Source organism: Camelus ferus, chromosome 2, assembly GCF_009834535.1.
Source record: "Camelus ferus isolate YT-003-E chromosome 2, BCGSAC_Cfer_1.0, whole genome shotgun sequence".
Classification (NCBI taxonomy): domain Eukaryota; kingdom Metazoa; phylum Chordata; class Mammalia; order Artiodactyla; family Camelidae; genus Camelus; species Camelus ferus.
In genome coordinates, this window is record NC_045697.1 from 44,439,485 (window position 1) to 44,511,339 (window position 71,855).

General features: G+C 40.1%; 3 protein-coding genes across 16 annotated transcripts in view; 2 read left to right on the forward strand and 1 right to left on the reverse strand.

Moving 5' to 3' along the window:
* Window positions 1–4,300: 4,300 nt before the first annotated feature.
* On the reverse strand, window positions 4,301–32,701 carry ENOPH1 (enolase-phosphatase 1). 4 transcript variants are annotated; one of them, XM_032456770.1, is made up of 6 exons: window positions 32,429–32,701; window positions 16,529–16,630; window positions 14,735–14,937; window positions 12,618–12,750; window positions 10,587–10,710; window positions 4,301–5,415 (listed from the first exon to the last, which is right to left on the reverse strand). In XM_032456770.1, the coding sequence occupies exons 3-6, from the start codon at window positions 14,821–14,823 to the stop codon at window positions 5,276–5,278; spliced, it is 486 nt and encodes a 161-aa protein (XP_032312661.1). In that variant the 5' UTR covers window positions 14,824–14,937; window positions 16,529–16,630; window positions 32,429–32,701; the 3' UTR covers window positions 4,301–5,275. The 4 variants fall into 4 exon arrangements, with proteins under 4 accessions (XP_032312661.1, XP_032312677.1, XP_006190408.1 ...); XM_032456786.1 differs by lacking the exon at window positions 32,429–32,701 and adding an exon at window positions 32,043–32,101; XM_006190346.3 differs by lacking the exon at window positions 32,429–32,701 and adding an exon at window positions 31,791–32,088.
* A 144-nt stretch (window positions 32,702–32,845) lies between these two features.
* HNRNPDL (heterogeneous nuclear ribonucleoprotein D like) lies at window positions 32,846–39,545 on the forward strand. Of its 6 annotated transcripts, XR_001366793.2 has the most exons (9): window positions 32,864–33,483; window positions 34,274–34,442; window positions 34,532–34,693; window positions 35,156–35,287; window positions 35,440–35,554; window positions 36,022–36,192; window positions 36,508–36,600; window positions 36,977–37,081; window positions 37,755–39,545. XR_001366793.2 is itself a non-coding variant. In XM_006190347.3 (8 exons), the coding sequence occupies exons 1-7, from the start codon at window positions 33,041–33,043 to the stop codon at window positions 36,576–36,578; spliced, it is 1,263 nt and encodes a 420-aa protein (XP_006190409.2). In that variant the 5' UTR covers window positions 32,846–33,040; the 3' UTR covers window positions 36,579–36,600; window positions 37,755–39,545. The 6 variants fall into 6 exon arrangements, 4 of the variants coding, with proteins under 4 accessions (XP_006190409.2, XP_006190410.2, XP_032312636.1 ...); XM_006190347.3 differs by lacking the exon at window positions 36,977–37,081 and having other exon boundaries at window positions 32,846–33,483; XR_004311622.1 differs by lacking the exon at window positions 36,022–36,192 and having other exon boundaries at window positions 37,755–37,793.
* Window positions 39,546–70,302: 30,757 nt separating this feature from the next.
* The window catches only part of HNRNPD (heterogeneous nuclear ribonucleoprotein D), a 17,226-nt gene continuing 15,673 nt past the window's right edge, over window positions 70,303–71,855 (forward strand). For 2 of the 6 annotated variants that reach the window (XR_004311645.1, XM_032456803.1), the window contains exon 1: window positions 70,333–70,891. Coding sequence is in view for 4 of the 6 variants with exons in the window: in XM_032456803.1 (XP_032312694.1) it covers window positions 70,656–70,891 (236 nt within the window). In the remaining 2 variants the exon portion in view is untranslated. Of the gene's footprint in view, window positions 70,892–71,855 lie in introns of all 6 variants that reach the window. The other 4 variants (XR_004311648.1, XM_032456796.1, XM_032456824.1 and 1 more) reach the window with 3 other exon arrangements.

Sequence of the window (71,855 nt, forward strand, 5' to 3'; positions counted from 1 at the left end):
CTTAAACAACCAATGGGTCAAAGAAGAAATCACAAGGGAAACTAGAAAATACTTTGAGATGAAGGAAAATGAAAGCACAAGATACCCAAACCTACAGGACGCGGTGAAAGCAGTATTCAGAGGGAAATGCACAGCTATAAATGACTACGGTAAAAAAAAACAAGAAAGATCTCAAACAACCTAACCATCCACCTTAAGGAAGTAGAAAAAGAGCCAGCTAAACCTCACACAAGCAGAAGGAGGAAATAATGAAAATTAGAGTAGAGATAAATAAAACAGAGGATCAAAAAACCCTAAGTTGGTTCTTCAAAAAGGTCCACAAAATTGATCGATCTTTAGTTAGACCTTATATTCTCTGCTCAAACTAATCTTATTTTTGTTCCCACCGTTCCACCAAGACTGCGCTTCTCTAATCCAAGGGCTACTGCTGTTCTCAACTGACCTGAGTTCCTACCATCACTTGACACATTTGAGTGCTTCCTTCTTCACTTGGCTCTCACACTGCCCTCCGGACTTTCCATCCTCCACGCCCAATCCTTTTCCATCTCCTTTGCTGGCTTCTCTCCTTAACTTGATCTCTAATGTTGGAGCCTAAGGGTTCTGTCTACGTTTCCTATCAACAGGCTCCTCTTATGTGACCACACCCCATGGCTTTTATAGCATCTCCCGGCCAATGAACTCACAAACCTGATCTCCAGCCATGGCAAGGCCCTCAGCTCTAGACTAAAGCCAACTGCTTGTTGGTCATGTCCACGCTGGCATTACACACTTGACATGCAACGTCAGGGGTACCATCTATCCAACAACTCAAGCTAAAAATCTAGATGTTATCCTCCCAAATCCAATCAATAAACAAGTGAGCCGTTGTCACCTCTAACACATATTCTGAATGTGTCCACTTCTGTCTATTTCCACTATCATCATCCTAAGCCAGGCCACCACCATCCTTTACCTTTATCACTGTAATAGTGTACTACCTCAGATCTAGCAAATTGTCTCTTTCAAGCATGATTTTATCCATAAACTGGACACACTATAAACCTAAAGATATGTCCCAGACACCCTAGCATGTAGAGTACTGGGTTAAAATTAGGTACTGCCAATTCAATGCAGTAGCACAAAGTTTGTGAAGAGAAGCAAGACAGAGGCAATCTTCCTATTGGTTTGCTCCTGGTGAGCAAAGTCACAGAGAACAAGTGTTTAGAGGAAGCTGTAATGGGTTAACTTGCATTCTAGTGTCTGGCCAACTTTGTGGATATGAGTAGGATTGTAACTGTGGCAGGGTTCCTCCACTCTGGATTACAACTACTGGGGGTGTCCCCTGACTACTGCTCTAGTCCTCCCCATTGGTTTTGTAAATGTCTCACTCCTTGCTTTAAATACCTCTCTGAATAAATACCTTAAGGGTTTCTGCCCTGGCATTCAACCCTGATACATCTAGCTACTTTTTCTGCATGCACTCTTGCCCACCTATAATCCACTCTCCATCCAACCGAGAATTGCCCTAAAAACGTAAGTCACATCATGTCATCTTCTGTTTAAAATTCTCCAGTGGCTTCCTACTACATGTACAAAACAACCCAAACTCTTTACTGTGGTACACAGCCCTCAGTCCGGCTCTGCCCACTTCTCCGGTGGCAGCCAGACACCGGCCTTCTCCTAATTCCTGGACTAGGCCAAGCTTTGCCCTAGATCTTTCCTATATGCTATTCCATCTTCGTGGAATGCTCTTCCTTCTAGCTTCTTACATATCTAATCTTTCATGTTCGGATTAGATGTCACCTTAACACCCTCCTTGTAAAAAGCCACTCTACACTATTTTCTCTGCAGAGCATTTTGTGGTGTCTAATGTTCTGTTATCATTGTTTTTTATTTATTGGCTGCCTCCTCCAAAAGTGGATGCATCATGAGAGTAGCGAGGGACTTTGTTTCCTTACAACACATTGTAGATGCTTAATACATACTTACATGAATAACCTGGGTAAAATCTGCAAGCAGAGTGAATCTTAATTCTGTTAGATAGAGTTACTCCAATGTTTTAGCAAAAACCACAAATTATTCTTAAATGTTAAATTGAGGACAATAGCAGTTTACCACCTAGGCAGGAGTGGTGGGAATAACAAATTGTTTTGGCACATATTACACTCAACTTCATTCTCTGATGGGAATTTAAAAATCCCAAACCAAGTTCTTTTTAACACTGAAGCTGGAAAGACCAGTTATTCAAAAATCATTCCTTTTTTTTTTTTTTTAAATGTGACTTAGGGGACAAGGAGGGAAGAGAAATATTAGTGGGTGGACTTCATTCAGGATTACTGCCATTTTTCCCAAACTACTCTGACTTTTGAAATATCATGCTATGGTTTTTTAAGGATAAATATACTGATTTTTCTCTCTGAATGCTACCTCTTAGCTCCATGTGCTGTATCTGGGGGTTGGGGGGGAGCTCACTTGATAGTCTCCAGAGAAACAGCGCCATCTGCTGGGCAAAGGCTGCTGTGCACCGACCTTGGTGACAAGCCCAGGGCTCTCAACCTCTCTACACAACCCTAAACTGGACATCCGTTAGGCTTAGCAACTCAAGCCAACCTTGCAGAAGGCCAAACAGGAAGGTGGGCTACACCAGAAGTGTTGATAAGATTAAAGATTCCCTTTTGTCTGAGGCTTCTCTTCTAAGAAATCAACTTGGATTTTGACCCAAGATTGAAAACAGTACCCTGTGGGGCAGAGCCCAACTAAGGGAGATCTGAATTAACAAACAGGAATAAAAAGGGCCACTAAGAGGACTTTGTACCCTGTATTCTCTGCAGACAAGATGCTGAGAAAATTTAGTGCCTTTGGTCTCTTTTCGGAAATTCCAGAGGTGAGATTTTTTTCCTCTTTCCCTTACTAAGGACCATGATTTGATCTGGACACCTCCTAAATCACTGCTGACTCTGGGCATTTTTCCTTTATGCCCCAGCCTCCTTTACAAACTCAGGTTCTTCTCAAGATCCTTTTCCACCACATTAATTATGAATGGGTTCCTCAGCACTTCAGAAATATTTCTCATTCATTTCCCTTCCTTCATACCCCACTCTGACAAACTGAATCTGATATTGCAACTTTCTCACTTCTTCTTAAGTTTTTAATCCATTTCCATCCTCATCAACTCCATATAAACTAGTTTTTCTGGTACCCTCTTTATCATGGATGCCTCCTGCTGTAGACTGAATGTTTATGTCCCCCTAAAGTTCTTATGTTGAACTCTAACCTCCAAGGTGACGCATTGGAGGTGGGGCCTTTGGGTCCATGAATGAGATTAGTGTCCTTAAAAAAGAAGTCCAAGAAAGCTCCTTCACCCCTTGCACCATGTGAGGCAACAGTGAAAAGACAGCCCATGAGGAAGCAGGCTCTCACCAGACACTGAATTTGCCAGTACCTTGATCTTGGACTTCCCAGCCCCCAGAACTGTGAAAAATAAAGTTTTGTTGTTTATAAGCGACCCAGTCTGAGATTCTGTTCCAGCAGCCTAAACGGACTGAGAGTCTCCACCTCGGTTCTCTGCTGGCTAGATACTGAGCACCCTCCTTCTCCTGTTCCTTTCTAATCTAGTCTCTGGTGCATAACTGTCTCTCATTCCTTCCTCACTTTTCTAATTATTCTTTTACTTTCGTTAAGAGACCCTTTTCTCTTTGTCTTCCCATGAGTTTTTTCAGAAATTATATGAAGTTCATCCTTTACCATTTGTGGCTTTACCATCACTTACCCATTACCCCCCATTTCTAAGATTTACTTAAATTCATTTCCCTTTTACTACTCTTCTATGTCTTCACAGTCCTTAGACTTCTTAATTAGCTACTAGAAGATAAAAACCATCAGCATAAAGTCTTTTATAGTCCCTGCCTTCTCCTATTTGCAAGGCTACTTCCTTTTCTTGATTCAAAGCCTTTTCAAAATTATCCCTCTAGGATTCATTAGTTTTTCTTGATTAATTAAGAGAATAATTGCCTCCTTCAAGCATTATCTTCTATACTTCAAATATAAGATTCTCAAAAATTTAAGGAATCCATTCATGTCTTGAATGTTTACTATCCAAATGAAATAATAAACTGAGGTGAGCCTTATCTGTACACATAACTCAAATAATAGTCAATGATTTTCTACTGGCATTCCATTAAAACACACACACACACACGTATCAAACAAACACACAAGGTTAAGGCAAAAACTAAAATAAAATTCTCATTTTTCCAGTCTCTCTTCAGTTTCTCTTCCGCTTATAGCAGTATGTGATACACTTCATGAACCTACATAAAACTGAGTGAAGAAGAAAATGTTTTTATTAATCATCATATGAAACTGACATGACATTCCATTAGAATGAACCAGGATAGTTAATATTTTAAAAATGTACATTTCTCACCTCCATTTCAGAGGAAAATATTACATATTAGGGCTCTTCTAGGCCTTGTGGACTGATTTTAGTAAATTTTCTGGTTTTTAGCAGGAAATAGCAATTAACAAATGTTCTCAAACTGTGCTAACAAGTAGTTAGAAAGGCATCTATGAAATCTATGGTAACAACTGGTAGGATCAGGACTGTTTTGTTAAACATTAGGGAGCACGTTTCTATCTTAGCTGTCACGTTAGTGCACCTTTTTCACGGGTAAGGCAACTGCTTGCTGTGGGTGCCACAATGACTAGCCAGTTTCTTACCTAACAGACACCTGACTGATCAAGACTCAGACGAGTTTCCTTTCCCAATTTTGCTCTTTTGGAGCAGAAACAAATAGCTTTGTCATTTGTATAGAGGGAGGCCACTGTTTTGAAATTCAGTTGTTGCCATCTTCTAATTCACAGTTTAAAAGGGGGATAAGTTATTATTAGGAATGTCTTAGAAATACTTCTACTTTTTAAAGTAACAAGGCTTCTGAGTAATTTCTCAAACCTACCTTTCCATTTTGGTACATGACTTGATAAACATAACACATCTGACCTGTATAATAGTAATTCCTTCTATCAACTCTATTTCACCCTCAATAAGGGTTAGAGCAGGGGGTTCGAACAATTTCTACATATAAAGCATCTTTAAATAAGATTCCGCTTCACTGAACTGAGATTCTTTTCTCCACTTGCGTGCCTGTGAAAGGTAACTGAACAGATACACACACACACTTGCATACCTTACGTGTGTGCTCCCTATTTTTTAAGCAAATTACTCTTACCATCAGGATAAAACTAGACTACAGGGACAACTCCGTGAAGACAGTATGGTCTTCCTCAGACACCCTCTTTAGGTCGAGGAAGGCAGGTACAGTTCGCTGAAGGATGTGATGAGGCTGTAGTAAGTCTTCTCGTCATCCGTCAGTCCCGCGTTGCCCGGTCTCACCACCACAGCAACGTGGACATCTGCTTCCTCAGCAGCGCTGGCCTCTGTGAAAATCACAACGTGTGTCAGAAATGGCAGAATATGATGTCTGGGGTTTGCTTCAAAATAATCAGAGGGATGTGGGAATGTAAGAAACAAGTCTGGCCCAGATTTGACCACTGTTGAAGCTAGAAGGTAGGCACATGGGGGCTGACTTATTACCCTTCTATACAATTTTTAATTTTCCATAGAAGAAAGTTTTTAAACGCATAAGTGTGTCTGACAGACTAGGATGGCGGTGCATCCTAGACTCCTGAGCTTTATCAAGCACTTATGAATGTGGAAGGACAGAGCCATGTCCTGCCCACAACTTTCTTCCATTCCCTCCCATCAGTCCTACAGAGAACCAAGCTGTTCCCCAAAGGACAAGCGGTCAGGAATAACACCAATTAAGCAGATACGGGACAAATGGAATCCCAGGATCTAATCAGGCCAAAATACCTGCTCTCACATCTGGGGCCCACATACGTCATAAGTCTTGGCTAGCCTGACCATCTTTTTTGCCTGGCAAATTCCAACTCTTAATAATTCAGCTCAGTCTATCTTCCAGAGCTCCTACTATCTGTATTAGAGCATCCTATGTGCTCCACTTACACCCTGCATTTAGTCCTATCAAGACAACATGATTTGACACATTATTACCTATTGTCCCTCTCATTAGACTGTGAGTGCCTTAAGATCAGTGATTGCGTGGATGGGCAGGAGTAAAAACAGGACTAGTCAAATTAAACTAATCTACGTACTGCAGGAGATATCTCTAACATGCCTTGGGTTACATTCCTCTCTTCATTTTATTTCCATTTGAGACAATCGTTAATACTTTATATTAATTAAGCACCTACTAGGTGCCAGGTACTATTCTAGGACCAGAGATACGTGAACAAAACAAAGTTCCCACCTTTGTGGAGCTTCCATTCCCATCAAAATCTTCACAACAACCCTGAAGTAGTTAGTATTACTACCTCCATTCTACAGATACAGAAACCGAGAGCTAGCAAGTGGAAGAGCTAAAATTTGAAATCATGTATCTGACTCTACAGTCTGTGCTCTAGAACAAGGATCAGCAAATTATGGCCTGCCACCTGTTTCTGTAAATACGGTCTTACTGGAACACAGCCAAGCTCACCCACTCACTGACGTACTGTCTGTGGACGCCTTTGCACTACAAGGACCAGGGTAGAATAGTTGTGACAGAGATTGTGTGGCCTGCAAAGCCTAAAATATTTACTATCTGGCTCTTTACAGAACAAGTTTGCCAACTCCTGCTCCAGAGTATCACCGTGCTGAGTGTGATCCCTGCACCAGCAGTGTGGGAATCATCTGGAGGCTTGTTAAAAATGCAGAACCTCAGGTTCCCAACAGGGAACTACTGATCCGCAATTTAACAAATGACTCCTCCACACAGATGGTGAGTTCTGATCAGAAATTTCAAGGAAGGAAAACTGGCAAGAGAGGAGACACTGTAGGCTGACATAAAACACACGTGCAAACAGTGGAAGAACCGAGCAAGTCAGTGTGGGAGACAAGACACAGGTCTGTGGTCAGAGAGATGGGGCATACTTGGAAAGACAGAGCAAAACCGGGGAAGAACCTGAAACACATCTTTGGAATTTAGGTCTGGTGTAATATGAAACCCCAGCAGTTTCTCAACCTTTGGAAAGCAGTCACAGGAAGAGAATGCATTAATTAAAGGGCAGCAGTACTAAGAAAGAGTAAACGGGGTAGAGTTTTCTCCACCACCTACCTACCTCCTGTGAAAGGAGTGTCACCTCCAGAGCAAAAAAGTGCTCAACAATCCTCCTCAGGCAAACTCGGCAGAAGCAACTCAGTCCAGCAACAGAAGCACCGCCTTCCACTCACCCCTAGCTCCCAGCCTGACCGCCTCAAGCACAGTCCTCTTGACTAGCAACCCAGGATCTCCACCAAGTTGAGCCATCACGATCTACGTAGGACTTGACCCTAGTTAGTTGCTGTTCCGCATTCAGCCTACCAAGAAGACCATGGGGCAAATTTTGTCCCTAAGCATCTCTTTGCCCTAATTGTACAATATTAAGACACTTATCTAATACTTGCTGATTTCAAACTCTGGACCTCTTTTTTTCCTCCAAAGGGAAAAAGGCTTGCCATTCTCTCTTTATACTTGAGTATTATTTGGGATATCAACTCAGTCTCCTACTCTGCCTTGGCGATGGAATTCTGGACACATGGTACCAAACTCAGGACCAGAGATAACAAAGGAGAGCAAGGCAGCAGTCAGCTGCCCGGCCCCATCCCAGCTACCGGTAAGCCACGTTCTGGCCCTACTGCCTAACTGGGCGCGGGGCTTACAAAAGCTGAGGGGCAGGAATAAAACCGCCTGGCGGAGGACTCAGAGGGAGCCAGCTTCATTCTGAGGCCACCTTGGAGATCATCTAGTCTCTAAGGAGAACAGGAATAGTTTCTAGGACTGCAACCGAAGGAAACGGCTTAAGGGAAAAGAGAAAGACCTGAAATTACAGATGTACTATGATGCCAACTAGAAACAAATGTGGCTAAGGACAAGAACATGAAGAAACTGTCAGTGGTCTTCAGACAAGGTTTACAATTATCAGTAGTAACCAAAAAGCAGGGAGTAGGGCGATAATCTGGGGGTCACAAATTGAATCAAGAATTCAGTCCCAGAATGCTCAGGACAGGCTGACTTTGTGGGGAGCTCCAGTCACAAAGCAGATCTCTAATTCTAAGCCTGCAGAAACTTACCATTCAAAATGCTAGGGGAATAAACACAGGGCAAACCACAGATTTTCATCTCCAAAAGCCCACTTTATGTGAATGATAAAGAAAAGCAATTCACAGGTGAAACCAGTTAAACTCACCAGAACAAGGCCTATCTCTGCATAAGGAGTGAGACAAAGCAAAAGGTCTTCAAATGATCATTCCTCACAGAAACGCTGGCATTCCTTAACCTACACAGACAGTAAAACAACTTCCCCACCCCACCACTCTAAGCCCTGAAAAGCCATTCAAGGAAGAGGGTAAAATGTAGCTTTAAATCAGTAAATGGTTTCTACACAGAAATACGACAGGCAAACATTTACAGTACATCGACCATTCAAAGCAGAGGCGGGAGAAATGGCTGTTGTTAAGGCTAATGCTCCCTTACAGCACACTGATGTGGCCTGGCTACCTGGTTACCGAGGGACCCCTGAAGCCATGTGTCCATGAGTCTGTGTGTCTCTCCTTCAGTGCAGTCAGACATGAAAATGTAAAGCTTTCCAGGATGTAGAAAAATGAGAGGACAGTTTGTAGAACTTTTGACTTACAGAGGATGACCCAACCAGGACATGCAGGACAGGGGCAGGTCCCCACTAAATCTGCTGAGCCTCCAAAACTCAAAATAACAAATGGCTGTTTTTTGGTTTTTTTTTTTTGGTACCATCTACCTAGATCAAAAATTCCAGTCTAGATTCAGCCAGACCTGAAATTTAACAAAGACATTAGCAATTACTGAATGTCTACTGTATGTCAAGTAAAATTAAGCCTGTCTACCTCTTTTTCCCTGGAAAACATATCTTAACTTCTTGAAGGTATTAGATGGCCAATGCTGGTTAAGACTTTTTTAAAAAAAACCATTTAGCAAATTAGTATATACTTGCTTGTATGTCTACAACCTTTACCTAACACAATAAACCAAAGCTCAAGGGTCAGCAGCAGAAAGAATATACTCACACACACTAGCACAGATAGATGCCTTTGCCAGCAACCACAAACTGCCTCTGGGCCCTATCTCTGAAAGTCCCAGTGAGCGGGGGTGACTCTGGTTCTGTGACAACAGCAGAAGGGATGGAGAAAGGCATGTAGCCTACAGACTACTGGAACCATTCCCCCCAGGGCCCAGCAGCCCACTAGGCAGGAGAGCGCCCGCTGCTGTCTGCCCCCTTTCCCTGATTCCCTCCCCGAGCCTAGTGTCAGAGCAGCTGTGCAATAAACAAAGCCCTGTTCTAGGGGTAAACAGAGGGTAAAACTTGTGATCCAAGGTGAGTGGAAGAAACACAAAAAAGTAGAACTGTCCTCCAATACAGGTGCAATTATAAACATGCCACAAGTAAGCTCCTGGGAGATGCACAGACTCTAAGGAAAATGACACAAGATCAAAGGCTGCAGCCAGGAGGGGGAAATCTGGGAAAGCCTAGCCAACCAGGGCAGAGACCACCCACCTCCCCCGGCACCCTCCCCGTCTTCACCTGCTGCTACTTGCTTCCTTCTTCACTACTGGTCAGTCCTGTAATTCTCTGTAGGACTCACATTCTCACATGCTTGAGTACATCTTATATTTGGTCAAAACTACTCTTGAAATTACTTGAATTGCCAATATTGTATAGTATATGCTGTTTTATACATTCAGCCCTGGGGAGGGTATAGCTCAGTGGTAGAGTGTGTGCTTAGCAGGCATGGGGTCTTGAGTTCAATCCCCAGAACCTCCATTAAAAAAAATAAAAATACAAAATAAATGCTATACATTCAGTCCATATAGTGAAAACGCACCACAGATAATGAAGAGGGCCAGGCTGGGTAAAAAGGATGTCTGTCTTTAAACAAGTGAACCGTGTGCAGCGGGGCTGAGGTTTACATTACGAGAGGTGCCCGGGGACTGAGGCCATCTGAGGGATGACGAGGATGAGACTCCCCACCGAGGGCGGTGCTCATCAGCTGGCACGACAATGAGGCAAAATCGCTCCAGCTGGAGTCCTCTCTCTCTCTTTTCCTGCTGAGCGCATGCAGCTGATCTCACTGCTGTCAAATACATTTGATGCAGGTCCACTGTGACTTTATCGTCCTGCACTAGCCACGCACCTACTCTCATACTCTTGCCTGCAAGCCCCTTCCCACCGTTACATCTGCCTTTTGTTATTTTCCCGTTTCATCCGTGTGCGCATGCACACAGAGGGAAGATGGGGAACCGAGGGTGAGGAGCTAAAATGAGAAGAATCAGTCTTCCCAATGCCACCTCCCCACACACAAGCCCAAGGATGGCTAAATGGAGAGGGAGGTGGGTCGGTTGGTTCACTGTTTGCTTTTATAAACCTGTTTCATTTTTCAGGGCTTCCCACATGAACTTTCTTTATGGAGGCAAAGTGTTTGCAATGCCAGGCTCATCTACCCTGGGGTGTACAATGCAAGAAGTCAGATTACTCACCCAGGGTGACGTCTGTCAGAAACAAGATGTTGTTGGTTGAGCACCCAATGCTGTTGGCAATCTTTCGGTAACTCTCACTCTCCACTTTGTGTCCAATGTTGGTATCGAAATGACCGTCCACAAGCTGAACAGAGAAGGGAAAAGAATGATCCTACAAACACACACGAAACCCAGCCCCTCAGTCTCTCATCCATTTTCTCTGAAATACATGATGATCACAGTGACTTCATCCACTCAGTAAATATTCCCTGTAAGTCTACTTCATGGAGAATTTTATGGAGGCTACAAAAAGTAATTATAAAGGAAGGTTTTTGTAGAAATAAACATTTGGAAGAAGACGACTATCAGTTCAGTGTATATAAGATCATTTTACAATCTTCTTGGTTTTCTTTCACTAGCATTAATTTTATATCCAAAATCTTTTAAAATATATGCCCAACTTTCCATCCTATAAAACACTATATGCCCTCAAACTACTTATTGGACTGGGTTTCACCCCGATGCAAGGTTCTGAACATTGTCCTTTTGACCCCAGAATGATCAGATTTCTCTAACCTGCCTCATTAATAAGCTGTTACTTTACTTTCAAGAAACTTTCATTTTCTAATTAAAACATCTTGAAATTCTACCCAAGAGCTAGTATATACCTTTGACATCTTAGAAATAATTGGGATCAAATATAGAACTTACTGATTTTAACCAAAAGTAATTAAAATAAGTCCACATTTAGGATCAACTATTATAATATGATCTTTTGAATACTTTCAAAACTTTTCACAAACTAAAAACAAGCCTAACAGTACTCAAAGATAAATTAAAGTAATATTATGATTTTCAAAATTAAAAATGGTTTTGCACATTTTCTCTCTCAAGTTTGCCTCACACTGAGCAACTGGAGAATAGTTTTTATTACTGAACTCAGGAGGTAACCATGGTGTCTTGTCTACTATCACCTTATTGTCTGTCTCATCAGAGACAGCAGAAAAGCTTATTACCTGTATCCACAGAAGTGTTACCAAACAATTAAAGGGTTTTATTACTGATTTAATATTTGTTTTAGAGCTAAGATGAAAAGCAGGAAAGTAAAATGAGACTATGACACTCTCCAAAGCCAAAGTGTTCTCTGCACACGGTAGAGGATCAATAAATATTTATTTTTAAAAAACAGTTGGCTGAGTAACCTATTGTGTACACTGAGTTCAGCCTATACTCAGTCAGCAGTCTTTTTAGAGTCCTAAATGTATTCCCTTTTCCAGCGACTACCCTGTCCTCCAGGGGGCGCAGAGACTGTGAGACAGAAAACTAGCAGGACTTTCCTCAGGTACAACAAGAAATGTTAATAAGCGGCCTGAACTTATCACTGTGTAACAACACGCCTGGTTCTCCTACAGAAGAATGCTGATTCTGCTAAAATAAAACCTGTCTCTTTCTAAAGTACCAGAAACAAATGAATCCACCCTGTACTCTTCCACATTCAAGAAGTCTGTGTGCCTTTTTGGGGGGCACGGTGGCATGTGCCACTATTTTATACCTTACTTGATAACTTTAATAACCAAAAGAAGCATGTCATTAATTGCCTTTGGGCTGATGATCTAATACTGACATGAGAGCTGATTTACCAGTTAGCTCATGATTATTCAGCTGTGATTGACACATACATAGCTGGTTCTAATACTACTGTCATCAGAATCACTTAGGGGGTGGTATTTAAAAACACAGATTCCTGACCCACACCCCAGACCTGCCGATTCAGATCTGCTAGGAAGCGGGGCCCCGGGATCTACATTTTTAACAAACTCCCCAGGTGATCCTCATGTACAACAAAGTTTAAGAAACTCAAGCAAAGACTGGTACCACAGAAACATTTCACCCTTCCATAGTGTAGTCTCCCGCGTTCCCACTCCTCTTACAACCTGCACAGCACATGTACATGCACTTACCTGAACGCTGATTTCACTTATAACAGCAGCACTCACACTCACTATTTTATGCTTTGATAGTATCAGAAAGCAAAGTAATCGGGTAACCTACCTCAAGAATATCTCCCTCTGTAGAATGTCCAAATAATAGCTTCTGTGCCTCTACACTCCCTGAAGAATAGATATACACCTTCATCCCAGCCTCTCTCCATTTCCTGACTGCTGGAACTACATCTTCAAAGAACCTAGAGGGAAGACCACCAAGTTAAAATGCAGGAACATGTTATCTAGCCAGATGAAATCCAATCAGACAGCTGCCACCAGTTTCTCTATTTGTGCCCAAATGGTCACCATGAAAAGCAACTCCATGAGACTGTGGACTCCTGCAGATCTAATAAGTGTGTCCCTGGAGTTTCAGGATCACAGCAGATTAGAAGCAGCAATTTAGGTGAATAGAATAGTTTTTGACAGAAAGCCACACTAATGACAGTAAAAAGTGATTAGATAAAGAGATGAAATAAGAAAGAGGATTCCTCAGGAATTCAAAAAAGCAAACAACAATAATACTGGAATATTGTGTAATTGTTGATGTAATTCATGACAAGAAGAGGTTCAATTATGTTCAGTGTGCCTTAGGAACACATGGAAATGCTGCTAGAAAGATATGCAACCAAACAATTAAAAAAAAAAAGTATGGGGCTCAAAGCTATTAATTTTTGTTTAGTTAGAAAACAGAAATATATTTCTTGAGAACTAAGAAAACCTGAAGTTTTATTATACAGTAAAAAAAAAAAAATGTAACAAGTCAGTTAAGAGACTTGTACCATCTCACGTGAGCTATCAGCAAAGTGTCTGGTTTTCTGATTCCTGACATAGTCTTGTTCACAGTTTCACATGTATTCTGTTCAGTGGTGGAAACAATGTCACAGGAGATGGGTGAGAAGAGCAGCACATGAACATGGGATGTGGAACCAGTAGTCACCCTTAAAAGATGAACTGGAAAATGTCAGAGAAGTCTTCTACTGGATAAAACAGTTTAATTCATTGCACGAACTGAAGAAAAGAGATTAACTACTAGTTCAAAACCAGCACACATAACTGAGTTACTTTGCGTGTTACTTTGCACTCATAGAGACAGGATTTTTCTGTGTTGCATTTACAGATTGTTATTGCTCCAAAGCAGGACTTAGAAGCCTAAGATGATTTATTTCAAGCCCTTGGTTTTATAATTAAGGAACCAAGACCAAGAGAAGGAGGGGCTAACACCTGCGAGCATAGGCTCCTAACTCCACATTTTTTAGTGCTTCCTAAAGTGAACTAGCTGATATTCCCAGATCGCTGGCCTATCCTGAAATTCCAAAGCATCCTTAAAAGGTGGAAGCCCCTGTAAAGTACATAAAGGAAAGGCATCTCATTTGGCAGAAAAACAAAAGAAATACAGGCAGCTAGTAACAGTCTTGGATCTTAGGTTTACATCAGATAATGGCCTGGGCGGGAGGGTACGGCTCAGCGGTAGAGTGTAGGGCTTAGCATGCACAGGGTCCTAGGTTCAATCCAAGTATCTCCATTAAAAAAATAGATAAATAAATAATCAAACCTAATTACCGCCCCCCAAAATTTAAAAAAAAAAAAGGTAACGGCCTAAAATCTTTAGTGGCAGTGACTTATTAAGAACTTCTTAGCAATACAGGACTCATGAAGACTCCTTCGGCAGGAGAGCTCTCAGGAACTCCATAATCAAGACGCCACAGTCTGTGGAAGTTGCTGTATAAGCCCAGAACAGAGTGGCACTGTTGACACTGAGTAATCCCACAGTGACAGTGACAGGGTGCATAACTTCACAGCATTCTTACTTCTCCAACAGAACAGAAAGCAGGTAACCTCATGGTCCTGGGAAGCAGCCCAACAGTGCTATCACTCATATGCTAAGGATCACACATGACTCAGTTCCGGGAGGCTGCCGTTTTCTAGGAAGCTGTTCTAGACTGGGATGAAAAGTCTTACAAGCATCACACAAAGACAGACACTGGTTCTGGGGTATTTATCTGGTGAAGTGCTTTGGCCCCAGCCTTGAAAAACGAAACGAAACGAAATGAAACACTTGTTAGAGTAAAAAGAATGTTGTTTTTATCTACTTTATAAACCATACAACTTACACGAGGACTAGTGAAAAACGTATTTGCTTTGGGGGCTGGTGGAGTGTTTAGAGTCACTTAGGGAGCTACGTACTCTGCCTTCACGTGCCCAGCTTTGAAGGCCGCCCTCCACATGTGGCCCTGTAGCTGTTTCAGCGCTGTGGTCTTTCGGTCCAGAGACATCTGCCAGCACACATTATCTACCACCGCCTGGATCAGCTGCTCCAACTCGTCCGCCCCGTCCCCAGATGCTGCGGGGATCGGGACAGCCCCATCCAAGTGGGAGTCTTCTTCAGCCTGTAAATCACAAACAACACAAAATTTGTTTCTTACTCATTTTTAAAAAGATCCCTTAAGTGATATCCAAAAACTTGCCAACCAACTTTCTCTAACTACCATTAGCACTGAAAAGCACTATTACAAATTAAAGTATCCTACACTCTGGCGCTGATCTGAATGATTCCTAAAAGAAACTGGATTGTAATGAATAAATGTACATTACCAGGGGAAGGTACAGCTCAAGTGGCAGAGCGCATGCTTAGCATGCATGAGGTCCTGGGTTCAATCCCCAGTACCTCCACTGAAAAACTAAATAAATAAATAAACCCAAGTACCTCTCCATGGCACATAAACAAAAAGTTCTAAAAAATTAAATAAAATTATAAACTTCTAAAAAAAATTTACATTACCTTTCCTGTATTACTAAAGCTGAACTTAAACCGAGAGGCACGTCATATGTGAGAAGAGAGACAGCACTTAATGATAAAATGATACAGTAAGACCTGGTTTGTCGATTCACTTACTAGGATCAACAAAACAGGACTTCAATTAAATCTGACCCTCTACTCTGCACTGTAACTAACTGAGGAAGAAATAAAGAAGATCTCAGTGAAACTAGTTGATGCCTAGAATTCAATGAAAAGCAGCCAGGAAAACAATGTCTGGGGTTGGTTCACATTCGGTATCCTGCAACCTCCCACATCTTGCAAAGACCCTAACAGCTATTTAGAACAACGGCCCTGTGACAATGCACATGTCTAATCCCTAAAAACTCAAGGATTTATATACTACAAAGGGAGAATATGCAGGTATGTTTCAACAAAAAGAGTTGAGACAACAAAAAAGTTAAAAGAGGGGAGTGTTTCAGACCCCCCGGAGTTATCCAGAAAATTCAACAAACCCAAATACACTATGCCCCTTTCAATCCTAATATTAAAAAAATAAAGAGAAACTTCCACATTGTCTGATGTAAAAAATTAACTGGAAAATAACTGCTGGAGAGTTAGGTCTGCACAGTTTATAAGATTTCTGCCACTAAAGCAATTTTAACAAGAAAAACAGAACAGGAGTTCCACAACACACAATGTGGAAGGAGAAAGACTGCAACTGGAGAGAGATCAGAGCAGAACAGAGCACATGCAATGAAGGCGGTAAGAAGGCTGGGCCAAGTGTCCGCTGGGGTGAGAGGTCTGTGAGGGCCCAGGAGCTCTGTGGAGGAGCAGCCAGGGCTCTTGCCACGAGAAGGTGAAGATGGAGAATGAGTTGACGAGGTGCTATCGCCCGGAGACATTCACGAAAAATGTGATGAGATGACACAAAATCTTTTCGCATCCCACCCAAAAAAGGCTTAGTTTTACAAATGCATGATAATTTCATGCAATTGAAATAGCTCCAGAAATAGGCCATGGTGGAGACAATAAACTGCCATGATCTGGCCATTTAATTATGTACTGTAAATTCCTAAGCCAGCAAGTCACTGCAACTTCCATGCCCTGTGAATCCAGAGCACTTATTTGAAAATATGCTCAGAGCATAACCTAAGTCTTCAGGCATCCTCAGTTCTATCACACTTGGGAATGTGGGAGCAATGGAACAGAAATGTCCCAACCTGTTTCCTCAAAAGACTGACATCCTGCTGGCACTCCTCTTCTTCCCAGTGTGTCTCCAGATACCCTTTAACATTTTCTTTGATGTAAGGAAATAAAATGTCCTGTATAAAAGCACAAAAAGAAAAAACAAGAATTAGCTTTAGTTGTTGGCATGAAATCAAGTTCTTCAACAATCTTACCTTAACTAATTTGAGCAAAGAAGCCACTGAAATTCTCACTGAAAATATGAAAATTGCTGCTGTGGATACAGGAGTGAGACAGAGATGGAGACCAAGAAACAAGTGAACTAGATCAAGAGTCAGCAAATTACAGCCCATCTGTCAAATCTAATCCCCTCCCGTTTTTATAAATAAAGTTTTACTGGAATATGGCCACATTCGTTTACAGAGTATCTAGAGCCACTTTGGGGCCACAATGGGAGAGCTGAGTATTTTTAACCAAGACCAAATGGCCCCAAATGTCTCAACATTTACTATTCAGTCCTTTACAGAAAAAGTCTGCCAGTCTGCCAACTCCTAAACTAGATGGCTAGACCGTAGGATTTTGAGGGCAAGGATGAGGTATACCCTGCTTACAGCTATATCTCAAAGCACACCACAGTACTTGGGACATGTACATAATTCAAGTATCTGCTGAAAGAATGGCGTCCATGTATGACAAACGTCTTAAAAATTACCTGATCACCATGATTCTTTCTTGGTAATCAGAACACCTACAGAATACGCCATCAGAAGGTGATGTGCAAAACAATTCAGATATAAGTAACCTGTCAGTAACCAATGATTTCTCTTAGGTTAAAATGCATTTACTTGCAATTGTAGCACACGTATCTTTCCAAATCCAATGACGCATTCGATAAAATTTTAGTGTCGATTATATGCTAAGATATGCTAGTCCCTGAGTGGGGCATAAAGGCGACTGAACAGATAAACAAGTCACAATCCCTTTTCTCAAAAAGCTAATAAGCTTTTTAAGAACTTAGTGGGGGGAAAGGGGGGATGACAGGTAAACAAACAACTGTAATGTGGTACAACGGGTGAGACAAGCAGAGCATGCACAGAATGCTGTGCAGATCCAGGGTACAATGGCCCTGCAGCAGTCTTAGCAATAACCAGTCTAAAAAACAGAAAACAAACATATGCTATGAATGTAGGCCCCAGGTATATAATTCAGAGAAAGCCTTACATTTTAAGGGAAACTATAATCAGGTGGAATCCAAGAAGTCTGTTTATTTAAATTTATTCATTCATTTATTCAAGTCTGTACTAAATGCCCAGTACAGGGCAGGCCTTTGTGGAAAGGGCTGAGGGTATAATTGTGAGCAAAACCCATGCGTGATCCCTAATCTCAAGGAGTCCAGTAGCAGAAACAGACATTAAACTTAAGAAAGTACTTTAATAAATGGTACAAATGAGAGGTACATACTACCATTAGGGCATAAAACAGGAAAGTCTGATCGAGTGAGGGAAGTCAGGGAAGGCTTTGCTGGAGAAGTGACCACAGAACTGAGACCTAAAGCAATGATTCTCAAAGTGAGGCCAGGACCTGCAGTCCTTTCAGAAGACCCAATTCTAAGTTCAACTTAAATTGCAAATGAAAATACACAACACAAGAAAGTTATTATGGCTTTTTAAAAATGGTGGGACTTAAGTGGTTACCTCTCTTCATGATACATTATTCAAATTTCACCTGCCCTAGAAAAAATAAAGAAGTCATTCAATTTTGCTTGTTCTGTGTGGCATTCCAGTAAGTAATGGATCACTCAGCAGATTCAGGATAAACAGTGTGATCAGGCAAAATTTTCAGCATACTTGACACAAAAGCCTTGCTTAAGCTCAATAAAAACTCATTCTTGGTCTTAAAGAAGGAAAACGAAGAGCTAAGATTGACAGCTTTCTCTTACCGCGAGAGATTCCTTTTACTGCGCTGATGTATTTCTGATTTTCTGCTTTTTCAGTTTTCCCATTATGCCCTCCCTATTCCTTTTTTTCTCCTACTTAACACCTCTCCCACACTCCTGCACTGTGGGATGACTGCAAAACGCCCCCCTCCCTTGAGAATGCCACCTCAGAAGACATAGCAGAACTGAAGGGACCCAGACACAGCCACTCCTCTAATAGGCAAACACACGTCCACAAAGGAAGAAGTTCAAAACAAAAGTTATAGTTGCACTGGGCATGCTGCAAAATAATTGGAAACAATCTAAATCTTTTATCAGCTAGAGAATAAACTGGGGTACATTCATACTCATTATGCAGCAATTAAAAATGAATGTACTGAGAGTATTTACCAACATGAATAGAAACTAGAATATGAATAAAACTCTAATACAAAATGGGATGTATTCAGGCCCTGTTATAGCTGCAATGTTTTATTTCTTTAACACCTGAAACAAACATATTATCAAAATTTAATTCGCTTTGTGGTGGGGCGCATGGTCACTAGATTACTCTTTATTCTTGCTTATTTTAAATGTGTTACAATTAAAAAACAAACAAGCCAGCAGCTTTGACCCTTCATCCTACACTTTTCTCACTTGGTCATTCCCCTCCAGTGTCCTGCCTCCACTATTTCCCAACTCCCAAGCAACTAGAAATACTCCCAGCGGAAAACTTCTGATCAGGTTCAGGGCTGCCCAGTAACTGAAGAGCTGAAGAACTCAAAAGTTATAGAAAGGCATGCAGTGCTACACTACTTTGTGCTTCACAAAGTCGAATTTCCTATATCCAGCTTTACTGGTACCAAGAACAATTCATGGAAAGCCTGTTAATCCTGAGAGCCCAGGTTCTTAACCTCTGAGAGCCAGCAGATGAAGAGCACAGACTCTGGGCAGCATGCCAGGCTAGGATCCTCCCTCAGCCTTTCACTAGCTGTGTTCAAGTAACTTATCCTTTCTCAGCCTGCTTCCTCATCTGCTAAATGGCAATGATAGTACCAAAGTCACTGCAGTCATTAGAGGTAATTAGATGGATGAAAGCACCCAGTACCTTAACCACTAATTATATACCCACAAACATTTAAACAGGGCAAGGATCTTCTTTACCCCGATTCAGTGATAATAGCAGAGAAGTCCCTAGAGGATAAATAACAAGCACAGCCAACTCATTCATTCAACATTTACTGAGGACCTACTGAGTTGCCAGGCACTTCTGATAACGGAGTTATGAACCATAGTCCCTCTCCTCAAAGAACTCATGGAAATAAAAGGTCAAGGTTTCAAACAATTCTGAACTTTTGGGAAAAGGCTGAGAAATCAGAAATTACTTTAGGACTCCTGGTCATCCAATTTGCCTCTTTCCTCTATATATAAAACTTTTCCCCTGCACAAAGTAAACAAAGCTAGGCAATGAAGCTAGAACTCAGTAAAACTGGAATATCAGTATTACCTGGGATTGGCAAATTAGCAGACTGTTCTACTTTGGTGCAAAAGTGTTACTGCATAACATAAAAGTACATGGAGCAAATAACTGAATTGTGAAGATTTTAACTATTCTTTCTTATTGAGCATCCATCACGCAAAATAAATAAAATGCTTCGAGTTGCTTATTTTTAAAAGCTAGTAATTATACCACAGCCTGATATATATTATGATACCAGATAAGAATGCTCTAAAAATAGACTTTTTAAAGCTAGTGCTTATTGTCCAAGCCTGCCCACTGAAAACTTTCAGGCTTTAAAAGGAATTCCAGAAATAACTGTGATGATAAACGTTTTAACTTCAGTTATAATCCATTTACAGATAATTTCAGAATACTATAATATGGGAAAAAAATGCTGAAATAAATCCAGGATTCTACAAACGTGTGAATATTTTTAGTCCACCAGGAGGCCTCCACGGGGTTGTTACAGTTTAGTAGTACATATAACAAAAGGCTATGGAACTAAATGAGAGTATTTGTCTTTCAGGGGCCTATGATTCAATTCCACTAAATGCTAGAGGGGATACTATGCAAGCAGCAATTTGTATCACTTTACACAACTCAATGATAGCATTCTGAAAGAGCTCCATTAAGGGCCACAAAATTTCTGAAGACCTAATTAAAGAAGTTGCCTCATAAATGTTTAGAAGGCCAAGTATGGATTTGTTTTATGGTCAAGTGGTCATTTTAATGAAAAGGTCATTGAATCAATAAAAATAAAATTGTTGCTATAATATGTACTCAAGTCTCCTTTGAAGAAAATGGGCAATAAAAAGGTAATGGGAAATACTCAGAGTACTACAGCTATTTAAAGAAACGATTTAAAAGCCTTCCAAAGGAACCACACAATGCAAATGATTTATAGTACTTGAGAACTGGACATCTTTTCAGCCAGAAAATTAAACAACACAAAGGCAATTATTGATGGGCTATTATTTCTCTATGAATCTCAGAGGATAAAAAGCAAAGGAAATTTAAGTAGCTTGAGGGGTCTTAAAAACAAATTACATTCTCTAAATAAGAAATAAAACAGATACATAGAGCATAATGTTATTTTGGGGAATATCTAACAGATAGAACAAAATCTAAAAGAATATGGACATAAAGGTTTACAAAGGTTTTCTGTGGGTCATGAGATTTCAAGGGAAAAAAATTTTCTTTTTTGATGTATCTATTTTCTACAATGAAAGTGTATGATCTTTTTTTAAACTGAGATACAATTGACATATAACAGTATGTTAGTCTCAGGTGGACAACATAATGGTTCAATATTTGCGTATATTGTGAAATGATCACCACAGTAAGTCTAGTTGACACCCACCACCACACAGTAAGACAAAGTTTTTTCTTATGATGAGAACTTTTAAGATCTATACTCTTCACAACCTTAAAATATACAATACAGTATTATTAACCACAGTTACCATGTTGTATATTATATCCTTATGACTTACTTATTTTAAAACTAGAAATGTGTACCTGCTTGAACACTTCTAATGATGGGGAATTTACTACCTCTTGGAGTGGTCCATACTATCCAACAGATAGCTTCAGCAGTTGTGGTATCAGAATTGCTCCTTAAATATCCTTCCTGAAGACCATACTAGGAATTACCAAGAGAAGTTTTGGTGCTCTGGCTTCTACACAGGGCCACATGGGGCTCAGGAATTATAACTCTGCTGTCCCTATTTTCATGGGGTAAGCAGAGACATAACCATTCCCCTTTGAAAGCTGAAGACTTTAGAATATTAGATTTCACCTGCAGTCAGAAAGAATTAATAAACGTGCTGCTCATAAGACAAAAGTATCTTCTAAATCCCATTAAGATTAAACTGCAATTAAAGAAAGATAAACTATAATCTAATTAATTGCAGTGAATCACATCTCACAAGAAAAGGTTATCATTACAAGGGGCTAGCAGTTGGGATAAGGTTTAAAGAAGCAGCAGAGAGACAGAATACCCGTAACTCATGATTTCCAGAGAGGGAACAGAGTCCTATTCCTTAAGTGTGGAGGGGAAGGGGAAGGAACTGACGTTTAACTGTGAATCCACCTACCATCCCTGCAAGGTGCCCCCTTGTGAACAGATGAAGAAACTGAGGTTCAAAAATGGTTCACTACTGGCACAAAGTAAAGCCACGATTCAAACCCAGGCCTATCAAATCCCAATGCATGAGCCTATCCAGCTGTGTGGGTGGATGACTTCAGGGAGCACAGCTCACTAGGACCACCCAACTCCCTGGATCTGATATTATATTCTCTATAGAAATTTCTAACACATCTTTTCTCAAAGAGACTTCTACAAAGAAAATGAGAGATTCTGGTTCACCAGACAGTTCTGTAATAGTTCCAGTAAATAGGAATAATATGAGTAGTCGTAGTAATAGTGGGATTAACTGCCAGCATTTACTGAGCACTCACTATTCCAGGCACTTCTCTATCTACAGCCAATCTTTAGTGATGGCATCTAATCCATGATTTTTAAATACCGTCTATTGCCGATGACCCCTAAATCCACAGCTTTAGCCTGGACCTTCTGTCTGAACTCCAGACTGGTTTTCAACTGCCTATCCCAGATGTCTGAAACAAGACTCTTGCTTCTACCCCTAAACTCTCCTTCTCCCACATCTCCGCGACCTCCATAAGTGGCAGCTCCATCCTTCCAGATCCTCAGGTCAAAAGCCTTAGTCATCTTTGACTCGTTTCTCTCACACTCCACATCCAATCAATTCATCAGCAAATCCTGTCAGCCCTACCTTCAAAATATATTCAGAATCTAATCACTTCTCACCATGGCCACTGCTACCAAGCACTCCAAATTTACTCAATGAATTTATTAATGAATGGCCTGAATGATGTCATTTCAACCCTCATAATAACCCTGTGAAATAAGTGCTCTTATTTCCTCCATTTTACAGAGGCACATAAAGGTTAAGTCTAAGTTAAGAAGCTCTGATTTTACTTTAGCAATCAGATTTTTTTTTTATTCTTTTGATGGAGGTACAGGGGATTGAACCCAAGACCCATGCATGCTAAGCACGTGCTCTACCACTGAGCTATACCCTCCCCTCAATCAAGTCCTTTTTTTTCAGTTCGAAGAGTCAGATCCCTAGAGCCTGATCATCCCGGTCGAAGGCATTTAATTAACTTACTGAACTTACAATGCTGTGGACCCACAGCAGTGGGGCCCAGTGCAGGAGTCAGCCAGCCTCCTGCAGCATATCAGCTTAACTGCCAAGCACTGGTCCGACCATGAGCTCCTCTCCAAAGTCCTACCTAAGTCCCACTGCTGGGGTTACCACTAGTTTCCAAACCCCATATGTTAGTCTCTCTTTACTCAGCACTACTTTTTAGACTTAAGAAAAGGAATTTGTTAGGAGGTCACATAATGAATCACTGAAAAGAAAATCAAGTTAAGAAATGGACTACTCACGTACATACCTAGAAGACAAAGAACCCTTTTCTGTATTAAAGAATTCTGTCCTTGAAAAGAAATCTCTGTTTCTGAAATGGAGTCCCCTGGGAAGGTTCCAATGAGGTTCCAGGAAGGCCTTTGAGGACAGGACTACCGGCTTTCCACACAGCGCAGAGAGGTGATGCTGGAGAACTGGATGCTGTGGGACCAGAGTGGGTGGCTTCCACCCCTTCTGACTCCTGCCTCCACCAAAACCAATTTTGAATATTAAATTAAATGACTTTATAAAAGTGAAAATCAAAAGTTTTATTTAAAAATAAGCTTTTACTGTAAAAAAAAGTGCCTTTTTTTTTCGTGGAGGCATGACAAGGGGTCAGCTGTGAGAATGGAAAATTTTAAGAACCATCAGACAAGGTAGGACTTTTCAGAGCTAAACACAGGATATCCTTTAAAAGTTCATCAGAATCGCTTCTATATGTAATCTAAAAAACAAAAGGGACACAGATGAACTAATTATTTATAACTTAGATGAACATTTGACTGTCCTTTATGATTGGATTACTGCATTCTGTTGATTCTTATTTTGTGGTTGGCTTTATTCCTTTGATAACCAAGTTTAAAAAGCTAAAGCTCTAAACTGTTCTTACAATGAACAGTACATATACATAAATTTTTTAAAAATTTGCAGTATATTGTATATATGTATTTACATGTAATATATTGGATATGTGCAGTCATTGTTTAAATTTTACCTAATAAAACTGAAAAATGAAAAAAAAGTTTATTAGCACAAGATAAATGCCCATTTCAGTGTTTTTACAACAGGGGTTATATATTAGAATTGGTACCTTTTTGGGGTTGATGTGACTACATTTCTTTCGAGGATATAAGTGACTTTACTGTATGCAAAGGAAAAAAATCCAAAGGAATATCCACCAAACTCTTAATGAGTACTGCTGAGTGGTAGAAGCAAAAGAGGCATTCACTCTCTACATTATATTCTTCTGTAATTTATAACAAGTGTGAACTCACTTTTGAGGAAAAATACATTATCCTCACATTAACAGATACAAGTTTCCATATAATAATATTTAGCTCTTTAACTTCATTTTAACTGTTAATAAAATTTCTGTTTCTTATGGCTTTTAATTTCCACTATTAACTGATTTCTTTCTCTAAAACTTGCAGATTTTAGAAATGTTGGGTCAATGAATATTCTAATGCCACTTTAGAGATGTCAGTTAAATTGCATATTGTGCAAATAAGATAAAGTATCACTTGAGGAAATCTGAAACAGCAAGGAGAGCAGAGGTGGGAGAAACAATGCCAGCCCCTCCCGTGCCCATTCTGGAATGTGTCATATCACCATCAACAAGCATTTGCTGAATGCCTTCTGTGCAAGCAGCATGCCAGGCTCTGGTCTCTGTCTGTTAAGGAGCTCTTGGCATTGCTGGAAAACATCACACACAGATACCACCACGAGGCAGCATCTGCCGCAGTGACAAATACATGGCCCTGCAGAGCAGAGAGAGAGGACTTTGAAATTCCTGCTTTCAGAAGACTTTGCAGACATGATTTAAACTAAGGCTCTCAAGATGGGGCGATTACCCTGGATTATCTAGTCGGACTTCATACAATCATAAAGTCCTTGTAAGTGAAAGATAGAAGGAGGGTCAGAGTCAACATCAGAGACTGAAGGATCAATCTGAAGATGCTACACTGCTGGCTTTGAAGACAGAGGAAGGCCCAAGAGCCAGGGAATGTGGGTAGCCTCTAGAAGCTGGAAAAGCAAGGAAAAGAGTTTCCCCCTAGTCTCCAGAAGGAACACAGCTCTGTCAACACCTGAGGCCCACTTCAGAGTTCTGACCCTCCAGAACAGTATGACAAATCTGTACTGTGTTAAAACCACTATGTTTGTGATCATATAGGGAACTAACACAGCAGGTTAAAGCAAGGTATTCACCTGCCCATCTGCCAAAATACCCAAAGCCTTATTACGCAGGTCCCTATCGTACACACATTCAGTGAAATGTTTGCACTAACAAACTATCTAGAAAACACAAGATGGTGGTAGTGGGGGAGAGGAGGGATCCACAAGGGAATTTTGGAGATCTGTCAGGAATTTTCAGGCCTATTATCCTGCCTTCCTTCAAGTACATGTAACTCCTTTCTATTTGTCCTTTAAGAAAGGTACTTTCGCTTTACAGTTCAGTTTCTGGAAGACAATTTGCAAAAGCTGGGGAAGTGGCCAACTGCTTAATGCTTTGGTGCCTACCAGCTTATTTTAGTTTCTTGCCCTCTTTTGTCAATTTACTTGACTTTTGAGAGGCTTTGGTTCTGTTAATTAGGACAGACCTCTTCTAATTCACCTACACTCTCTTGGTCTGTAGATCATCTCCAATGAGCCATGAGAAAAGAGAAGCAGTAAGAGACCTAGCCATAGATAGACTTACGAATCTGTGCAAAGCCTAACTACTCAGAATGCAGTCCATGGACCAGCACATCAACATCCCCTGGAAACCTGTTTGAAATTCAGCATCAAGTTCCACTCCACATTATTCAGCCATAAAAAAGAATGAAATTTTACCATTTGTGACAACATAGATGGACCTAAAGGGTATTATGCTGTGAAATAAGTCAGATAGAGAAAGACAAATACCGTATGATGTCACACATTGAAAAAACAAAACAAGTGAACAAATAGAACAGACTCACAGATACAGTGAACACACAGGTGGCTGCCAGAGGGGAGGGGGTTGGAGGGATTAGTGAAATGGATGTGAGAGATTAAAAGACACAAATTTCCAGTTATAAAATAAATAAGGATGAAATGTATAGCATGGGGAATAATACAGTCAACTGTAATCCTTTGTATGGTGACAGATGGTAACCAGACATGTCACGGTGCATTTTATAATGTATAGAAATATCAAATCACTATTTTGTACACCTGGAACTAACACAGTGTTGGAGGCCAGTTATACTTCCATTTTTAAAAAAATGTAGACACTGGGAAGAAATGCATGAAAATGCAAATGATGGTTACTTCTGGTGCATGGGGACTATGAGTGATTGTTAATTTTTACTTAAGGCTTTTATATATTTCTAATTATCTGCAATGAACATGTATTGCTTGTAAAGTTAGAAAGAAAACAATGTCATTAAAGATGAAAAAAAAGTTCCATTCCAGATCTTCTGAATCAAAGACTACATTTTAACAAGATCTCCAGATGATTTGTATACACATTCAAGTCTGAGACACACGGATATAAAAAGCCATTGGCAATGGTACTCACCATGACCCTCTTCATAAATTTCAGGGACAAATATCCTCAAAAGGTTCATACTTTCAGTTAATGGAAGCTTCTTTTTTTTTAAATTTATTAATTGATTAATTTTTATTGAAGTACCATCAGTTACAATGTCTCAATTCCTAGTGTACAGCACAATGAATGTTCCAGTCATGCATATGCATACATATATTTGTTTTCAGATTCTCTTTCATTAAAGGTTATTACAAGATACTGAACATAGTTCCCTGTGCTCTACAGCAGAAACTTGAAGCTTCTTAATTTTTACAAAGATTTTACTTTCAAGCACAAAAGTTTTCCTAAGGTATAAATGAAAAAAAAGAAAAACATGCCCCTCTACTCTCCCTGGCAAGATTTGTTGAGATGGTGGATGAAATATTGACGTAAATGTATTTATTTTATGAAGTTTTTTCAAGGGTTAGAACATTCAGTAAATGTTCATAGCCTTATGAGGTTGATATCCCCACAGTACAGCTGAGGAAATACATACCTGGACTCAGAGACATGAACTTGCCATAAAATCATTTAGGCAGGAGCCAAAATGCTAACCCAGACTCGCACAGTCCCTAAGACCATCCTTATAAATACCACTCTATACAGCCAGTCCTCATTATTTGAAGATTCTGTATTTGCAAATTCTCCTATCACTAATATTTATTTGTAATCCCCAAATCATTACTCACTGCCTATTCCTGATTTTCTGAGGACAGGTACATATGTGAACAGAATGGCAAAAATTTTGAAACACCAGAGACAACACTTTCCCAGAATGAGGTGATGCTCTGCCTTCTTATTTCACCTCTCATGTTTTAAATGAGTCCTTTTCAAAATCTAATATATTATACATTAAATATACATATTAATATATATAATATTTAGTGCCATATTTTTCACATTTTGTGCCTTTTGTTGGTGATTTTGCAGTTTAAGATGGCCCCCAAGCAAAGAGCTAAAGCACTGTCAAGTGTTTCTAAGGGCAAGAAAGCTGCCTTATGGAGAAAATACAAGTGTTAAAGCATTAGTGCCATTGGCAGTGAGCTCAATGTTAATGACTCAACGATATACATTAAATAAGGCAAAAAGAAACACACATAAAACAAGGTTATGTATCAATCAGTTGACAAAAATGTGACCAGAGGCCCGCAGGAACCTAATCCTGCATTTCATCTGGGGACAATGATTCAGTATTTGCTAAGATGGTGTTCACAGTGACTTTATAGAACACAACTACCCCAACTGTTGTTACGTGTACTAACCTGACATGTAACAGGGAAGGCACCAAATTACAGAGCACTTTCAGAAACAAGATCATTTTCTCCAACTCAAAAGCAATGGTTGAAGGTTCTTGACAGGATAACCACAGGACTGGTAATGGTGTTATTTCATAGCTTACAGGCTAAAAACATTAGAATAATACAATGCACAAAGTCAGAAAGTGGATATTACATCACCACAGACAAAAGATCAAGTGGTGGCTCCATGGGATGGGTGCAGGATGATTCAGGGGGATGAGGGAAGAGAATACAACAATATTCATTCATATTTACTCTTTAGATCTCATCTTTAAATTCCAAGTCACTTTATAACTTAATATAGTACAATAACATGTGTACACAATAAATTATATTGGTAGTGCCTACAGTATAATTTTGCTGATGGTGTACACGACCAAACAATGTTGGGAGATCACCACTGTAGAGGATCAAAGTCAGCACCTGAAAAGAAAAGAAACTCAAGAGGCGTTGTGTCCTGCAATGAGGGGCAAGGCTGGGGTGCTGAAGACTCAGATGCACTGGGAACATCTTAGGAAAGCTGGGTTCTATTCTGCTCTGCCTGCAACAAGTTGTGATGATCCTCACACAGGACATTCCCTCCAGGCATCAACTGATTGATGTGAGAAATTAATTATCTGGTTGTGACACTGACTAGATGATCCAAGCTAGGAACCCTTCCTGCTCTAGAAATTTGACCATTCTGACCCAAAGGAAATAAGACATAATAGCAGGTAAGTAATACCATTGTTTACTGTTGCCTGGAGCCTAAAGACTGGAGGCATGCCCTGATAGAACCACAGGCTGCTCACAGAACACCACTTCCCAGACTGGGAAGATGCTATGGAATTCCGTAAGATATCCAGGACTGCTAGTGCTAGATAGTTCAGTTGCATAATATACACATTCAACTGTAAGTGCTCAGTGGGAAAAAAATAAGAGAAAGAGAAGAAATAACCATAACAATGCTGGCATATCCATCTGCCATTCCAGTCGATGAAGGTGTTCTGTTCCCTGGGACAGTCTCAGGCTCCAGTGTCTCTTATAGCATGAATGGTTTGGTGTGAGGCTAATGTGTGACACAGTATCATTTTTCATCTACATCACCTATTCCCAAACTAAATACTTCCTCTGATGCTCTTGGAAAGAAGAAGGGATTCATTTCAACTCTGAAGGGAAAATGGCTGCATGACTTACTGACAGATGAAATCAGTCTCCAAAGAGGACTGACTTCCTAAGGGTATTTCAAAGGCAATTATTGACAATGCTCAATTTTCACAGTATACACTGACTGTAGAACCAAACCCCCAAATAAAGTAAGACTCAACTATAGTTATTCTGTTCCGAGGGTTCACTCCTAAGCCTATCACCAAGAGGTGGTGTAAATTGAAATTTGCTACTATATACTTTTATGGTACTTCTTCCTGATTAAAGCACTCTCATTTAACACCCACAGAGGCCAGGCAAAGAAGATGGAACAAGCTCTGTGGTTCCCATTTCAGCGATCCAGTGCAATAAAAATAGAAAGAGTAAAGACTATGGAGTCAGACAATTTGGTTTCAAATCCCAGGCATATTGTTCAATTTTTCAGAGCCTTATTTTCCTGTTAGTAAAATGCAAACAATACACACACCTCACACAGTTTCTGAGGATGAGTCAAAGTATACAAGTCGCATATATACAATAGTCAGTGTTTCCTTTCATCATGCTACAGGAAGTAGGGCTACAAGTTCACACACCTAATGTGACTAATGAAGCCCAAAGCAAAACATCTCCCAATTCACAGCTACATGCTCAGAGGTTCAAGGACATAATATACCATTTCTTTAAAAGGTGTTGAAAAGATAAAAGATACTCTGCTAAAAGTTTTTTGGTTCAAGTAAATTTGTGAAATGCCAGTCTCTTGAAGGCTGACAAAGCATATATGTGCGTACAAGTGTGTGTATGATATAAAGGCTGAGAAGGTGTGCAACAAATAAATCTGGTTGAATATGTATAGAACATTTCTCCAAAATGCATTTAAAAATGGAATCCTTTTTTGCGTGATTACTATCAACATCCACATAAACAATGTTCTGAACACACTTTTAGAAACACTAGTTTCGATAAATCAATACATAACAAATAGGCTATTATATCATAATAGATTAGTTAATATTAATATAAATAATTATAATAGGTTATAGGACAAAAAACAAGAAACTACCCTTTAAACAAGATCCCTGAATAGTATTTTTGCAGCCTGTCTTGAATTTGCCTATAGTCTGGAGTCAAGTCCACCCAAAATCTATTTAGACTACTAAGATATTTTTATTCACAGAAAGCTCTCAGAATAAGTCTGCCAGAAACAAAGATTCCAAGAAGCAGATCCTGTCATCTTACAGAAGACAAATTGGGGAAAAAAGATGAGAGAGACGCTTTATGTTTTGTTACAAAATGGCTTTGCATGAGGTATCTTACTCTCTAAACTAACTTTCCAAGAACAGCACGTATCTTATGCCACATTACTAACTTTCCCATCATTATCTCTGGTCTCCTATTGACGGTGGAAAGCAAGAGAAAGCCAGGATGGAGACAGTGCCTTGTAAACTATAAACCATAAAGACGAGGAACCATATTTTTCTTTGAAAACTACAAGAGAGCAGTTATTGTCACAATCAACAAGAAAAAGAAAGTCAACTCAATTATCAGCATTTGGCCAATCCCGGTTTTTCTGCAGAGGCCTCAGGTGTGCTTAAAAACGTGGGAAAATGCCAAACTAGATTTCTTAAGAACTTTTGCTAGGATGTCAAGGTACTGTGGCATTTCCAAAAAATTTGTAAGCAGTTGTTCTACTGGAGTCCTAAAACTGTACATTGTTTTGTTATAACCTCGATCCAAAAAAATCATTCTTTACAGGTAATTTTTTAAAATAAAACTAAATTTAACAAATTTAAAATTCAGACACTCAGTTTGTTGGAAGATGGGGTTTTCCTACTTTGTAAATAGTATCTCGATTATTATTGCATGTAAGCATTTCTAGTGAATACTTTTAAACCTCTAGAAGTCAAATACAGAGAAGACTAAGCCCGAGGAATTCCTTTAAAAACTAAATTAATATTTGATATTTCCTTACCCTGACAAACACAACATATATAAAAAAGGAACCTGCTCTTATGCGAAGTTGTAAGTTTGTGAACTAGGTGCAGACAAGTGTTGGTTAGCACTGACAACCTAGGAGGAAGGCTTTGGGTTCCTTCAAGCTTCCAAGGTTCCTTCAAGCTTCCATGTTTTGAGAAAAATGAACGGAATCTAGCCTAGTCCAGTTTGTACCGTGTGCAGTTCAGCCACTACCTGCAGGAGTGGGAAAGGGCGAAGAGCAACCATTATCGCCTAACATACCAGGGTTACCTGAAAAGTCATCTTGACATTTCAGTCTTCCATTTTGGGGGGACTAGAAGCCTCAAGGACCACTAGATTGCGGCCGATGACTCGCCTAGTCCATCCCCGCACAAGGTGCGCGCTCACCTGCGGGGCGACGGGAAGTACACCTGCCCGGCGGGAGGCACCCACATCGCCTCACCCAACCCCGGCGGACTTGCCCTCCTCCATCCTTCTTCGCCATCACTTTCATCCCTCCCCACCCATCTGCATCTAACCGAGGGGCAGGGACGGGGGAAGGCGAAGATGGTGCGGTGAGGAAATGCATCCCCACCATCTGCCGCAGACTACCTCCTCCCATCCCACAGCGGATGCAAAGTCACACCGCCCCTCCTACGCCTCGTGTCTCTAAGGCAAGGTCTGCAATAGTTAAAATTTTTTATTATTTTTAAGCCAAAACTTCCCCACTCCCTTCCGCCCCTCACCTTCACGAAAGCAATCGGGGTTGTGGTACCTTCGATATCTAACAGGATCACAGTGACTTCGGCGGGGACCGAAAGCACGACCATTTCCCTACCGGATGCTACCACGGGATCGGCCTACGGATGGGAAAGGCGGAGGGCGGCGCCGGCTGCGCCCGCTACAATGTGTCGGGCTTCCGACAGTCCCGCAAGAATCCGGGAGCCGGCAACCGCGCGCGGCCTGATGCACGAGGCGGAGAGAGCACGTCCGCACACCTGGAAGTGGAGAAGTCCACAGCACTGGGGCCCCGAACTCGCGAGCAGCCCAGGGCCGGAGGTCGAGACCACGTGGGCAGGGAAAGGGGGCGGCCCTCGCGGGGTTCCGAGGGGGCGGGGAGAGGTAATGGCGACGACGCCGATTGGCCGCTAGAGGGCCTCAAACTCGATCCGTCAAAATGGGCCTCGCGTGGGCGGGAACAAAGGAGCGAACGCGGGAGCCGGGTGCGCGGGCGCGCGCCCTCCGCAGACTGAGCGAGCGGGAGAGGCCCGGGGCACGTGCAGACGGGAGCCCCGCGAGTGGCGCGCCGGGGATGTGAGTGCCCCTTGCCCTCTACGGCACCTAGCCCCCTCCCCGCCCACTGCCTCCGCTTTTGCATATTTACAGTAATCCGACCCGGCCCGCGCCCCTCCTCCCGTCCTCTGTCAGCAAAGAGGCCGTTTGGGTCTCGGGCTGGCTGACTGTGTTGGCCTGGATTCCGGCCGATCGGCTTGGGAGGCCCGTCACGCCCCCTCGGCCCGCACGCCTGTGGCGGCAGCGGAAGAGGCGCCCGCGCCGCGCTGCTGCCCGGAGGGGCCGTCGCGCGCCCGCTTCCTGTTCGGCTGGTTCCAGCCAGCTCGAGGACAAAACACGCGTGCGCGCGGCGGACGGGCGGGCGCGTTCGCCGCCTCAGCCGCCGGCGCCGGGCGCAGTCCGCCTTTTTCCGGAACAGCTCGGCCACGGTGCTAATCGATAGCAGCAGCCGCCACAGCAGCTCCGCACTGGGCGACCGAGGGCGGAAAAAGGCGGGGTTGACGGCTCTTTGCTGGGAGTGGGCTGGACCGGACGCCAGAGACAAAGGCTCTCAAGGCAAGAGGGGCTGTTGCCCTGCGACGGCGCTGCTCGGGATTTTTGACCCCAGGACTTTTCGCCCCTTCGTCTTTCTCTTCCGACGCTTCTCTCTTCCCAAGCCCGCTTCCCCTCACCCGCGACCTCGCTCCTCACCCGGAGGGCCGCGATGGAGGTCCCGCCCCGGCTTTCCCATGTGCCGCCGCCATTGTTCCCCTCCGCTCCCGCTACTTTAGCCTCCCGCAGCCTCTCCCATTGGCGGCCGCGGGCGCCGCGGCAGCTCGCCCCGCTCCTCCCTTCGCTCGCTCCCAGCGCCGCCCGGCAGGGGGCGCGGCGCGCCCAGCGCCACGTCACCGCCCAGCAGCCCTCCCGATTGGCGGGCGGGGCGGCTATAAAGGGAGGGCGCAGGCGGCGCCCGGATCTCTTCCGCCGCCATTTTAAATCCAGCTCCATACAACGCTCCGCCGCCGCTGCTGCCGCGACTCGAACTGCGCGCCAGCACCCCCCGGCCGACAACGCCGCCACCATGGAGGACATGAACGAATACAGCAACATAGAGGAATTCGCAGAGGGGTCCAAGATCAACGCGAGCAAGAATCAGCAGGATGACGGGTACCGCACGCTTCTCTTCTCTCCCCTTTTTCTCTCTCCCCCAGCGCGCCGCACGCGCCCTGCGTCCCTCGGGAGCCGCGCGCTGCCCCCATTCTTGCCCCGAGTGGATTCCCCGCGTGCCCGCCGGGCCCTACTAGGTTGGAGAGAAGAGGGAAGTAGGAGACGGAGGAGGTGACTCGGGAGGCCCGCGGAAGGTGGGGGAAGGGCAGGGGGTTGGAGGAGGAGGGCGGCGGCGTCCGGGTCCCGAGTGCGCAGGCGCCGCGTGGGGCCTGAGGGGGAGGGGCCGGCTTCGCTGCGCCACATGCTGCAGCTGCCGCCGCCTCTTCATTGTGTCTGTTGGGACTCTGCGCGGTTTTCTTGGGGAGAGTTTAGGGAACTCTTGGTTTGCGACACAGTAGGCGACTGGTACCCAGATCTCTAGTAGGCGATGTGATGAGTTCTTTAGATGGGACGTTCGTTTGACAGCTGAGGAAGACGTGAACCTAAGTTGTGTGGGATCGGTTCAGAGAGTTGGATTTTGTAGTCCAGAACAATTAACGTTTTGTTGGCCTCTTTTAAACTTTGCACTATGCAATGTGGAGAGCAAGCTGTGCATCGTTTTGAATAAGTGACCTTGGTGAAATTTGGGTATTTTTGTGGTTTATTCATGCGTATCTGTAAGTGGGTTAAATTACTTGTACGTGGGGATAAATTTCCCCGTACTGATAGTTTATTTTGTGAACATAATTAATTTCAGAACTTAACCCGTTTAAGCTATTTCTAACCTTTTTTTAAAAAAAATTATTTTTAGTAAAATGTTTATTGGAGGCTTGAGCTGGGATACAAGCAAGAAAGATCTGACTGAGTATTTGTCTCGATTTGGGGAAGTTGTAGACTGCACAATTAAAACAGATCCTGTCACTGGAAGATCAAGAGGATTTGGATTTGTGCTTTTCAAAGATGCTGCTAGTGTTGATAAGGTACGAACATGTTTTGCATTGTGCTGCTTTTTGCAAATTGTTGAGAGCGTTGGTTGTATGTTGTCAGATTAAATAAATCTGTTTTATAGGTTTTGGAACTGAAAGAACACAAACTGGATGGCAAATTGATAGACCCTAAAAGGGCCAAAGCTTTAAAAGGAAAGGAACCCCCAAAAAAGGTTTTTGTGGGTGGACTGAGCCCAGATACTTCTGAAGAACAAATTAAAGAATATTTTGGAGCCTTTGGAGAGGTGCGCTATGTTTTATGTTTACGTGTATTTTCATTGGGTATGTTTATGTAATGTTAATCCCTGGTCCAGTTCTTATAGAACAAACTCATGTGTTGGGTGAGAATGGGATTAAATTATTGCTCAAGTCCCTTCTAGTCGCTGTACCTTAATACTGCTTTCTCTGGAAAGTAATATGTAGTTTATTTTGGCAAAAAGGTGGATGCTTTGGTGTGGTCAGGATTTGGATTTATTAACCAGTGGCATCTGTTGAGTAAGAAACGGTATTAAATAAGGGAGGTTTTGCTCTCCCGTCTCTCTAAATGCTCTATAAACAAATCACTTCTAGTAAAGCGGTAGTCTGTATGGAAGTTATCTCATTAAAATAACGTGTCATGTTGAAGGTTGAAAAGGACTTGTGGCATTGTAAAATCTGGTGGGTTTTTACCATTACTGGATGATCTTGAGTGTGCGTCTTGATTTCAGATTGAAAATATTGAACTTCCCATGGATACAAAAACAAATGAAAGAAGAGGATTTTGTTTTATTACGTATACAGATGAAGAGCCAGTAAAGAAATTGTTAGAAAGCAGATATCATCAAATTGGTTCTGGGAAGGTAAAGCCTTTTAATTACATTAAGTGGAAAATGTGAGGGTTTTTTTTTTTAATGTAAGTGAAATTTATCCAAATGTTTTTGAGAAGAAAAACAAATGGCTTGACATTAGACCTTCAGTAACAGTTCTATTTGTTTTTAAATTTTGTTTATAGTGTGAAATTAAAGTTGCTCAGCCCAAAGAGGTATATAGGCAGCAACAGCAACAACAAAAAGGAGGTAGAGGTGCTGCAGCTGGTGGACGAGGTGGTACTAGGGGTCGTGGACGAGGTGAGACTTCATTCCTAGGAATTTGACTCAGTGATTAAAGCTATACACTGCTAAATGTGAATAAGCCCATCAGGAAGAAAATCCAAATTTTAACTGTCCCAACATGGAAAATGCCCAGCTTAGTGGGTGGGTTTTTGTTTTTACTGAGTTTATTGGTTTCACCTCTTCAGAGAATGGCCATTCTGACAGTGTCATTGCTGGTGGGAAAATAGTACCATTAAATGTAGTTATAAACAGTCTACTTGTCTTCACATTCATCCTGATTATTAAATTTAGGAAGCCTGATACTAGCACAATTGGATTTTCTGCCCCCTTATGACAACTGGAATAATGTTTTCTTTCTCAGATAGCAGTATAGATGTCCATTCTGCTTTTTTAAGATTTGCAGAGTGAGGGACAGGAACACATTTTGTGTTAGGATCAGGGGTCAGAAGTTGTTTCCTAACAATCACTGTGCATTGTTTCAGGTCAGGGCCAAAACTGGAACCAAGGATTTAATAACTATTATGATCAAGGATATGGAAATTACAATAGTGCCTATGGTGGTGATCAAAACTATAGTGGCTATGGCGGCTATGATTATACTGGGTATAACTATGGGAACTATGGATATGGACAGGGATATGCAGACTACAGTGGTAAGAATATTTAACTTAACTTCATAAACCAATGGTATTAAAATTCAGTGTTAAATTGTGTATATGGGTTTTCTATTGAAGCGTTTGGAGCTAATTTATTTTTGGAGGCATTTAACAGTCGGGATTATGCTAATATAGAGGTATTGGTCATTAGAAGTGTTTTAGAATGTATGGCGTGATTAGTTTATTGTCACTTAAAATACCTGATTTTAATATTTGGCATGCAGAACTTTGTGTATTTAGTAGTTTTTGAATATATAATGAAACCATTTCATAGAAAACTAAAACAAAATTGTTTTTGTCTGTTCAAAATAGGCCAACAGAGCACTTATGGCAAGGCATCTCGAGGGGGTGGCAATCACCAAAACAACTACCAGCCATACTAAAGGAGAACATTGGAGAAAACAGGTGTGTATAAGAGTACAAGAAGCCAGTGGACATGTCTAATTTAATTTAAAGATCAATAGACAAATGAAAAATATGTAAAAACAAAATATCATGTAGCCTGTTTTTACTAAATTGTTAATTTTTTACTTGCTTTAAAATGAGCCTGTTTTGCCTAAAGTGTCTATAGATCTTTAACTTTAAAGTCTTATCTCACTTTCTTTAGTATTACAGAAAAACTTAAGAGTTTTTCTGTTTGCTTTGTGTACCAGGTGGTCTAGAGGAATAATTAAACTTTTTTAGAACTATTAACAGGTAAAGTACTGAAATGGGTACAACTTAAGGAAAACAAGAATGTTGTCTTCTAACTCTGACATTATACCTTGTTTGTACCCGCCAGCGGGAACTTCATTGCAGGCCGTGTGTCACCCTGACCACGTCTATCTCTGGGGGTCGCACGTTGCGGGCAGAGCGCAAGGCATACACCAGAAAACGCTGTCCTGTGGTATGGTCTCTTCCAACTTCATGTACCAGCGTAAAGATTAAAGTGGAAAACTTCAGACTTTGGCTTCTTTTTTAATCTTTTTGAAGATTAAGTGTCTTAACTTAAATGGTTTTTTACAGGAGTTAAAGTACATAAATGCCTTTTTACAGCTTAATCATTTTGGTCTTCTGTTTAGTGTTGTATTTCAATTGTGGAGCCTCATTTTAAGTGTTCATTCTTTAAGATTTAATGCTTGCTTTTTCTTTTTATAGCTAATAGTGAAATCTACAAACCAAAACAAGAACTTTAAAATCTGGGATATAAATTAAAGATCATATGCACATAGCAATTTGTTTTCTTGCAATACAAACCCATTAGAAATTCATGTTTGTGATAAACAGCATTCTTCATGGCTTACTAGAGATGTTTCTAGTAGACCTTGATCTAGCACAGTTCAACCTGTGAATATGGGAAGGTTACGTTCCCAGATTTTCTAAGTAAATTTAAAATCATTTGGGAACTTAAGGGTGAATTTATTAATTACTGAAACTGCATTTTGCCAATGAATTTGCATGTGATCTTTAATTATTGAAGAAAAGAATAAAGTGAGAACTTAAAACAATTCATGAAAGTGGACCTTTGAAAGTTTGTCATAGTTGCACAAATCTAATTGCCGTTTTGTTTTTGTTTTTAGGAGGAGATTGCTAAAGTAACCCGTCTTGCAGGACTGACACTGAAGATTGGTCTCCTGTTGATCTAAGATGATAATTTTGTAAAAGACTTTCTAGTGTACAAGACACAACTGTGTCCAACTGTATATAGCCGCCAATTAGTTTTCTTTGTTTTTACTTTGTCTTTTGCTATCTGTGTTATGACTCGATGTGGATTTGTGTTTATACAAATTTTATTTGTATGGTTTCATGTTAAACCTCAAATAAATGCTTCCTTATGTGATTGTTTTTCTGCGTCAGGTACTAAATAGCTCTGTAAAAGTGTAATTTTAAATAAGCAATAATTAAGGCACAGTTTATTTTGTAGAGAGTATTGATCCATAGGGAGAAACTGGTCTTTTATAAATAGCCAGCTACAGTGTTTACTCTGTTCCCCTTTTTTGTTAGATGTATTCTAAGCTCTGAGGCTTCATTTTTCTGTTACCTGAGGCTTCCACCATACCTTTAAGTAATGTTTCCTCTGTATATCTGGAGACTTTGTCATGAAAATCTTCGTGACATAGTGTTGTGATTAGTGGAAACTTTCTAGTAGACCATGAATCTTGGTTGTATTTTGAAAAGTAATTTTCTGATGGCGCAGAGCATGCTGGTAACTCCTTTTATGAATAGAAAGATTTTGATTTGTTCTTGTCTCTGGAAGGTCGTTTGTTAGGATTTGCTGTATTCTAATCAGTGGTCTGCTAGAAAGTGCTTTGACTAATGATCATAATACTTAACTTTGTTTTCTTGATTAAAATGTCCAGATATACACAGGAAAAAGCACTTAAACTGTGATAGGAGCTACAGTTTAAGAATATCAGATATAGTTGCATTTAACACAAAGGGTTTGGCAAATAGGTATATGGTTATTAAAGTTTGAGCAAAGATTAGATTAAAATATTTGAAGTAGTGGCTGATTAAAATTAAATTGTGTACTATTCTGTTGGTATTATGTCACAGCAAGCACCAAACTGAACAAAATGTTTTCTCTTGGGGCATTGTTAGGAAGCTATATTGGATGTTAACTGTTACGTGGTGTAAGTTTATAGACGTCACGATAGTAGGTTTCATCATTTTTAGTGCAGTTAGTGCATGAGCTGAGTAGTTATCCATATTCAGACATAGGAAGGAATAGTGGGGAAAGGTATACTTTAAACCTTACATAAGTGAAAATCTAGGTGTGACCAAGTCATGTCATTACAGCACATCTTCTAGTGCATTAGAAAGAGTGGTGTTAGCTCTAGATTTTGGAGGATATCCTCGGTAAATTCAAGCTTTGAATTTTACATTCAGTGTAGTTAATGAATTTAAGGTTTTCATTTTATTTCTGTGGTTCTATGTTAGCCACTAGACTGGCATACGTGTTCACATGTGGAATAGTTGACCTCACCTTCAACCAAGTGTAAATTTTTTATGTTAATGAACCTGCCTTTTTTTTGTTGTTTTATTTGGTGCCTGCAACTTCCTTTGTTCCAATGTTTATACTTGCTGGGCTATCAAGTTACAGTGCTTTTGGCCTTGTTTTGCTCCTGTTTTGCTCTTTGACCCTACACCTAGGCCAAGTACCAATGTTGGCTATTACAAGCGATCGTTCATTCTTTCAACATGCAACCTTAGGGAACAGAAAGGAGATTTCAAGTTGTGTTGTGAAAGTCAGCAGGTGCAGTGTCTTAGGGCAGTGAATCCTGTAAGTTCAAATTTATGATTAGGTGGCAAGTTGACATTGAGATTGTCCTTTCCCTGATCAAAAATGAATAAAGGCTTTTTAAACAAAATCCAAACTCTTCAATCAAGTCTTGATATATGACTTTGAAGAAACACTACATCTGGATATTACTGTCTGAGATCTTTTAGAAAAACTGAAGCACTTAGGACAAACGTACTCGACTAGCCTGTATATTCTCAAATACACTCCCTGACCTGTTTTGTCCAAGTTTTGTGTGTCACTACATTAGCAGTTTTGCTGATGTTAATGTTAACATTAACAAAATTAACTATAATCTGTAGTCTTATAACTCCATTTACAAGATTAGGGGTTAAGTGTTAAGATGTTTATGGGGATACTAATATTAATAAGCAGAGCTTTTATTCCTTTGTCTTCCATGCTTTTTCATAATGGTGACAGACTAGACACTTCACTAATCTGAATAAATTTCAATGCAAAGAAACCTGAGAAATTAATTGCTGTGCATTGGCAAGATTTGATGCCAACCACAGGATTAGGTGATTCAAGGATACTGCGATTACATAATTCCATTTTAAATGCAGTTTATAGTTATAGGAGATGAGTGTTTTTCTACCATTTGAATTTATTCTAGGGATAAGCAATGTCAGGAAATGTTTTGTAAAATTACCTAAAACTTCCAACCTACTAGAATTGCCATCAACTGTGGTCTCAAATTTTTTGAGCAAAAGCAGTATAACTCTTTGTAGTCGTTCAAAAATGTATTACCATACAATATGGGCTATTTTAGCATTGGTTGGGTTTTTTCCTGTCCTGAAATAGTCTAATTAGATGTGGGATTTCAGTGAGTTTGGGTTGCATAGCAAAAAGTTAAACTTTGACATCCCCACCACTGCATTTTATAAACTAGGAAAGAATATAAGGGTGTTCTGCAGATTACAGAGTAATGCTGAGCATTCTGAAGGTTATGTTCACTTTAACTGGCAGTTTTAATTCCTGGCTTTACTCTTCTGTCTACTCATTTTGAGACAAGTACCATTTGGGGAGGCATAGCATAATCAGGGTGATGGGACTTAGGTGTGGTTTGCAAAGGGATACTTGATCTGATTTGAAGTCTAGGAATTCCAAATAACAATGCTGAAGGTTTTCATTTATCAATGTCCAGCACATGTAAGAAATATGTGAAAAGTACCGTACTGCAGACAAGTTTTCTCATATTGACCTAGTGGTTATCTCCTTTTGAGAATCTGACCAAAAGTGAGTTTTATTTGTGTCTATACATGTTTTACGTGTAGTCTCAAGGAAATTGCAAACTTTGAAAGCCATCTAGCTTAAAAGGCTCTTGAAGTTGGCTTTTATGGCGACAAATGGACTGAAATTTATTGAATTTGCTACTAACTGATGAGGTTGCCCAAAGGGAGTTTTCACATGTTCTCTACTTGTAATTATGCGTATTGGCAGGTGAACACTCACACAGGGTGATTCTTCTATTGATGAGACAGGGAAGGCCAACCCCACAAAAGGACCTCTGCAAAACCATGATTAGTCCCCTGATTTTTCAAGTTGGGGAAGTTAGCTAGTTGAAAATACCAACTTACAGGTCTTACCAAGCATCTCAGGCCTAGATACAGTGTTTGTCACTTTGGGAATGATCTTTGAGCAGTAAGATTGGTGTTTAATTTACAAGTACTGAGATCTTTTGTAGGAAAGTAGGATTTTCTTACAGTTGATTGATTCTTGTTCTGATGAAACTGCATCCTAGATAATGTGGAGCAACTACTAATTCCCATGAGAGATCTGCCCTATGGAGTTGATAGTGATTACTTTGGTTACTCTTGAACTGTGGGACATTTGGAACATGGAAGTTCTTCACAGACCATGAAGGCAGAGTGATGAAGGGAGTGTGTGATAGTAGGGACTGAAGTGTTTTAGGGTAGTTACAACATTTTCATTATCAGGAAACCCTTTCAATATTTTCTCTCCAAGGACTATGTTTTGAATGGCTGTACATGTCATATATTGCTCTCATTATATAGTGACATTTCTATTAATCAAAGGCATATTAAAAACAAAAAAAAGATGTCAATATCTAAAGTGATCATTAGCATCATACCACGAACTTAATATGATGCCAGCTAAAATCAAAGAAGCAGTATTTTCATTAGCTTGTACAGATTTTTTTAAATGATGTGATTTCTATCAGACTTTAAAAATAATAAGAATTTGTATTCTTTCTAGGACTTTAGAACTACACTTAGCACGTCATTGGCAATAAGGGAGAAGAAAAGGCATTTTGAGTATGCATTACTTTCGTAATCTGGAAAACTGATATTTTAAAATATTTGTATGGTACAATTATAATTTTTTAATATATGCATTTGAATGACCATCAGAAATAAAGAGACCCCAAAATTACAACTTTGAGCTCATTTAAAATGTCTATTTTTTCATATAGTCTAGTTCTAATCCATGTAAACCTAGGACTTAGAGCCTGTCATAACTGAGAATAACTCCACTCTGGCCTAGGTCTTCCCTTATTCTTTTGATTAAAGTTATTTTAATTATTAGCATGATGCTTTAGAACACCAAGATATAGACATACCAAGAGTTTGTTATTTTCCCTCAATTCCCCATCTAAGACAATGACAAATTCACACATACCATTTTACTTCAAATTCTCTGCTATTGGTGGGGTTTTGGGGTTTTTTTTTTCCCCCAATTCACAGGTCCCAGAGAGAGGAGGGTCTTAGTGTTGTGGCAGGTATACAGATTTTCCATTGACCCATAGCCAAGATTCATGGTACAATCAGGGTAGTGTTTTGGTTTTGTTTTTTTCCTTAACCTGAATCTTTTAAAATTCTGACGTAAATATTTGCCACTTGAAATCATTCTTGTTCTTCATTAAGGATACCAAGAGGCAAATTTCTCTCTCTGCCTTTAATAGAAAAAAATCAAGCACTCTTAACCAGGAAATATGCAGGCATTAATATCTGTTCCCTTGACAATTCTCCTGGGAAAGGTATGCAAACTCCTAGTATAACTTGATTAAGAACAATGGTCACAGTTATTAACTCCATTTATTGCCATAAGAAAGGGAAAAAACATTACATGGAGATGTCAAAGGTTCTCAGAATTATTCCATAAGTCAGTGCAAAGGTCATATCCTTTTTTTATTGGCATTATATGTCTACATTTCCATGCATTAGCGCAGTCCTTCATATGGTGTAAGAGTATGTAGTCAGATGTACATATATGTACATATCTATATTAGATAAAAGACATACAGGCATACCTTGGAAATACTGCAAGTACTGTTCCAGACCATTGCAATAAAGCAATAAAGTGAGCCATACAAAATTTTTTCCCAGTGCATATATAAAAGTTATGTTTACACAATTCTGTAGTCGATTAAGTGTGCAATAGCATCATGTCTCCAAAAAACCAATTTTAAAATACTGTATTGCTAAAAATTTCTAGCCATCATCTGAGTCTTCATTAAGTTACAATCTTTTTGCTGGTGGAGGGTCTTGCCTCAATGTTAATGGCTGCTGACTGATCAAGGTATTGGTTGCTGAAGTTTGGGGTGGCTTTGACAATTTCGTAAAATATAACAAGCTTGCTGCATTGAATTATTCTTTCATGATCAATTTCTCTGTAGCTTGTAATGCTGTTTGAATGTTATTTACCCACAATAGAACTTCTTTCAGAATTGGAACCAATCTTCTCAAACTCTGCACTACTTTACCAACTAAGTTTATATAATATTCTAAATCCTTTGTTGTCATTTACAGATCTTTACAGAATCTTCAACAAGAGTAATTTCCATCTCAAGAAACCGCTTTCTTTGCTCATCCATAAGAAGCAACTCCTCATTTGTTAAAGTTCTAACATGAGATAGCAATTCAGACACATCCTTCATTTCTAATTCTAAATCGCTTGCCATTTAACACCACGTCTCTCAGCTGAAATTTTGAACCCCTCAAAGTCATCTATAAGAGTTGGAATCAACTTCTCCCAAACCCCTGTTAATGTTGATATTTTGACCTCTTTCCATGAGTCACAAATGTTCTTATGGCATCTGAAACAGTAAATCTTTTCCAGAAGGTTTTCAATTGATTTGCCCAGACCTAACAGAGGAATCAAAATTTATGACAACTCCAGCCTTACGAAATGTATTTCTTCAATGAGACTTGACAGTTGAAAGTACTCCTTAATCCATGGGCTACAAAATGGATATTGTGTTAGCAGGCATGAATATAACATTAATCTTGTTGCACATCTCCATCCAAGCTCTTGGGTGACCAGGTGCATTGTCAATGAGCAGTAATATTTTCAAAGGAATCTTTTTTTCTGAGAAGCAGTTCTCAACAGTGGGCTTGAAATATTCAGTAAATGATGTAAACAGATGTGCTTTCATCCAGGTTTTGTATCATTTATAGAGAACAGACAAATTAGATTTAGCATAATATTTAAGGGCCCTAGGATTTTTGGAATGGTAAATGAACATTGGCTTTAGCTTCAAGTCACCAGCTGCATTAGCCCCTAACAAGAGAGTCAGCCTGTCCTTTGAAGCTTTGAAGCCAGACATTGACTTATCTCTAGCTATGAAAGTCCTGGATGGAATCTTCTTTTCAATAGAAGGCTGTTTCATCCACACTGAAAATCTATTGTTCAGTGTTGCCACCTTCATGAATGATCTGAGTTAGATCTTCTGAAGAACTTGCTGCAGCTTCTACATCAGCAATTGCTGCTTCACTGTGCCTTTTACGTTATGGAGGCGGCTTCTTTTCTTAGACTTAAAGAACCAACCTCCGCTAGCTTCAAACTTTTCTTCTGCAGCTTCCTCACCTTTCTCAGCCTTCATAGAACTGAAGAGAGTTAGGGCCTTGCTCTGGGTTAGGCTCTGCCTTGAGAGTATGTTGTGGCTTATTTGATCCATCTGGATCACTCAGATTTTCTCCATACCAACCACAAGGCTGTTCTGCTTTCTTATCATTCATGAGTCCACTGGAGTAGCACTTTTAATTTCCTTCAAGAACTTTTCCTTTGTATTCACAGCTTGGCTAACTGTTTGGTACAAGAGGCCTAGCTTTGGCCTATCTCAGCTTTTTTCCACTAAGCTTAATCATTTTTAGCTTTTGATTTAAAGTGAGGGACATGTGACTCTTCCTTTCACCTGAATACTTAAAGGTCATTATAGGGTTATTAATTGGCCTAACTTCAACATTGTTGTGTCTCAGGGAATAGGGAGACCTGAGGAGAGGGAGAGAGATGGGGGAATGGCCAGTTGGTGGAGCAGTCAGAACACATGCACTTATCGATTAAGTTTGTCTTCCTCTCAAAAAACTAAAAATAGACTTACCATAAGATCCAGCAATCCCACTTCTGGGCATATATCTTGAGGGAACTCTAATTCAAAAATACACCTGCACCCTAATGTTCAGAGCAGCAATATTTACAATAGCCAAGACATGGAAGCAACCTAAATGTCCATTGACAGAGGAATAGATAAAGAACTTATGGTATGTATGTATACATATGTGTACACACTACTCAGCTATAAAAAAAGAATAAAATAATGGCATTTGCAGCAACATGGATGGACCTGGAGATGGTCAATCTAAGTGATGTAAGACAGAAAGAGAAAGAAAAATACCATATGATATCAATTATATGTGGAATCTAAAAAGAAAAAAAAAAGGCACAAATGAACTTATTCATGAAACAGAAATGACTCACAGACATAGAAAACAAACTTACGGTTTCCACAATGGAAAAGGGGTAGGGTGGGAAGGGATAAAATGGGAGTTTGAGATTTGCAGAAAATACTATGTATAAAATAGATAAACAACAAGTTTCTTCTGTATAGCACAGGTAATTATATTCAATATCTTGTAGTAAACCTATAATAAAAAAGAATATGAAAAGGAATATATATGAATATGTATGATTGAAACATGCTGTACAACAGAAATTGACACATTATAAGCTGACTATATTTCAATAAAAATTTTTCTAATTAAAAAAAAGTTTGCCTTCTTAAATTACAATAGTAAATCAAAGGTCACTGATTACAGATCACCATAACAAATATAATAATAATTAAAAAGCTTGATATATTTTGAGAATTACTAAAATGTAACACAGAGACATTAAGTGAGCAAATGCTGTTGGAAAAATGGTGCTCATAGACTTGCTCAATGCAGACTTTCAATTTGGAAAAAAATGCAGTATCTGCAAAGAACAATAGTGAAGTGCACTAAAATGAGGTATTCCAGTATAATTTTTCAAAAAATATTTACTTGCCTTTAACTATGGCCTAAATAATTCAGACCAATCCTTCTGAAGAAAATTAAGTAGGATAAAATATTTTAAAATATATATAAAATAATTGGAAGAGTTAAAAAAGATAATGAGAAGTTTACTTGGCCAAAATCTAAGAGAAAGTCAAAACTTGGAGAAGCAAGCCTAGCACTCAAAGCTGGATTTGATGAGCTTACTGGACAAAGGGCACAGAAGCCAAAACCATAGACAGAACCACAGGTGAAGACTCTGATACACCATTGCTCCATTAAACTAAGGGCTCCCAAAGGGCTACACTCTCAGGACAAGAGGTAACCGAGTTCCCTCACCTGGGCAGTTAAGGAAACTTCAACCTCAGAACTTAAATAGTCCTACAAAGGTAAGGGCCCTCAAGTGCCTGGAAGAAGTAAATGAAAATCATTTCTTCATCCTAGGTTTCTGATTGTTTCTACAAATATTTTTCAAACATAATGACTAGCACATAAATAAATTAAAGCCACCAAAAGTGAGATTCAACACAAACAATGAACAATTCCAGGAGGTATCAAGCCTCCATGCTTATTATGTTGAAATAATATATAAGCTTGAAAATATCTCCAGGGAAGAAGGAACTATAAAAGCAACATAGTGGGAGAGAGTATAGCTCAAGGGGTAGAGTGCGTGCTAACATGCATGAGGTCCTGAGTTCAATCCCTAGTACTTCCTCCAAGAATAAGTAAATAAGTAAACCTGATTACCTACCACCACCACCAAAACACACACAAAAAACAAAAACAACAATAACAAAGCAACATAGCAGATCTGATAAAGAATCAAACAGAACTTACACAAATAAAACAATAATAAATGTAATTAAAAACAAAAGATAAGTGGGTCTAACAACAAATTGGATGCAACTTAAGAATTACAGAACTGAAGGATAAATGAAAGATAACTATCCAAAATGTAGCATGGAAAGACAAAAACATGAAAATTGCCATAGAGAATCAGTGACATAAAGGATACAGGGGGTAGATATAACATATTTAATTGGTGGTTTAGAAAAAGAGACAGAATAAGAGGCAATATTTGAAGAGATAATGGCTGAAGTTTTTTCAGAGAAAATGGAAGATAATCTACAGATTCAGTATACTAAAAAGCTGCAAGTAGGCAAAATACAGAGAAATCTATATAAAACTACATCATGGTGAAACCAAAATATTCAATCACAAATAGAAACTCTTAAAAGCAACTAAATCTAGATCCAACTACCAGTAAGTAAGAAATACAAGAAATAACAGGCACATGTTAAACTACCATGAGGATGCAACCATCCAAATCTATAGAGTGTGGAAAATTAAATTGTTAGAATGTCCCACTTCTTCAAAAACTAAATGACATGAATAAAGTGGGGAGTGGAGGTGGTTCTAAGATTAAAAGACTTATGGTAAATGTATTATGGTAAGCAAGCATTTAAAGTACAGATCACTATTCTTTAATTGTGACATAGTATAGATTTTATGGAAAATGGAGACTACCTTCCCATGTTTCGGGAATTTCCACCATACGAGTCTTGGTGAGAAGCAAAGAATACCACTCAACATCATATTTTAAAAATCAATTTTCCCAGGCTCCTTTATAGCCCACGCATAGATATCTCAGCTCTATCAGTCAGAATTCTCCTACATTAGACTTTGAGACAGGCACTAGTGAGTCAAATTGATTTAGTGGAGTCAAGGCTAGGACAGGTGGCAGCCGTGGTGGTAGCTACTTTTTCAAATGAGCAGCAGTACTAGCAGCAACTTCCAGGATCGAGCATTGATGACGTCAATGTTGAAAGCAGTGGGATCTGTGGACAGCAGGAGCAGCAGCAGTAGAAACAGGGTGGCTTTATGGAGCCAGTTCTGTGGTGTGATTTTGGAAATAGTTCCTGGATGAGAGTTCCCAAGTGTGGCTTTCCAACTTTTCCTGGAGAGTCCAAAGTACTAAAATAGTCACTATTAGATTCATTTTTGGCTTAAAAAAGTAAAATAAAAACAAGAGAGTGAGGAATGGATATATAATAGATGTATTAATCATGAGAACTGCCAGAATAGCAGAGTGAGGACGTCCAAAATTTCACTGCTCCAAAGCCATGAGAACAGTGGCAAAAATTATCAAAACCAACTTTTTCAGAACTCTGGAAATAAAGTCTTGCAATAATCCAAGGAGCATTTTTTTTTAATGACTGAATCTCAGAACAGTAAGCTTTGTGACATTGTAACTTCCTTATGAGGGAATACAGTGAACAACTGAATACCAACAAATTAGATAACCTAGTTGAAACAGGCAAATTCCTAGAAAGACAAAAACAACTGAAACTACCTTAAGAAGAAATAGAAAAACTGAACAAGTCATTGAATTAATAATTAAAAAAAACTTTCCATGAAGAAAATCCTAGGACTAGAGGCTTCACTGGTGAATTTTACCAAACGTTTAAAGAATTAACACTAATCCTTCACAAACTCGTCCAAAAAACAAAAGAAAAGGGAACATGAGGTTGCTGGATACAAGATCAATATACAAAAATCAGTTTTATTTCTGTTCACTAGCAATGAACAATTCAAAATGACATTAAAAAACAATTTTTTTTACAATAGTATCAAAAAAGAAGGAAGTGCTTAGGAATAAATTTAACAAAACAAATGTGAGATTTGTAAATGGCTGTAAGACATTGTTGAAAGTAATGAAAGAAGACCTAAATAAGTGGAAATATAATCCATGTTCACGGATTGAGCTTAATATTGTTAAAAATGGCAATACTCTCCAAATTGATCCAGAGATTCCACGTAATCACTATCAAAATCTCTGCTGGACATTTTGCAGATATTGTCAAACTGACCTTAAAATTTTTATGGAAATGTAAGGGACCCAGAATAGCCCAACAATCTTGGGGACAAAAGAAGAAATTTGGAGGACTCACACTTACTGATTTCAAAGCTCCCTATAAGCTGCAGTAATCAGGACAGTGTTGTACTGGCATAAAGACAGACATATAGATCAATGGAATAGAGTTGAGGGTACAGAAATAAATCTTTAAATTTATGATCAATTGAGTTTAGACAAAGTTGCCGGCACAATTCAATGGGGGAAGAATAGTATTTTCAACAAATAGTATTGGGACAATTTGATATGTACATGCAAAAAAATGAAGTTGGACACCTATCTCATATAGAAAAATTATATGCAAATATGCAAATAGTGACATATCTAAATGTAACAGCTAAAACTAAGATTCTTAAAAGAAAACATAGTAGCACTGGAATAAATCTTTGTGACCTTGGATTAGGCAATGCTTTCCAAAAGTACAGGTGGCAAAAAAAAAAAAAAAAAAAAAACAGAGAAGAAAAGAAAAGAAAAGAAATCAGATAAATTGGATTTCATCAAAGTTAGAAATGTTTGTGCTTCAAAGTATAACATCAAGTAAATGAAGACAACCCACAGAAGGGGAGAAAATATTGCAAAACATTTATCTGACAGAAGACTTATAACTGGAATAAATAAGAAACACAACTCAGAAAAAAGACAAATAACCCAATTTTAAAATGGGCAAAGAATCCAAATAATCACTTCTTCAAAAAAGATACACAAATTGTCAAAAAGTACATAAGAAGATGCTGATCATCAGTAGTCACTAGGGAAATGCAAATATCAAAACCACAGTGAGATACTGCTCTGAATGTACCAGATGGCTAAATAAAAAAAACAGACAATAACAAGTTTTGACAAGAAATGTGGAAAATTAGAATTCTCATACATTACTGGTTGGAATATAAAATAGTGGAATCACTTTAGAAAAGTGTGACATTTCCTTAAAAAGTTAAATATAGTCACCTTATGACCCAGTAATTTCCCTCTGGAGTGTATACCAAGAAAAATGAAAATATGTCCACACAAAAACTTGTAAACAAATGTTCATAGCAACATTATTTATAATACCCCAAAAGTGGAAACAATCTAAATGTTCAATAACAGACGGATGGATAAACAAAATGTTGTATATCTGTACACTGGGCATTTTCAAAGTTGGAGAAGTCACAGATCTAGTGACCAGAAAATCCGGTGCAGGAACTACCTACCTAGAGAGTCCAGTCAGTTTGGAAACCACTCACATGACCAAAAGTCGGGAATAACTCGATATCTCTTGAACACGGTGTAGGATTGGAAGGCAGAGCCAAAGGGAAAGATTTTTAAGTTTGCTTTATGGAAAAATTTTTCTAAGTTTCATCACTAAACATCCAATTACTCTTCTAGTATTTATGAAATAGCTAAAAGTAAATGAAGTAAAGGCCTTGTTATAATTTTTCATAAAGGTTTATAGTCATGTTTCAAATTTCCTCCTCAGTGAACATACTTTCTTGTTACACTAAGTGTGCCTAGCAAACCACTGCATTAGTTTATAAGTTCAGTGTTTTTATAAGGTGTCTTTTGTTTTTCATCCAAAAGAATCTTGAATTTATCTTAGAACCTTTATTCTGGGAGAAAAAAACCTTGTGATATCATAAACAGATAAGACTACATTAAGTGAATTTTTTTATTTTAATTTTTTTATTTTTTGAAGTATAGTCAGTTACAATGTGTCATTTCTGATGTACAGCATAATGTTTCAGTCATACATATACATACATATATTCATTTTTGTATTCTTCTTCATTATGGATTACTATAAGATAGTGAATATTTTCCCTGTGCTATGCAGAAGAAGTTTGGGGTTTTTTAATCTATTTTATGTATAGTAGTTATGAATGTTTATTTTTGAGGGTATATATTCAAAATTAATTTAGTTTTTTTTCTGATTTAACCAATTCCAAAGAGAAATATTTAAAATGCTTGGGTCAGACTATATCGGATTAAAATCTGCATTATTATATATAATAATATATAATATATAATAAAAATATGTATTTTCTACTCTGTCCTCGATTGCATGGGTTTTGTGCTGAATTTGGACTTTTATTATCTTTTTGGCTTTCAGAGTTGTGCTGATTTCTTGAGTAAGTAGGCAGGGCAACTAATGCTTCGGGTTAGGACCCAAAATTCTTATAAGTGCTATTTTTATTTTTGATCAAATGTCAGCCAGCTTCTCATGAGTTGCCTGCTAATAAACTTGCACTACTTTCAAGTGGAGGATGTGAGAAAAAATAAAAGATGGGGAATTTAATTTTTCGTAAGCAAACGAATCAGAAAAACCTTGCTCAAAGAGCAAGTGAACAATACAGCACTTTAGGGATGAAAAAGAAGAAAAGAAGATTGTCTAGAGGTTGGTTTGTAGGGTAACTTATCCAGCAGTTTTCTCTGAGTGGACTCACCAGGGATGGCTAGGTCTTTCTTTGTGAAGTGAAAAGCCCTGAGAATTCTGGGCTGGAAATGTTGGCAGATGATTTTATCTGTCCAGAACTCAAATTTCCACTTTTATTTTGAGCTTAGAAGACTGATGTGGTTAACATCACTGAAGTCTCTTGGGACTTCTTAGTGTACAATGCTTTATTCTAGAAGAGAACCTTTGATCTCAGATAGTAGTATACTGTGGAGAAAAAGGGGTAGAGGCACCCATAAAACCCACTGGGGGTGGGAGGGTATAGCTCAGCAGCAGAGCACGTGCTTAGCATGCCCGAGGTCCTGAATTCAATGCCCAGTACCTCGATTAAAATAAATAAATAAGTAAGCCTAATTACCTCCCCCTCCAAAATAAGTCATTAAAAAATTTTAAAACAAAACAAAAAACCATCAGCACAAATATATATGTGCTTTTCTCTCCTCTGGCACAAGTGTAACTCCTGTCAATGACTAGTTGTGATATGCATTCCTTAAAATAAACTGCTGATTCAATAATGAGAAACATCATTTTAACCAATCAAAATTATATAATAAACCAAAGAATCCTATAAGCTCAGCCAGGAAGTAGAAAACCTCAGCTAATATGTTCTCCTTTGAAATTTTATTCTTTCTTTTTGCTCACAAATATTTATATTTCTAAAAGCATAACAAAAGGCACTTATAAACATACTAAAATGAGCAACTGCCTCTATTCATTTTTTATAATAACTTTGTTGAGTAATAATTCATATATCCTACCATTCACTCATTTAAAGTGTACAGTGGTTTTTAGTGTATTCACAAACTGTGCAACCATTACCACAATCAACTTTAGAATATTTTTATCACCCCCCCAAAACAAATCCCATACTCATTAGCAATCACTTCCCATTCTTCCAACTTCCCAGCCCCAGGCAACCATTACTCTCCTTTCTATCTTTATAGATTTGCCTATCCTGGGCATTTCATATACATGGAATCATACAATCTGCAGCTTTTTGTTGCTAGCTTCTTTCACTTAGTGTAATGTTTCCCAGATTCACCCATTTTGTAGCAGGTATCAGTATTTTATTTGTTTTTATTGCTGAATAATATTCCATTGCACAGTATGCAAAAAAAGTGTTAACACAGCCAAGACTGAGATTACTATCCTTAGAAAGTCCTTCTTGCAAAGTTGGCCCTTGGTGTCTGAGAACTTGAACTTGGGGAGATCCCAACTAGTCTCTAACTGATAAGAATGGTTTACTGTGGCTTAACTGTTTGCATAAGTATTGTGGTATATGCTGATCACCTGCTTTCCTTCTGGGAGTCTGGAATCTTGGTACATACACAGCAGATAATGCCTACATGATCATTGCCCAATAAAAACCTTAGGCACTGAGTTTCTAATGAGCTTTCCTGGTAGACAACATTTCACACATTTTGTCACAATTTTTGCTGAAAGAGTTAAGCTCATCCTGTGTGACTTCACTGGGAGAAGACTCTTGGAAGCTTGCACCTGGTTTCCTCTGGACTTTGCTCCATGCATCTTTTTTCTTTGTTGATTTTGTTTTGTATCCTTTTGTTGTGTTCAGTTTTAACCATGAGTATGATTATATACCAAGTCCTGTGAATCCTTAGTAATGAATCATCAAATATAAGGGTCGTCTTAAGATATACCACATTTTACTTATTCATTCAGTAGTTGATGAACACTTGAGTTATTTCCACTTTCTGGCTATTATGAATAATGATGCTATAAGCATTCATGCACAAATTTCTGTGTAGACTTATGTTTGAATTTTTGCCAGTTATTGTTGTATATTAAAGAATTGGACTGGCCTTTGTCACTGGTTTCTAGCTAAATTCTTGGAATTTCCCAACTAATTGGAATGTTTTTGTTTCTCTTTAGCCCCTTGAATCACAGCTGATTTTATGCTAACAGGTGACTCGTGGTGGATCCGGAGAGAGCTTTAGAAGGGGTCCTGGTCACGTGATTGGAGGTTTGGGGCTCTGAGTCATGTGATAGTAGCCCAACCGCCTGGCCTCTAGAAGTGGAGGAGGGCTGGCGATTGAGTTTATTCACATGGCCAATGATTCGATAAGTAATGCATACAGAATGAAACTCCACTAAAAACTCTGAACACTGAATCTCAGTGGAAGCTTCCTGGGGATGAACACATTCATGTTTTGAGGGTGACGTGCCCCAAGAGGAGAAAGAGGCTCTGCCTGTGGGACTCTCCTATACTTCACCTCATGTGTTTCTTCATTTGGCTGGTTCTAATTTGTATACTTTACATTTAAACTATATAGTGTTTTCCCAAGTTCTGTGAGTCATTCTAGTGAATTAACAAACTTGAGGGCGACGTGAGTACTCCCAAATTTGTGTCCAGCAAAGTCAGGAGAATGAGTGGCCTGAGGACCCCTGAACCTGCATCTGGCATCTATTTTTAGGACTTATGCCTTTAACCTGCAGAGTCTAACACTAACTCAGGGTGGTTCATCCGAATTGTACTGCAGTACACAGGTACGTACCTAACAAGGACATTCCTGGGCCACATGATCTCTGTTCCTTTTGTATGTGTTTTTCCCTAACCAAAAGTATTTTGATAAACTTACCAAATCATGTTTGGTAGATGTTCCAAGAATTTTTTTCTCTTCAGACACTTCAGAAATTAACTCTTCCAACCATCATTTTTTCAGATGATGGAAACAAGACAGATGAGTGAACCAAGGCCCGGGAGGGTTTAAAAATATAAAAGCAAGGCTGTGCTCTTGATTGGTAGTTCAGAACCGACTGCTTTTACTGCTGTTGTTCAGGCAATATTAAAACTTAAATAAATTTCATCAGAAATAGGCATATTTAAAACAAATTTGCCAGTTATTCCAACTCTTCTACTAGACAGATGAGAAAAACAAGGCATAGCCAAATAAAGTGACAAGTCTACAATGGTAAACCTAGGTCTACATTTACAAAACTTTATGAAAAGGTATATTAATGTAAAAAATACAAAATACAAAAAGAGATGTATTTAAACTGTTGGGGTGTGTGTGTGAGAGAGAAAGAGAGGGAGAGACAGAAAGACAGAGAGGAAGAGAGAGGTGGGCTGGTTAGGAACACTCCAAACCTGTGACCAGATTGAATTTCTCATAGATTTTTGTCTTTGATCTTCATACATGGCACATAGCATGTATCCAGGATCCAAAAAGTCATTTAGTACTTTAACTTTATGTACCAGCTACCTGTTGAGAAATTCAACATTATGGGCTTCTGTTTATGGTAAAAACATTTACAAAGACATCATTTTTAAAAGTGTCTTCTATGATCAAACCAGTAATGGGTTGAGTCTTTGGCTATATGTAAGACATATGCAATCCATAATCACCAAATGAGTGAAGGAGCAGAATGTTCTAGGAAGATCACTGTCCTGGGTATCAGAAGCTCTGGTTTGTAGTCTAACTATGAACTTTGTGAATAACCTTCAACAAGGCATTTAGCCTCCTGTCCTGATTTTCTCCATCTGCAAAATGAGTGGCTCAGACTAGATGATCTTTAATATCTCTTCTTCTCTCACACTTTTTTTAAATTGAAATATAGTCAGTTACAGCATAATGTTTCAATCATACATATATATATACATATATTTTCATATTCTTTTTCATTATAGGTTACAGCAACTTATTGAATATAGTTTCCTGTGCTATACAGAAGAAATTTGTTTTTTATCTATTTTATATATAGTAGTTAATATTTGCAAATCTCGAACTCCCAATTTATCCCCTCCCTTCTCCTTTCCCCCTGGTAACCATAAGTTTGTTTACTATGTTTGTGAGTCTGTTTCTGTTTTGTAGATAAGTTCATTAGTGTCTTTTTCCCCCCTTTTTTTAGATTCCACATATAAGTGACATCATATGGTATTTTTCTTTCTCTTTCTAGCTTACTTCACTTAGTATGATGATTTCCAGGTCCATCCATATTGCTGCAAATGGCATTATTTTATTATTTTTCATGGCTGAGTAGTATTCCATTGTATAAATATACCACAGCTTCTTTATCCGGTCCTCTGTTGATGGACATTTAGGTCGTTTCCATGTCTTGGCTATTGTAAATACTGCCGCTATGAACATTGGGGTGCATGTGTCATAATGTTGCATGACCTCTATCACATTCATGCATTAGAGATTTTTCTACTTTCTTAGCTTTTAAATTTTGGCTTCAAATATCTCTTTGCTTCTTGTACCTTATTTCTTTTTTGTGTTCAATTTTCTTCTTTGTGAAGCTGAGATAAGCACATTATATCTGAAAAGAGTGGACTTTAAGGGATAAAAAGGAACAGTATAGAGGGTTCAGGGCAGGCTGCCCCAGAAGGTGCCACTTTGGCATGTGAATTATTTCCAGCTGAAGATAATCAAGGCCCAGGAGACTCAGAAAGGCCTTGTTTTAAACCTTCCCCTTAATTGCCTAGAAGAATTTAGGTAGGGCATCTATACCAGGAAGAGAGTAATTACCAGAGACAACTTTTTATATTAGAAGGACTTTATCTGCATGGCATGGCAAATATTTGCTCTTTTCATCTTCCTATGAATTGTCTTCCTGCCCTTTGAGGCCCCAGACTCCCATCCCTTTCTTAACTCAGGATATATATAAGCCTCAACTGCCTGATTGCATTAGAGTCTCATGTCTTATGGGGATCCTATACATACAAAATTAAATTTGTTTTCTCCTGTTAATTTGTTTTATGTCCCTTTAATTATTAGAGCAGTCAACAAACTTGGAAGGGAAAAAAAGAAAGTTTTTCCTCCCTCACAAGTACATAGTGAGGAAAGGTTGATAAGGTTGATGGAGACTCTTTATCAAATGATGCTCTGGGGCAACTGGACATCAATAGGCCAAAAAACAGGACCTCAACCTACACTTCACAACTTATGCAAAAATTAATTCAAAACTGATTATAGACTTAAATGTAAAACATGAAACTTTCAGACAAAAATATAGGAGAAAATCTTTGGGAACTAAGCTTCATACCAAAAGCACAATTCATAAAAGGAAAAATTGATAAACTGGACCTCATCAAAATTAAAACTTTTGTTCTGGGAAAGCGTCTGTGAAGAGGATGAAAAGACAAGATACAAACTTGGAGAAAATACTTGCAAGCCACACAAAAGAAAAAGGACTAGTACTTAGAATATATAAAGACCATTTGAAAGTTCAGTCATAAAAAAATAAAGAATTAAGTTAGAATATGGGCAAAAGACAGAGTGGTATTGTGGTTTTTTCCATTTTTTAAATTTGTAGTATCGTCAATTTACAATGTTGTGTCAATTTCTGATGTACAGCATGTTCAGTCAGATGTGTACATACATATATTCCTTCATATTCTTTTTCATTATAGGTTACTATAAGATATTGAGTATAGTTCCTGGCACATAATCCCCAAACCCTTGTAATTTCCTAAGTGATTAGAGCAATAGGGACATCTTTTGTTGTAATAATTAGTTGTTTGTCTTCAGTATCTGAAATAGCTTTAGAGCAGTAAAGAAAATGTATGTCTTTTGTTATTCATAAAAACTCCCTTTCACATCCCCACCCTGTGTATGTTAATGAGGTGATTTTCGGAAAGCCCCTAGATAACCACATGATAGAAGGTGGTTGTCAGAAGAACCAACCATGTGATTAGAGGGTTAGAACTTTTGCCCACCTCCTCATCTCTGCAGTGCAGAGAGGGGCTGGAGGCTGAATTAATCGCTAGTGATCAGTGAATGAATCAATCATGCCTACATAAGAAGGCCTCCATAAAAACCCAAAAGAACAAGGTTTGGGAGCTTCTAGGTGGGTGAAAACACAGATGCTGGGAGAAAGATGTGTTCAGAGATGTCATGGAAGCTCTGTGCTCCTTCCCCCATACTTTGTCCTATATGTCTCTTCCATCTGGTTGTTCCTGAGTTGTATCCTTTTATAATAAGCTGGTGATCTAGTAAGTAAAACTGTTCTCCTGTGAGTTTTGTGAGCTGCCTAGCAAATTAATGAAACCTGAGGAGGGAGTTGGTGGAAACTCTGATTTATACCTGGTTAGTCAGAAGAACAGGGAAAGATCTGGACCTGCAATTGGCATCTGAAGTGGGGAAGGGTGGGCAGTCTTGTGGGTCTGAATCCTTAACTTGTGGGATCTGATGCTATGTCCAGGTAGACTGTCAGAATTGAGTTAAGTGATAGCATACCCAGCTTGTTTGGCAGAATCTGAGAACTGCATGTTGTTGGGGAAAAACCCATACACCTCTGGTCACAGAAGTGTTATGAATATAAGTAAAGGAGGAAATAAAGATTTTTTCCATCAGAGTTGGTGTCAGAAGTGTTGTGGAGTGGAGTGTTTAAGTGTGAGTGTAGTATTAATAGAGCAGAAGAGAAACACAGTGAGTTTTCCCTATAAATATGCATAGATATTTCACCGAAGGGGGTGTGCAAAGGCAAATAAACACATGAAAAGATGTATTAGATCCTTAACCATTAGGAAATGCAAATTAAAACCACGAGATATCACTATACACCTACCAGAATGGCTGAAATAATAAATAGTGATAATACCAAATACTGGCGAGGATGCTAGAAAAAGTGCACCATCAGACAATTTTGAGAGCGTAAAATGGTACAGGCACCCTGGGAAACAGTTTGGCAGTTTTCTATAAAACAAAATATGCAAGTAGCATCCAACCCAGCAATTACATGCTTGGGCATTTATTCTAAAGAAATGAAAATTGATTCATCCAAAAACCTGTACATGAATGTTCATAGCAGCTTCACTTGTAATAGCCCCAAAATGGAAATTGCCCAGATGTCCTTCAACAGCTGAGTGGTTTAAATAGTGTCATGCATCTATGTCATGGGATATCACTCAACAGTAAAAGGAACAAACTATTGATATAGACCACCTGTATTCAGGTGGGGATGGATCCAACCTGTGAATGTATCCCCAGAGAATTAGACTGAGTGAAAAAAAAAAATCCCAAAAAGTAACAGTGTGATTCCTTTATGAATTATTTTGAATTTTTTTTTAATGGTGGTACTGGGGATTGAACCTAGGACCTCCTGCATGCTAGGCATGCACTCTACCACTGAACTATTTCCCTCCCCTACTTTATGTAATACTTTGAAATGATAAACTTTAGAAATGGAGACAGCTTAGTGGCTCAGGGGTTAGGGATGGGAGGTGGGTGTTATAAAAGGGTAGCACAAGGTGCTGGAATTGTTTAGTGTCTTGACTATGATGGTGGAGTACATAAACCCACACATGTGACAAAATTGTGTAATGTACACAGAGCAAAACTGGGGAAATGTGAAGATATGTGGCTTGTATTAACGTCAGTTTCCTGGTTGTGATTTATATGGTAGTTTGAAAAATGTTGCCATTGGAGGAAACTGGGTAAAATGTATGAGGGATCTATTTATTTCTTACAACTGTATGTGAATCTAAAATGATCTCAATAAAAAATTCAAATAAAGAAAAAAGTTTGGTGGAATTGTTTTCGTAATTCTTATGGTACAAAGGTTATTGAAATAGGACATTAACCTTAAAAAAATCTACTCTTACATGGCAAATAAAATTACCGTATGCAGTCAGCCTTTCACCTTTTAATTCTTTACGCAATATTGGACATTCAGTCACGTAGGCTGAAAGCTGTGATTATAGGAAAATTTACTAAATATCTTACAACATTCTCTGTAGACAGATTAAGAAGTCACTGAAGAAACTTTCTCGGTGTAAGTAAAGAAGAGTGAAGACTGAAAAAGGTGGAAGGATGTGAGTCATTTCCAAAAATTAAAAACAAAATTTCTTTTTTGATCAACTTAGATGTTTGCTTCTAAAGGCGAATAGACTGGCAGCTAGCGGGCCACTGTGAAGCTCTGATCATACACTGTATGGGGTGACTTTAAACCACAGAGATAAAGTTATCATAGTGACATAGTGTTTGAAGTTATGAGTATACCTCATCTATGGATAAAGTCACTCAGAAAGGGATCTATAGTAAGAAGAGAAGAGGACCAAGGCAAAAACTGGGGGGAATAACGGAGTTTAAAGAGAGGGCAGACCAGAACGTGAGTGGGAGAATTCAAGAACAGTGGTACTACTCTAAAGTTTGTATGTCTATTTTTGGAGAGTGGGAATGGGTTAGGTGAGAGTGAAGAGGACTTTCTCTTTTCACTCTATATTCTTCTGTTTGGATCGTTAAGAGTGAAACTGTATTTGCTTATTATTTGTGTACTTTAATATTACTTTAAAGTAAAAATAAGCATATAGTACAAAATAAAATAATGAAGCTTGGCAAGTGGTAGACAGTGAAGGATACTGGTTCCTAGACTCAGAGAGAAGAGCTGTCATACTGTTAGGGTCTGTGCTGGCCCTATCATGCTGCTTGCCGCACAAGAGGCCATAATGAAGTGTTTGTTAAGTGCGTGATGCTTGACAACTTCCTGAGGAAGTGCAGAGGCAGCCTCGGTCCCTGCTGTGGCCCATGGAGAGGTAAGTGGTCTTCCTAGAGTATCTTGTTGGAAGGTGACAGAAGGCCTATGTCTCAAACACTTGAGAGTCACCACCTGCCTTTATGGATTTGTTGGGGGAAGGCTATCCTTCCTTTGCATAAGAGAACTAGGATGTACATTAAGGAATTTTGAAGTGCGAGGCCAGAAGATGAAGTATTTAGACGTACAAACAGCATTCGCAACAGCGTTTTCAATAGAAGGTTGGCAATGGAAAGGAAGAACGATACGGTATGCGGATGCTTAGCATCATAGAATTGGGTTTCCTGAATGACATCTTTGGATAATAAAAACTAGTATCTTGGTTAGGGATAGAGTGCATCTCTAAAGGACTAGGGGTAAACAGACTTTTTCCAGAAATATACTAAACTGATAAAGAGGGCTTTTTTGAAGGATGGAGGAAAAATCCAGATTAATGCTAAATCTGTACATAACGGAAGGCAAAATGACATAGAATAACAATGAACAGAAATCTGAAGCTTTAAAGTTATCATGAGATGGTATTTGAAACTATGAGCATAGATGAGATCACTCTGTTCTCGTCTTGGCTACTTCCTGCCAATTACTCTGCTATTGCTTGGGTGTTTTTCATAGGTTTCAGGTTTGAGGTCTTCCACAGTCAGTGAGGCCAGCGCTCAGCAGAGATGGGAATGAAGGGGGCTGACAGGCCTCTGCAAAGGGCCCACAGTAGCACTACTTTGGTATGCCCACTGCAAACCAAGGTCTGGTCTCAGATTTCCAGGTACAGATTCTGCCACTGTAAACACACAAGACGCCACTGCACAAACCAAAATGCCAATTTATTAATTTATTAATGAACAAACTTAGGGATGAGGGAAGTTTCCTTTCCAGTGGCCTGAACATGTATGGCTGCTATGAAGGAGAATACCAACCTCATATGAGGTTGAATTATTAATCAAAGGGTGATTAACTCAGAATAAATTTCCAAAAAAGGTGAACAGTAATCTTGAGGGATGCAAAATGGTAAAGTCTGATTTTTTTCCAACCCTACAAAAGAGAACTTCTTTACTAAGTTACTAAGTTAGGAATTTCTTCTTGGAATTTCAAACTGGAGAACACTAGGTAATCACTGCAGTGTAATTTTTATAGTATATCTATTATACTATACTTGGTAGAATATTAGGCAGCCATTACAATTTTAGCTATGAAGATTATGCAGCAACATAGGAAATACAGCGGCATAATATCTGATGCAAAAAGTAGGATATGCAATTTTACTGTTTCAAAGTGAACACATTAGGGGAAAAAACTGACATGAAACACATCAAAATGCTCAGAGTGGTTATATTAGGAAGATAGTCTTATGAGTTATTTTTTTTCTTTACTTTCATTGCTCTTCAAATTGAATAAGGTTTTTTTAATGATTAAAAAAATACACCTGGATTATATGTAATGACTACTGCTTTTTTCTTCGCAACTCGCCCAAATTTGCATGCAGTCACTAAATAACCATCCAGCGTTGGTTCAATTATTTTTTTTCCCCTTACAGAACTGGTTATTATACTAGATTAGTAAAATGCTATAGGCACAGTATATCCTGATTTCAGCATAGCATTTGATATATCTCTGCTCTTGATCAAGGTTCTTTGGATTACAGTAACAAAAATGTACTCAGATTTGCTCATGTAAAATATGAATCTTGGGGACAGGAGAATTGCATATAACCCAAGGGAGGAAGTTCAGCTGAGGACAGAAGTCAGTGATTGGTGTATCATGAAGAATCAAGGTAGATGCCATCTGCAGCTTGTCAGAACCACGTGGCCTCTGGTCCCTTGTTCTTTCTACACATCTGCTCATTCATTTATCCTTCTCTCCCTTCACACTCAAAATTTATGTTCTCAGCTTCTCCGAGTCACATGGCGCACAAAGGCTGTTCAATCCTATAATCAAATTTTCCCCTAATTCCAGTCCTCTGGCCAAACGCTTACAGACCCAGTATCCTAATTTCAATTCAATTTCAACTCCTAGGAGAGAAAATCCAATTGACCAGTTTGGGTCAGATGTCCACCTTGGACTTGGTTTTGGCAGTGGAGGTGGAGGTGGGGTCATATAATACAAATATGGCTGCAAATGGGCCACCCTTGGTTGAGGAGAGAGTTCAGAGAAAGGAGTCATGGCTTGGCAGACAACTCAAAACATATTTACTCCCTGGATTTCTCATGAGTCCTTGGCAACAGGGTGGAGACAGAGTTGGTTGAATAGACAAGAAGGTATATTGTAACTGGTTAAATGACCACACCCACAGAAGATAAATCAGGGTAAATCAGGGACCCTTTGCCTAAGGTTTCTGAAGGGCGTGGCTTCCAGCTCTTCTGTGTAGATCTCCAGTAGCTTCCACTAAGGCTTTATCTGGGCTCTGTCCTGATCAACATTTTTATTAAAGTCTTGGATTTCCTGGGTCTAGGGAATTTGCATTTCTACTTTCCCTAATATTCTTTTTTAAATTATTTATTTATTTCATTATTATTTTGGGGGAGGAAGGTAGGTGATCAGGTTTGTTTGTTTGTTTGTTTGTTTAATGGCAGTACCGGGGATTGAACCCAGGACTTTATGCCTGCTAAGCATGCACTCTATCACTTGAGCTATACCCTCCCCTCTTATTCCCTAATATTCTTAAATCTTCTCTACATCCACCCCTGTCAACACCAATGACAGATTTCTTAACTGACAAAAATAGAAGGAATCAGAACTCATTATCTGTTTATCATCAAACGTATCAATTTACCTGCATCTGTACTCATGTAATCTCCCTTCCCTCCTATGAGGCAGATGGATCACCTTTACTCTACCTTGCGTGTCGGATTCCACCTTCTCTTACCCACTTAAGAACCTGGCTTCTGCAATTACCTCCCCATTTCTACCCTACATCACCAGTTTTCATCTTTCTATTGGATCATTATCATCATCATACAAGCACAGTATGATACTGAGAAAAAAAATCAGCCCTCACAAACAGAGCTATATGTCACCTAGACTGCCAGTTAGCCATAAAGTTAAACTAACAGTAGACTAAAAAAACTTTTATGTTCTGGTCCTCTTGAACAAATACTGTATCCCCTTTGGGAAATGTTTTAGCAATCTTTACAAATAGCTTTCCAAATTTGTTTAAACTATGGTCAACACCATAGAATATTATGCAATGTACTTGCTTCCCTGGGGTCTTGCAGGATATGAATGTAGTTATTAGTCTAGAAGCAGTGAAATGAGAATTGCTAAGTATGGGTCTTGAGGAGAATCAACATTGCTCTGCAAAGCACCTACTGCAGGATAGGTCATGAAAGGTTCCTCAGGCAAGGGGAGGCTAATCCCCAGACAGTAAATAGATGGGCCAGATTCCAATTGCTGCTGTCACAAATTGCCACAAATTTATAGGCTTAAAACAACACAAATTTATTATCTTACAGCTCTGGAGTCTCACTGGACTAAAAAAGGAGTCACCAGGGCTGCATTCCTTCTGGAGGCTTTACGGGAGATTTTCTTTCTTTGCCTTTTCTAGCCGCTAGAGGCCACATGCATTCCTTGGCACGTGGTCCCCTTCCTTCGTCCTCAAAGCCAGCGGTATATATTTCAAATCTCTCCTTCTGCCGCTGACCCTCTTGCCTCCCTCTTATAAGGACTCTTGTGACTACACTGGGGGCACCTGGATAGTCCAGGACAATCTTCCAATTTCAAGAGCCTTAATTGAATCAAAGCTGCACAATCCCTTTTGCTTTGTAAGGCAACACAGCTACAGGTTTTGCAGATTAGGATGTGGACATCTTTGGGGCCCATTACTGTGCCTACCACAGTAGAGGAAAAGCTGTTTCTATTGGCTAGGAAGGCTTGGCAAATTTTGGGGGTTCAAGGTCCTCAGCTTCACTGAAATTTGTCCAAATATACCCAGCTAATTTTCAGTTCCACTCTTTCCTTAAATGTTTTAACTTTAACATAAGAGATTATGCAAGTTAATTCGATTTGCTTTGTAATTCAACCTTCTTCATGATCAGATTTTGGGTTTGTTTTTCACTAATCTTGACCCTGTGGCTATATCAGGTAAGGGTTTTTTTCCCCCAATGCAGGAAAGAAACTTTATGGTTCCTTATCCTCAAAGTAGGACTTTACACCTTGAGCATATCATTTTCTTTCTCTAAATTCTCCAGTGTAATTTGAAATACTCCACTCCACAGTCCTTGTACCATTTATTTCCATATGTTATTGCAGCAAATTCTTGGTAGTCCAAGGTGATAACTAGCCATTTGCCACTGTATACTACTGGCTGTTAATGCCATTATCACTGGCAACAGGATCCTTTAAATCTAATGGGATCTGAGAATCAATTCCCATCCTTAAAGTTCTGTGCCTCCTGGAAACCACTTCTATTACCAATAACTAGGTGTTTTAAGGAAATCAAGCCACTGCAAGTAATCTGGAAGAAACCGATTTAATGTAGGAACTGAGGGTTAGGTGAAAGTAGGAGAAACTGGAGGAGGACACGTCTGGGAGATGCAGCAGCAGGATTATAGAATACTCACTAATGACATTGGTTTGAAGTATTGGAGCAGATGAAGAAGCCGGAACCCATGTAAGATGACAGAGCTTGTGGGGGAGTCTGAGAAGCTGCCATTTATGGTCACCTTGACTACAAAGCAGGAGTTTGCATATGTTTGAGATGCCATTGTGTTTGCCTGCCACAGCTGCAAAGTGAGAGCTTGTGGCGAGATTTGGGAAGCTGGGAACTGCCACAATCTCCTGGAAGAAGAAAAGTCTGTGAGCTGCTACAGAGAATAAAAGCTTCTTTCCCCTGTCTTCCCTATATACTGTGAGCACCTCTCACTGGCAAACTCTAACTTGGAATCATCAAGGGAGGGGAATTCTGGGAACCGTTCTTGGCTTCTCCTTTGCAATGCGGAGATGGTACACATGGGTGGCAGTAACACAAAGTTGACAACCAACAATTCAGCATAGTTAGAATACTTTTAATTTTGAGAAATTAACTGGCAAATCAAACTGGCTTAAATGATAAAGGGAATGTATGGAGTCAGTGACTGTCCAGAGGTAGGGATAGCTGTAGGTGGAAACTGACCTGGTTGCTCAAGGAATGTGACCAGGACCTGATATCCTGTCTTCCATGTCTCAGTAACTCTTTATTGCTCTTTGATTCTTATCTTCATAGGTATCTTTTTGTTACAAAACAGCTGCTGGTTTTCCCTCTGCTACATGCTTTTCAGTTTATGACTGACTAATGAGTAAGAGGATTTCTTCAAATGTCAAAGAGAAATTCTTGGCGGGGGAGGGGACAGCTCACATGGTAGAGTGCATGCTTCCCATGCAGGAGGTCCTGGGTTCAATCCCCAGTACCTCCTCTAAAAATAAAATAAATAAAACTATTTATAACCCCCCCCCCCAAAAAAAACACCAAAGAGAAATTCTTGAATGTGATTGGTTGATGTAGGCTGTGTGCTCTTCCCAAACCAAAATGATGTGACTAGGGGTGATGAGTTCATTCAGATTAGTCAACTGGAGAAGGGACAACCGATGTTCGGGGGCTCCAACTCCAAATGTCTACCATGGTAGCCCAAATATCAAGGACATGAAACAGTTAAACAGAATAACCCCTCCTACTATGGTCAGAGGGACTGTGCGATTATGTGTCACTACTTTTAAAGTGTGACTTTTGAGCAACTGTACTGCGTCTGAGCACCTGAGAACTCTCAGCCCTGGTGTAAGGAAGTGATTATTCTCAGGCAGCTTGTATGGGACGAGGAATATCAAACAACTCAGAGACACTGCAATAAAGGAAAAGGCTCCAAACAGCCCCAGGACAAGAAACATGTTCCTAAACTTTTTTTGTGGCTTTCAGTATTTGTTAGTGGAAACTTAATCTGAAACCCCAACTTGTCTATATTATGTTCTCTTTCAATAATTATTCCCTTGAAGTCCTACAAACTAAATAGGACAAAATCGGCAGCTAAAAGAAACTTAAAGGTAGACTATGAAGCAAACCCTGGTATTATTTGGCTTCAGCCTTGATCCCTGGGAAAAGAAAGAAGTCTGCATGATCCTACATGCCAGAACTCAGTTCTAGTCACAATATTGTACTTAATGCAATGCCTGAGGCAGGATTATGAGAAGGCTCTGGATGAGCCCTAGCTGCAGCAGCTAACCAAAATTTCATCCCAGAGCTTCAGAAAGGCGGAGGGAAAAAAGGAAAAAAAAAAACGAATTTAATGGAAACGTTAGTCTTATTCTTTATTGGAAAGAGCAATAATGTTAATCCAATTCTTGCCTTATTTTTAATGACCTCCTGCTGTCATCAGAGCTTGTTTTTCTTTGTAGAAAATGTCATTCTAGAAAGCATAAAGTCATATGACCACATATAAATAACACCTTATTTGGAGATTAGCCTCTTGCCAGAAGAAATCAACCATGAGAGGCCTCATGACTGGCCTTCTAACTCATCCTCCCGATACCTACCCTCCCACAGTCTACTGTCCATACAACATCCAGAATGGTCTGGATTATCAGAATCCATATTATAATTATCTGGATTATTCTGCCCACTGAAAGTTTAAATTAGGTCATATCCTCCCCCTGCCCAAAACCCTTCCAGATTCACATCACATTTGTAATAAAAGCCAAGTGCTAACTGCATCTTACAAGGCCCTGGGAGACCTCGTTTCTGAATACCTCTCAGTTATGATCTATTATGTTTTCTTGCCTTCACTCTATTCAGCCACATTGGCTTCTCTCATTCACTGAAAGTGCCAAGCACACTCTGTTTCTGCCTTGTAAACTCTTCCCTCAGCTCTGTTTTTCGCTTTCTCCTTCGCCTCCTTCTGGGCTCCGCTTAAAAAGGTACCTCCTTGAAGGGTCTCTCTGACCACTGTATCTAAAATAGTACATAATCTGTCTCTAGCACTGTACTCATTTTTCTTCCTATCTCTACCTAAAATTGTATTGTATTATTTTGTCTGTTGTTTGCCTCTTCCACTAGAATGTCAGCTCCATGAGACGAAAGACCTTGTCTGTTTTGGTCATTGTTACATTCCCAGCACCAGAAATGCAACTGTGCCATGGGTTTCATGGTCAAAGATGAATAAATCTAGAAATAAACCACTATTTATGTTCTAAGAAGCATTTGGAGGAATGCAGATGTATTTTAGAGGTAGAAGTTGGTGACTGACTGGTTATGGGGGGTGAAGACAGGGGTGCTATCAAGGACTTCTTGATTTTTTGTCAGGGGCCCATGAGTGGGGGGAGGTGTCATGTCCTGAGAAGAGGAAGACCAAATGATTTGTAGGGAAGATGAGTTCAGTTTTGGACATCTAAAGCTTGAGATGCCTGTGGGACATCCAAGTGGAGAAGTTAGGTAGGCAATCAAATACATAGGTCTAGAGTGACAGTTAACTTTTCTTATTGTTTGGATGTTTCTGAGCTGGGTTTTTTTGTTGTTGTTGTCCATTTGTTTATTTATATTTTACAGAGATACTGGAGATTGAACTGAGGACCTCATGCATGCTAAGCATGTGCTCTACCACTGAGCTGTTATCCTCCCCTCGAGCTAGGTTTTCTTTAATTGAATCTAAAGGCACCCTACTGATGTCTCTGTGGTTAAGCTCAATTTAGATTCTACAATAGACTTGCTAAGTGAAATTTGACAGTTCATAGTGATAGGGCCGCTATTTTTCTCTAAGTGAAATGAGAGCTTCCTGACAGGCAAGAATGATAATAGAGAACGTTCACTGGACAATTGGTCACTTCACGTAAAATCACAAGGTAATTCTTCAACAAAATGCTTACATCCTATTGAGGGTGTTTTGCAACTGAGTAAATGGCTGTTTAACATGATTGTAGAAGAGGCTCAAGGATGTGTATCTTGTATAGGAAATGGGTTCTTCATGCTGTTTCTTCTGGACACTGTTTATTCTAGGTTGCCAAATGGAATGCATACTCCACGTAAAAATTTTTGAGCAAAGATATGCTTGTCCCATTTGTAGAGTGTATTTAGCAGATTAAAACTGCGACTCCTTAACTTAGGTGTGTACATCTTGTCCTGCATAAAAGTGATTCCAGTTTAAACCTCAAATGAACTTTTTTTGGCCTTTTATAAGTAGTCTAGTTTTTTCCTGCACTTTTGGCTTCTTAAGTACTGAATCTAACAAGGATCTACTGTTTCAGTGTTATCTTAAATGCACTGGGAACCTCCTGGAGCGTGGAGTTTCTCGTAAGATGGACATTGAGAAGGGACACTACTTCCCTGCAGTGGTCTGGGCCAGTCTAATATAGTGCTAATATATCATCTCCAGCTACTTCAACATTAAATTTTTACCTATGAATATGGAATAAAAGTTTGGTTTTCTCCTTCTTAAGGAATTTCACACATCAGCAAGTGGTTAGAGGAAGCGTTTTTATGCTACAGATAAAATGGAATGGTGGGCAGAGACTTAAGTCCCTGGAAGAATACCTAGTTTGCCTGAAAGATCTTAAACCTAGCAAGTTGTCATTCAACAATTCAACCAGCAATTAGTTTACTATATCTGAGTGTGTATACACATATGCATGAGGTAGGAAGGATACAAAGAACATATTATCTTTAATTTTCAGGAACTCATGGTCTAGTACAATTGCATATTTAGAAGAGCAGAAGCAAGGATAAAGGCTGTGAGAATGGATGATTAATTCTGCCTCAGGGAGCCTGAGAAGTCCCAAAGTAGTAACATCTAACTGGGGTTTTGAAGGAATAGTTTACCAGGCTGATGAGGAATGAAAGAACTAGGGTTGAAGTGACTTCTAAGAGGAATGCTGGGTGGATAGGAGGTGCAGGAGCACAGGGTGCAGAGATTTGGACCATAATATGGGATATGAGTGATAAGGCATCATACATACTCACATAACATACAGTACAGGTGTTAGCTTTAAAATCATTCCTAGGTTTTCTAGAATTTTTAAGTATAAACTCCAAGAAGTCCAGAAGCTACCGGGCTGTGTGAATTAAAACGAACCTTTGGGAAAAGTCTTATTACTAAAAGGCAGGTACTTCTAAAGCTATTTTAAGAGCAAAAGAATCCTCTCTTGACTGCAAAAGAGATTGAAGAGACACCTCTTAGGTGATCTTCTTCTTAGTTGTCTCTAAATTGAAATAATTGGTTTGAGCACAATACCCACTTTGTTCTTGGTTCTTATTTTGACAGGTGGAGACATACCTGTAGTCACTACCACTTGATCTAAGATACACATTCTTAGCATTGCCTGGGTATGATTTACCTAATACAGGAATTCAGCATTTTTTAAGATGTTTTCAGAATTTGATCTGTATTCCTGGGTTTTAATTATTCTGTAATGCAAATTCTGCAAGCTTGTCTAATTATAAAAAAAATTACATGCTTTTAAAACCCTCCTTTGAGATTTCTGGATAGCGTCAACACAAATTCATTTAATTACATAGTGGAAAACAAATACATTTTTCGGAGTTCTTTGCTATATTTCTCACTAGTCTTCATTTCCTCAGTGTCTGGGCACATGCTAAACAGGCAAATAATCATTTGTTGACTAAAGAAGTACCTAAAAGCTTCATTTTCTTCTAGATGTAATTGCAGGAAGCTGCAAATCCCAAAGCCCGAATAATCCAGTTTCCAGCCAAGGCACCTGGGATTTCTAATAGGTCTATTAAAGAACTTGAATGTTATCCGGCATAAAACGCCTAGCGGTATTTAACAACAATCCCCGCCCCCCCAAACCCCCCAGCACCCCCCCCACAACACAACAGAAAAACCTTGGGAAGATGATTCACAGCATATATACATTCTATTTAGTACAAGGACTAAAAGGCATTAAATTAAACGACTGGTTGATCTAATCCACTTCCCAACTCTCAGGATTTTCAAAGAATCTTGGTAGGTTTCAGGAACCTCAAATAAAGCAAGCAAAGCGAAACAATCCCTGTTCCTTAAAATATGCAAGCTACCTGAGTATTTTGACGAAAAAGTTCTGGAGAAATGCAAGCAAGTAAAAAAATCTTACTTAGAAAGCAAATCTTAAAAGAAAAAGCAGCCCTAATCGTCAGCAGCCTCAGCCTGCTGGCCCGGGGCTGGGAAGCCCGACGACGACTGTCGGGGAAACCTCAATGTCACCCGGTCGTCGGCGACTACGGTGGGAGGAGAGCTGCCGCAGGCCGCGCGCGCGCCGCCAACCCCGGCACCTCGCTCAGAGCACCGCGAGCCAGGCGTCCCCAGCAGCCGCGTGGGACAGAGCCGACACCTCAGGGCAGCCTTCCTTCCAGGGCTGGGACCTCCCGCACAGAAGGAGCCGCCGGCTGTGCACCTCCCCTTCCCCACTCCCAATCCGCAGGCGCACAGGGGACAGTCGTCTTCCGGGAGGCGCTACCACACCCCTGCCCGACGCCGCTGCTCCTGCCCGCTCCTGGGAGTGGGGGTGGGGTTGGTGGATGAGCGGCCAGGAACCCTCGCAAAGGCGGGGGCGGAGGAAGGAGCCCCTCTAGCCGCGCCTTCGAAACAGCGCTCCTTGTTCTCGATGGTCCCCGCGCGGCCGTCTTATCGAACGCCATTTCCGGTTCCTTTTAAAGGCCCCTAGCTGTGCTGCGCGGCGCGTGAGAGGAAGGCATAAAAGGGAGCGAGAGGGCGGGACCGAGAAGGAAGGGGAAAAAAAACTAGCGGTAGAGGGGGCGGGGGAGGTGCAAAGGGCGCGCTTGCGCGTCACGTGACCGGGACGCGCCGTTCTTCCGTCGGCCATTTTAGGTGGTCCGCGGCGGCGCCATTAAAGCGAGGAGGAGGCAAGAGCGGCCGCCGCTGCTTCTTATTCTTTTTTAGTGCAGCGGGCGAGAGCGGGAGTGCGCGCCGCGTGAGAGTGGGAGGCGAGGGGGGCAGGCCAGGGAGAGGCGCAGGAGCCTTTGCAGCCACGCGCGCCTTCTCTGTCTTGTTGTGTGCTTCGCGCGGTAGAGCGGGCGCGCGGCAGCGGCGGGGATTACTTTGCTGCTAGTTTTCGGCTCGCGGCAGCGGCGGGTGTAGTCTCGGAGGCGGCGGAGGCACTAGCACTATGTCGGAGGAGCAGTTCGGCGGGGATGGGGCGGCGGCGGCGGCGGCAACGGCGGCGGTAGGCGGCTCAGCGGGCGAACAGGAGGGAGCCATGGTGGCGGCGGCGCAGGGGGCAGCGGCGGCGGCGGGAAGTGGAGCCGGGACCGGGGGCGGAACCGCGGCCGGCGGCACCGAAGGGGGCAGCGCCGAGTCCGAGGGGGCGAAGATCGATGCCAGTAAGAACGAGGAGGATGAAGGGTGAGTAAGGGGCGGCCCGGGATAGTCAGGCCCAACTATCCCCCCTCCCCCTCCCTGCCCCCCGCCATTAGGCCTCGTTCCCGCTCTCCGCCCGCCCTCCAGGCCCAATGCAGCTTTCCTTCACTGTTCTCCCTTTCTCTTCGCTGGACTCCCCGGGGTTTTCATTTCCTTCTCCCCCTGCCTGCTTATCGCCCCCTCCCCCATCACACACGTTTCCACCTTTAGCCGTCACCATGCTGTTCCCCGGCCCGCCCTCCTTCCCTCCCTCGCCTTGGGTCTCCTCCCACCGATTTAGCCGCCAGGATTTTTTCCCGCCTGTCGAGGGGTACCTTTTTTTTTTTTCCCACTGTCTTCTCCCTTCCTGGTTTTCTAAAGTCCTCGGCAAAAAACGCAGTCAGACACAAAAGCCTTTATGCCTGGACAACTACGGTTTATTTGGTGCCTCCTAACTCTAACATCCCAAGACGATGTGTGGTTCTTTATAAGCACATGCTTCGGGGAACATGTAGGCTGTCCAGCTCTGCTCCTCCCGCCTCGGCTTCAGGCCGAATGTTTTTCAGTATTTTGAGTAAGTTTCGCCTCCACCTCTTCGTTTTTCCAGTATGCACTATCGCACAACAACTTGCTTACGTAGTCTCTACTTTACAGCTTACAGAACCAATTGGCCCTGGTGAAATTTCCCAAATCGCCTGTTGGTGCGTTGGTTTTGCTCCTCGGGCTTTCCTTAAGTTCCTTGTGGGCTGGGCCTGCACTTGACTGGAGCTGTTCTGCCTCCGCCTTGCTGACTGCCCTTCCCCCACCCCGCCGAGTTACTCTGACCGCGCACCTTTTTCGCGCCTTCAGCTATTTGGGTCCCCAACTGTTCGTATAGGTTGTACTCCTGCTTTACGTTTTCTGTGCAATTTCCATTTTTTAACCAACACTCCCACCCCACCTCGTGCCCAGGATCCTTTTTTTGGTCTCT

What these genes read in the sequence shown, in the direction of transcription:
- ENOPH1 (XM_006190346.3), bottom strand. Translation starts at nt 31,874, where the DNA reads ATGGTCGTGCTTTCGGTCCCCGCCGAAGTCACTGTGATCCTGTTAGAT. An exon ending in CCCCGATTGCTTTCGTGAAG is followed by an intron (nt 16,631 to 31,790) that starts GTGAGGGGCGGA and finishes GCTTTTATACAG; the next exon opens with GACATTTTATTTCCTTACAT. An exon ending in CAGAGGGAGATATTCTTGAG is followed by an intron (nt 10,711 to 12,617) that starts GTAGGTTACCCG and finishes TTCTCTGTTCAG; the next exon opens with CTTGTGGACGGTCATTTCGA.
- HNRNPDL (XM_006190347.3), top strand. Translation starts at nt 33,041, where the DNA reads ATGGAGGTCCCGCCCCGGCTTTCCCATGTGCCGCCGCCATTGTTCCCC. An exon ending in AAGAATCAGCAGGATGACGG is followed by an intron (nt 33,484 to 34,273) that starts GTACCGCACGCT and finishes AATTATTTTTAG; the next exon opens with TAAAATGTTTATTGGAGGCT. An exon ending in ATCAAATTGGTTCTGGGAAG is followed by an intron (nt 35,288 to 35,439) that starts GTAAAGCCTTTT and finishes TTTTGTTTATAG; the next exon opens with TGTGAAATTAAAGTTGCTCA.